The 70632-nt window shown below is 48.0% G+C and overlaps 2 protein-coding genes across 4 annotated transcripts; both read left to right on the top strand.

Moving 5' to 3' along the window:
- Window positions 1-6248: 6248 nt before the first annotated feature.
- On the top strand, window positions 6249-19433 carry Fam180a (family with sequence similarity 180 member A). 3 transcript variants are annotated; one of them, XM_050148115.1, is made up of 4 exons: window positions 6249-6611; window positions 12213-12296; window positions 17445-17545; window positions 18941-19433. In XM_050148115.1, exons 2-4 carry the CDS (start codon window positions 12284-12286, stop codon window positions 19283-19285), a joined length of 459 nt encoding a protein of 152 aa, XP_050004072.1. In that variant the 5' UTR covers window positions 6249-6611; window positions 12213-12283; the 3' UTR covers window positions 19286-19433. The 3 variants fall into 3 exon arrangements, with proteins under 3 accessions (XP_050004072.1, XP_050004069.1, XP_050004073.1); XM_050148112.1 differs by lacking the exon at window positions 12213-12296 and having other exon boundaries at window positions 6253-6611; XM_050148116.1 differs by lacking the exons at window positions 6249-6611; window positions 12213-12296 and adding an exon at window positions 7794-8141.
- A 6305-nt stretch (window positions 19434-25738) lies between these two features.
- Window positions 25739-63366, top strand: Slc13a4 (solute carrier family 13 member 4). The gene is made up of 16 exons (XM_050148056.1): window positions 25739-26237; window positions 31082-31210; window positions 43639-43775; window positions 45627-45799; window positions 46206-46260; window positions 49171-49210; window positions 49951-50031; window positions 52349-52536; window positions 53173-53292; window positions 54327-54428; window positions 55958-56059; window positions 56763-56860; window positions 57073-57197; window positions 58833-58994; window positions 60247-60384; window positions 62239-63366. The coding sequence occupies exons 1-16, from the start codon at window positions 26139-26141 to the stop codon at window positions 62374-62376; spliced, it is 1887 nt and encodes a 628-aa protein (XP_050004013.1). The 5' UTR covers window positions 25739-26138; the 3' UTR covers window positions 62377-63366.
- The last annotated feature ends 7266 nt before the right edge of the window (window positions 63367-70632 follow it).

Below are 70632 nucleotides of genomic sequence, written 5' to 3'. Positions count from 1 at the left end.
GTCCTACACTGCATCCTACCTCATTTTTATCCTGATACGTATTTTTATAGTCTCTTCTCTGCCTGCTGAACCCGAGTGCAACATACAACCTTACTCCACCACAGAGGGAGGCATCCCGGGACATGAGAAGGAAACAGTGAACAATCATTTAAATAATACACACATTTTTAAAAAATCATTTTGCTGAAGATTTAGTCTATGAAGGTCTACTAAGCCATAAGTACTGAATTGCCAAATATCAGAATTACTACATTCATGGAACATGATATCTTATACAAGCACCCACCAAATGCTACAGAGGGGAACTCTGATTTGCTGTGGGATAATGCTTTGTACACTGTAAAGATTTGTCACTCATATTGGTTTAATAAACTCCAATTGGCCAGTAGCCAGGCAGGAAATATAGGCAGGGTACCAGACTAAGAGAATTCTAGGAAGAGAAACTACTGAGAGTCATTCACCAGCAAGACACAGAGGAAACAGGATGAGAATGCCTTACTGAGGAAAGGTACCAAGTCACATGGCTAAAATAGATAAGAATTACAGGTTAATCTAAGTTGAAAGAGATAGATAATAATAAGCCTGAGGTAATAGGCCAAAACATTTATAGTTAATAACAGGCCTCTGTCTGTTTCTTTGGGACCAGGAGGGACAGAAACTTCCTTCTACAGTGATTGTCAACTCAGCAGGATCTAGAATTACCAAGGAGACAAGCCCCTGGGCATGTCTGTGACAGATTATCTAAATTAGATTCACTGAGGTAGGAAGACTCTTCCTAACTGTGAATGAAACCTTTCCATGGACTAGAGTTCCCTATTGAATAAAAACAAAGAAGAGGGGTTGAAAAGGTGGCTCAGTGGTTGAGAATACCTGCTGTTCTTGCAGGTGGTCCAGGTTTTGTTCCCAGCACCCACATTCTGGTTCACAACTGTCTATAACTCCAGTTTCAAGGGATCTGATGGCCCTCCTGGATACCAGACACTAACAGAGTGCACATGAGTGTGTGTGTGTGTGTGTGTGTGTGCGCACACACACACACACACACACACACAAATTCACACAGGTTAACACTCAAACACGTTAAATAAATAAATCTACAAAGAAACACGACAGACAGGTAAAAACCATCATCCACTTCTCTGCCTCTTGACTGAAGATGCATGTGAACTGCCATCCCAGCCACCATGCCTTCCCAGCCACTATAACCCAAACCATGCCCCCTTCCTTCTTTAAGTTGCTTCTTGTCAATAATTTGGTCACAGCCATGAAAAAAGTAACCAACATGCCTACTGAGGTCCTCAGACTACAACCAAAGTACCATGCGCAAGATGTAGAGGCAGCAATTCCACCCCATACCCCCTGGCTCCCTTTTGGTGGCTCTCTCCTCCACCCTCCCGCTTTTCCCTGAAGCAGCTAGTCCCTGCTCCCTGCTCATAGCTGTCCTTTGTGGGCTCGGGAGAAGAGGAATGAGAACAATGAGACATGGCAGCTAAAGAGCTTCCGCTCAAACCAACCGTTCAGGTCCCTGTACCCCCTTTAGAAACCGCTGTTTCCTCAACATGACCCCACATGTGCCTGGAGAGTCTTCTGGGGACCTCAGCTGACCCAGTGCCTCAGTTTCCCCTAGTGTCATGTTGGGTCAAGGCAACATCCCACCCCTCCTGGCTTTGCTAAGGTCAGGGAGGAAATGGTTCCTGGGATATCAAGGGGCAGGTGGAAGGCCTGAGCTCAGGGTTCCCGGCGCAACAACAGGCAGACATTGTTCTGGTCTGTAACTCTCCTTTCTCTAGGCTGGACTCGCCCTCAACACACGAAAGCCATGGTTGTATCATCAGCCAGCCCGTGTCAGCCCTACCAGGGCTCTAAACACCAGGGTCTTTTTCTAATCCTCCCACCCTCCACCCACCTCTTGTTCTTTCAGGAACAAACCCTTACCAGACTTCCCAAATTCAGAGGAGAGAAAAGAAAGGGCTGCTTCCATTTTGATTGTGGATGAAAATAAACCAATTGTAACTTTCTTACTCAAAATTGGATTGGTAAATGAACTGGTCCTGGGCTGAATTTGACTGTTAAAAGACAAATGTGAAATTGCTTCTGAGGTGTTTTTGGAAATTCACGGACGGTGGCCAGGAGACACGCTGCTGAGCTGTGGTTATTGGCACGGTGATTCAAAGCGGGAAATTCCTTACATAACTGGGAGCAAAGACTCCAGCTCCTCCCTAGGCTCTCTGTTCCCAGACTGCTACCCACTGGGTATGACCGAGGCTGCCTGTCCACTTACTGTAAGTCACAGCAAATGTTCATGCTGATTCTTCCGGGCCAGAGTTTAGGGGGGAAGATAAGAGAGACACTAACCACTCTCTCCAAAGTTTGCATGTGTCTTCTTCTATCTAAGTAACGCTGCCAATGAGCAACCAAGATATTCTCTCCTGGGAACTTGCCATTCTAAAATAATCCTTCTGGTATCATACCCACCCTCACTTTCCACCTCTTTGACCTCTAACACACACACACACACACAGAGAGAGAGAGAGAGAGAGAGAGAGAAAGAGTCAGAGACAGAGACAGAGAGACAGAGTCAGGGTAGGCTAGCTGCTACAACAAACACCCCCAACACCTCAGAGAATTAGCACAATGAAAGTTTCACATTCGCTCACATTTAATATCTGCTGATCTTGCCAAACTTGGCCATTACTAGAAAGGTTTTTTTTGGGGGGGGGGGAAGGTTGGTTTGTTTGTTTTCTAAATCACATTTCTTGCTTTCTAAGTCACAATTCTTTGGGGACGAGGAGCTTGACATTTCTATGGAACCAAGAAGCTCTTCTTCACAGTTTGGAACATAAAGAACTGATCCCAGAGTACTTCGTGTGAGCCCCACAAAGTTGGCAAACCTGATCCAAAGTGCTCATCCAGCCCAGGCATTGGTGGGACTAACCCTTACTCTCTTGACATGCTGCTCTGGCAAGCAGAACTTCCAGCAACAGTGAGGTGTTGCAGTCTCTCACATAGACATGGGAGCTGAATTGTCCAAAGGCCTTGTGCACCTGGCAGAGAATACTCTACCCACATGGGCAGACAACATTCTGGCATGGCCTGGAATACACCTGTGTGTAACTGAGTCAGGGACCATGGCGGTCCTAGAGGCTGGATGACTCGTCTGCATTGGAGGTTGGTACTTGGTGACTTCAGCCGTGCCTCTGCGGTCAGACCAGGTTACCTCACTGATGGGTTTCAAATAGAATCCAGAGATGCTGGCTGCGTAGACAAAAAAGGAGGATTCAGTAGACTCAGACTCCGGGTTCCAAGCCAGTAGTTGGCAGCTAGTACAGGCATTCTCACTGTTCAAAGCGTGTGGCTGCTTCCTTACATTCATCTGCTCGTTCATTCAGCACTTCCCCTACAGACTGAATGGGTCCATTCATCCTGTCCATCAACCCTTCCCTTGGCTATGCCTCTCTGTGTCCAGGTGGCTGACTTCTGTAGACCACGCCACCAAGCTCTCTTGCCTTTGGGCGGCCAGATGGATCAGGATATTGGGAGGCAAGAGGTGGAAGTTGAAAAACAAGAGCCCAGAGAGGGACAGCAGGAGAATAGCAAGACCGAAGGTTGCCCAGCTTCAGAGCCAATCAGAAAACATCCAGGGAGCTCTGTTCCCATGGGGTCCTTTGGACAACATCTTGCATGTTTACAAAATAAACTCTATGAGAAAACAGGTACCAGAAACCGGCAAGTATCAGAATCGGGAGGACTAACTTCCTGAGATGCGATCATGTGCTGGGCCAGCTCTTAAAGGACACCAAGAGCCCACTGCTAGCATTTCAGAACCTTGCTTGCTGCTTTGTAAACCATTTGGTAACTTCAGATTAGCTTTGGTGGGAGTATTTTCACCAAAGAAATTGGCAAGCCACTTAGGGCTTCTACCCACTCCCTGAGAACTGGTTGACCAACCCTCCACTTAAGGGTTCTCAAAACAGAAGGCTGTGAGGCAGGCTAGGGGATTCATTTTGCAAGCAGAATCTTATAGACCCGGGCTGAAACCCCAGCTCCCCTAACAGGTGACCTTAGGCAGATTCCTTGACCCCTCTGAGCCTGTTTCTTCAAGGGTACATAGTACCTAGGCATGGAACACTTAGTCTCTATAGCAGGTATTGGCCTCAGGGCTTACACACATTCATTCATAGACTCCTAGAAGCAATACCTGGAAAGGAAACTTTCCGTCCCCCTCTTCCACAGAGTGGGATATGGAGGCAAAGGCAGACAGGACTACCCTAAGATCTCATAGTGACGGGCAGAGTCACAAGAGCAAACAGCCTGACTGGAGAGCCCAGTCTGGCTTCCAGCTCTGCACTGCCTCATCTGGTGGTCACCGGCCACCTCACACTACAGAGGACTTCAGTTTGGTTAACTGAAATTGAAGAATGTGATATGGGACACATAGAAGACATTTCAGAGATTTTTGTACTCTGTGTGTGTGCGTGCGTGTGTGCACATTTAATGCCTTGTTAAAACTGTATTGATTATATGTAGAAATGATACTTGGATATGGTAAATTAAATAAGTAGAACTAGATTTATTACATCTTTTTTTGTCTTTAAGGAGGCTGATAGAATTCGTAATTGCATCTGGGTCTGGTGTGTCTGCGAGGAGTGCTGCCCCCATCGCCTGTTGTAAGCATTGACCTGTTAGCACAGGCCTAGCATGGAACCCCAAACACACTAAACACTGAGAGGCATTATTCATATTAGTGACATCAGTGTCTTTCACCATAAAGCAGGGAGCTCTGGAGGAAGTAAGGGAGACCTCATGGTGTCCTCTCTGGTAGCCTGATCACTATCTCCACAGGCTAGAGAACCCCAAAGGTAGAAGATCCTTTGAAGTTTGTCAAGCTTTAGTGTTCTCCTCTGGGGGTCAGAGGAGGTGGGGAAGGACATGGTTAAGGCATGTCTACAGCAGTACTTTCATGTGCCTGTACATGTTTGGGGGGCAAGTGAGCATGCACACGTGCACACGTGTGAGATCCATGTCAGGTATCTTGAGCACATCTGAGACACCAAACCTGGAGCTCACCAATCCGGGTAGTCTGGCTGGTGAGTGAGCCCCGGGGATCTCTTCTCTCTGTCTCCCCAGCTCTGAGGCTGCAGACATGTTCAGCTGCACCTATTTACTTCATGGGGACGGGGGATCAAACTCAGGTCCTCTTGCTGACACAGCAAGTGCTTTATCCGCTGAGCCAAATCCCCGATATTTTTTAAGTGATCATGGGAAAACACTCCCATTTTGAGAGAAATTAAATGGCTTGGTCCCTGAACTGGGCACAGCACAAAGAGGTTCAGTGGCCTCAGGATCATATTGTATACGCTTGGTCCCCAGTGTTAAAGAGTAGTAGAACCTTCAAGATGCGGGGGAGGGGGGCGCTTGGTGCAAAGTAACTACATCATTGGAAATGATTAATGTAACTCTCTGGGGACCCTAATTAGTTACCTTAAAAGGTTTCTGCAAATAGACAAAGCCTGACCTTTGAAACTCTCTGGATTCCTGGATCACCAGGAAATCTCTTCCATACTAACATTCCCCGTTGGGTTGTCTTCTGCCATCAGATCCTAACCAGAGCTATGCAGAAGCTGGTGTCAGGCTCTTGGCTCTCCAAAAGAATAAGCTAAATCGACAACTTTTCTTTACAAATCATCGAGCCTCAGGCATTTTACTATAGCAATGGAAAGCACCCACTGCAAGCATCATGGCTGGGAATGGGAGCTCTCCCTCAGCCTCCCGTGTAATCATCTGCGTCGCTTCACAAGGCAATACTTGTTTTCCATGCCAGCTGTCCAGTTATGCCCCTCACTCACATCCTGCCCACTCCCCACCTACCCAGGACCTAGGAAAGGTTCCGGACCCCAAGATCCACAGGTCTGTCTCCAGGGAAGCGTAGCAGAGACACTCCACCCCAGTACTACAGGGACTGTGTTGTCGCACAGTCAACTCTGAGCTTCACCAGCCCCACTGTCTGGCAGGCAATCTGCCAGCTCCTCTTCCAGCCCTCAGTCCTGGCTCTGAAGTAGTATGTGTGGACAGGGGTGGCGGGGCAGTGGGGGGGGTGGCAGGGTGGAGGGGTGAACAGCCAACTTTTTGCCGGGCTCTCTAACAAGTTCCGCGGGTCTGTTTGTTAAAGAAAAATTCCAGTGGGCGCATCCAACACATGGAACTCAAGTACAGAAATTATATTTATCCAGTCCACTGCCAAAGAGATCACATGCCCTGTGAGTCACTCCAGATGTGCTCAAAAACAGAGCCTCTGTGTGGAAGCCCGGTCCCCCAATCCCAGAGAGACTTAGGTTAGGAGAGGTACCAACTTCTGTCCCACCCAAGAGGCAGCATCTGCCTCCACCCTGTGGACCCAGGGAGAGGCCCTTGCTGTCCTTCTAGACAAGAAAGGCCAGTGAGAACTCTGTCGTTCCACAAAGAAGAACTCAGGGGCCCCCTGTAGCTCCTGGGGTCCCACGGGGATTAGAGGGTCAATTTTTCTGCCTTCCGGAAGATGCCCTGGAAGGCCTTGATGCTGTTTCTGCTGTTCTCCAGCACCCAGGATACTGAGTCCCGCAGGTGGAGCAGGGGTGAGTGGTGTTTATTCTTGCTTTCTCTGGTGCTCATTCATCTCTCTTGAATAGGATTGTGGCTATGGAGTGGAGGTAGAAGGAGGGAGGAATCAGAAGCCCTGTTACCACTTTGTAAACTATCTTTGCCAGTGCTCTATGCATCCTGGCATGCCTCTTCGTGGTAAAAGTGATGGGGGAAAAAAGACAGTGGAAAAACATCAAAGCAGCCGATTCGGGACCCTGGTGGAGGTTGTGAACCATGGGGTCGCCCCTGCTGCTGAGCCAGAAAGAATGCTTGATTGCTTCAGAGAATGGAGACAGGTCCTCCCCAGATCCCTGTGAGGACTTCTTGGACCCCTGGGAGCAGAACACAGAGGCAAGTTCAGCTGCCTGTGTGACGGAACAGTGGCCTTGAGATGAAGGAGGCTGCTACCTGAGGGACTTAAAGCAGAGTTCCTGGTCACGCTGGCCAGGAATGAGGTCTCCAGGCTGCCATGAATGCATTTTTGCAGCCAGGTCAAGCTGCTGGGTGGCAGGTAAGAACAAAAGAGGCTTTGTGAGCACCCTCGCAGGGTGTTTGGCTCCTGCCACCTTGATCCCGTCACCCCGGAAACAACAGGATCGGTGCAGAAGTTTTCTTCTCATGCTGACACCTTCTCTCTCGGGATGCCACTTCTCGGAAGCAGGATGGCATCTTTGCACCCTGGGACTGGCTGTGCTCGGCAGGCACTGGGAGCGTATCAAGCCAGCTCATTTATCGCTATGGGGAAACAACGAGCCGGGAGTGCTACACACCCCATGCCAGTTTGAAGGGAAATCTTTGGACCGCCTGAAGTCAGCTGAGTTCACGTACCCAGGAAGATCTGGGAAAACCGAGTTCCCTCAGATCAACCCAGAAGCTCTTTACAGAGACCCTAAGTGGGATGAGGATTGGCATGGTGACAGGGATGTGCCCTTCATTCCCCAATATAATGTCGGGGAAACAAAGAGAGGCCCGTGCTGCAGCATCTGCAATGGAAGAGAGGGAGCCAGGACACTTACCTTTTATTTTATCCTCCTCCTTATCATCATCATGATCATGATCATTATTATTATTATTATTATTATTATTATTATTATTATTATTATTATTATTGACTGGCCAGGCCTCTGAATAGAGCCAGGGAGTGAGTATTGCTGAGATGTAAATAACACAGACTTTTCTCACACACACACACACACACACACACACACACACACGCCCTGCCTGCTCATCGTGTGCGCAGTCACACTTGGGGATGGAAAGCAGAGAGATCTTAGAACTGGATTCTGTCACTGACTCTTGTCACACCAGGAGTACAAGTCAACTTGCCTATTCAAAGGAGACAAAAGCATCTACTCTTCTGAAAGCATAGACTGTCCAGAAGCCAGGACGTGTGACAAGGCTCATAAACATGCCTGCTGCCTTGGGAGCACTCCTGCAAGGACCCGGAGATTTCAGCTCTGCCTCCAAGAAGCTGGCTGAAGGATCTCCGGCAGGCCCCTAACTTCCCTGGATGCTGTTAGCAGGTAGCATCTTAACATCCGCAAAGCTTGCCTTCACGGGGTTGATTTGAGGGACGTATTCAAAGATATGCTTCGAAAAAGATGAAGCACTAAGTGTCAGTGGCTATAGCACTTAAAAAACATTATTCGTTAAGAAAAAAGTTGAGGCTCTCAACAGAGGTTTGCTAGTAATATCTGAGGCTCTTTGGCGAAGGCTTTCCCAGCAGGGCCTCAGGCTCTGTCTATAAAGGATCAAGGCCAACAAAAATGACCAAAAGGCCATTATGGGACAATGATTTGAAGGGCTAAATTTATGGCTCAAGACTGTGTTCAGAAGCAACAAATGGTGTGGAGTCCTTCCAAGTTTCATCAAAACTCTTCCACGTAGTTGGCTTTTATTTTTCCTGTCTTGAATATTTTTTTTCTAATTGCAAAAGGACATAGTCCTTGTGGCTTTTAAGTGAGCTCAGTTAAGAAGAGTGCTTCCCATGAGAACCTGGGTTACCCCAGACTCCATGTAGAAAAGATGGGGGTGGCCACCTGTGCTTGCAGTCCTAGCACTGCAGAGACCAAGGCAGAAGGAACCCACCTGCCCAAGCTAACTGGTGAGCTCCAGGCCAATGAGACACACTGAAGTGTTCCTGGGGGTGGCATTCTCAAGGCTGTCCTCTCTCTCTCTCTCTCTCTCTCTCTCTCTCTCTCTCACACACACACACACACACACACACACACTATAACAAATCATGGTGCCGACAGACACTGTCCCTTTTAAGCCATCTTACTCCATCTGAGAACTGCCACCCGGCTATCAATGCATTCCTTAAAAAGAGTTTGAGGGAAGCCCTCCTTATTAGACTGTCTACCTCCATCCTTGCCCCCACGCCACCACCACACCCCTCCATACACCCCACTCTCTCTATGCAAAGAAACCCACGAGGAGTTTGCCCACTACCAAGGTGCCTTCTTCCCCTTCTCCTTCTCTCTTCATAAGAAATGTTCTCTAGGATTCCCTCAGCATCGGAGATTCCACAGCGAGATCCAGGACAGCCCGTTCCCTCCCTACCAGCGTGGTGAAGCAGTGACTCACCTATGGTGACTGTGGTTAGCAGGGCCAACTTGAGGACACTGACCTACACACACACACTCCACATCCTAGCATCTTGTCAGAGGATTACTTGAAGGGAGAGGACTTCTCTTCAAATCTTTAAAAAGCTGTAAAATCAATACATAATAACCAGTTACCATTGCTATGTTATTTTTAAGTACATATAAATTATTTCTATTTTCTTGCATGTATTTGGATAGATAGATAGATAGATAGATAGATAGATAGATAGATAGATAGATAGATCCATGTACATGTGCACCACTGTGCACTTGTGGAGGTCAGAGGACAACTTGTAGAAGTCAATTCTCTCCTTCCACGTTGTGAATCCTAGGGACTGGACTCAGGTTTTCACGCTTGATGTCAGTGCTTTAACTGCTGAGCCATCACGCCACCTCCTAAAGTATTTATTTATGAAGCAGTTTGGTAAGGAAGACAGCCCCGAGGGTTAGTGGAATCTCACTTTCAGGTGGGTGTGTCCTTGCTCTTGGATGCCTGGTTAGGTAAGGGCAATGAGTGGCAGGAGTTGATGCTGATCACTGCAGCATCGATCGCCTACCACTCCCTGCAGGTAAATGTTTGCAGGTAAGGGAAGTAGAAGGTCCGGGCAAGGAGGGACAAGCCCCGAATCACTCTGCTAGAGGCTGAGAGGATGGGACTTCGTGACTATCTGAGATCACTCCCACGACCCTGTTCACTTGCCATCATTCCATCCCCCTGTTGCGGAGCTTTCTAGTCAAGACAGCTCCCCTCCAACGCTGTCCCACAGGAACCTGGCACAGAGGCTATGACTGTGGCTTTCTCTGAACAGCACCAATTTTCCAAAAGGCTGGTCCAGGAGCCAAAAAGCGAACGACATCAGAATCTGGCAGGAGATCTTTCATGAGCAAGAACATTTCCCTTCCACACCCAGAGCTGCTTCAAGGATTCATTCACAGTGGGGCTGTGCTTAGACTCGGCGTGGATTGCAGCCTGCAGCCTTTCCAGCAAGTTCTTTGGTGCAAATGTATAACTGAGTGGACCCCAAGGGAGCACTGTACACACAGGAATGGAAGCAGGAAGGCAGAAAAGACTTTTGAACCAGGATTATGACAAGTCAGAGGTCAGACCCCACCATGAGCCAGCTTCCTCCTCAGGCGCCTTCTGGCTGCACTCTATGCCCCAAAGTCTGCACAGGACAAAGCATGGAAAGATAGCAACTGCCTTACCAGAGATAAATGCAGTCAGCTCCTTCTGAGCTGGAGCGGGGACTCAGAAGAGATAAGGGGAAGGAGTGTGCAGACCAAAGTCAACTCTTCTTCTTAGCTAAGACCAGACCCGAAACTGCAAACGATGAGAGAATCACTCTCTTGCAGAGAGGTTTTGTAGAGCACTCTGAAAAGAGCCGAGCTCAGTAGCAGAGTGGGCAGTGTGTCTCTATATGGTATCATTTATCCAGTCAACAAATAGTAATGGGCCAAGGCTAGGTACTAGGAATACAGTAATGAGCAACACAGACAGGTTCCATTCCCTCATGGAGCTGACATTCGTGGGGGGGGGGGGGGAACAAGCACGTGAATTAAAAAAAGATAACTGTGATTTGATGGACGTCAATAAAGTAAGGACAGAGGCTAGTGTGCAAAGGCTTATCATCCTAAATGTGAGCTTCACAGAAGGCCCCTTTGAAAGAAAACCACAAACAGCCTGAGGAGGAAAAGTGGGAGTCTTGCAACCTTGGTGGAGCTTGGGGGCCGGTATTTCAGGCAGGAGAAACAGATATACACAAGCTTTGAGATAAAACCTTGGCAGAAGTGCTTAGAAACAATGAGTTTGTTTGTGGCCAGAGTTTCATGGGGGGGGGGGGGGGGGGATGCAGGGTAACTGGGAGATATTAGCCCCAAGCCAAAGGTAAGGAAAAAGAGCGCTTAAATCCCCAAAGGAAGTTCCAGGAAAAGAAGAGTCTGCCTAGAAACCTAAAAGCTGAACATCAGTCCAGCAGTCACTCTGGCCGGGAGATGGGTGAAAACACAAGAAACCAGCACTTTGCTTTGCTAGTAGGCTGGGGAGAAGAGGCACCTGGGGCCAGGGGGAGGTAGAAACACATGGAAGACACAGCCATGTGTTTATGGAGCCCTATAAGATCCAGCAGAAAAAAAGAGAAACTGAATCGCTGGATCTGTCTTCACAGAGGCTGCGTGCACACATGAAGAATGTGACTCACTAGGCCGTAGAAGGTGGTGAGTGCATGCGTGTGCATGTGTGTGTGTATGTGTGTGTGTGTACAAGAATCGGTTGACTGGCATGCGGGAGGAGCTAAAGGTAGGAAGAAGTTGTCTAAGAAAGTGCGAGCATGGGAGGAGGCAGGAAACCCAGGGTCTGCTGGACAGCATCAGGGTCTAAGAGATGGGGCGACTGAGATTTTAAAATACAGCTACTTAAAAGAGCAATGTCCCCTCCAAAAACAGGCAGATGTGCAGACCTGGAAAGGTGGCAGGGGTTGAGTGATGGCTCCATGGGTGAAGGTGCTTGCCACCAAGACTCATGACCTGAGTTCCATCCCTGGGCCCCACATGATGGAAGGAGAGAATTCACTCCCATAAATTGCCTTCTGACTTCCTCACGTGTGCGATCCATTTAAGGACACGTCTTATGCCAGACACATCTCTCCCATGACTAGTGAGAACTGAAGAACAATGGGGCTTGGGGCAAATGAGCATTGTGTGCCTGTGCCTGTGAGGTCGGGCTGTGGAGCCTGCAGGAGAGGTAACATACCCTCGGGTCTAAGTCAACCTGCAGGATAGTTATCCTACTTTCGAGTCTATCTCAAGCAAATTTGGTGGTCCCTGACTTCTGAGCATCGCCATCTCGAAAAATGAGACTTACTTCTCTGTAGACGCAGGAAAGACGCGTCCTGCTGACGGGCACCCAGCGGATACTCTAGGGTTCTTGCTTATACACAAGTGCCTTGGTTTAGTAGCTTCTGTTTGAGGTCCAACCACGTCTCTCAACAGAAGGCAAGAACGGGACTTGCTGCAACAGATGGATCACGTAGTTCTGGATCCCGCTTCTTGATCCACCCGGCATGATCAGAGCAGGTGAATCCTTTGTTCTGCACTGGTAGGTTCAATATGTCATAGACACTCATTTGCCTGTAAAGAAGGGGACAGTCTCTGCCCTCATCCCCAAGGCCAGCCTGTACTGCAGTCTTTTAAGCAAGCAGACCAGTGAGTCCCGGGGGTCCTTGAGACGGGCACAGGGAGAGACCCTCATGAGGATATGCACACTCTGGAATGATGCTCAGCGATTGGGCCCTGGGTGTGCAACACTAGGGAGAAAAGTAAGCAAGCAAATAGGCCAGGTTTACACCCCACAAAATGTGCACAAGGCGTGTGAGTCTGAGCAAAGCTTCCAGCAACCTTCTTGTCTGAGACCCAGTGGTCCAGGGAATGTGGGGCGCTCTCCCTAACACTCTCTGCTGTCTCCATTTTCTCTCCCTCTTCTCCCTTCCCTCTGGTGGGAGCAGCCAAGCCTGATAGTGGTCCAGGACTACCTCCCTGCCAAGCTTACTCTGCTACACAGTTCAGGGATGGTTCATAGTGAACAAGGGGCTAAAGGGACAGTAGCATCCATAAGTCGGGGCTGCTGCTTTATTTAGCATCCAGTTGCTCTTTTAAGTCAGTCCTATTGAGCCCAGCTTCTGAGCCTTACAGTACGCAGAGCTGAGGGAGGGAGGGAGGGAGCGGAAAACTCACTCCCTATCCCAGGAACTGGCAATCCAGAGAGTACATTCCAAGTGGGGAGATAGCAAGCCACTAAGTATGCAGAACGGACAAGAAAGCCTCAGAGGTGGATTCACATCATGGGGTGCACAGGAGAGGATTCCTGGAGAAACAGGGCTGTCACCCAGCGACGTGAGAACAAGACTCACTTCAAGTTTTGTATATGTTTCTCTCAACCCCAAGAGGTATTTTTGGCAGGATTCAGTCTTCACGATTATGGACAAGAGCAACTGGGGCCGGGCACTTGTTAAATTTCCACCTCCGTGTTCGACATTGCCTGGGGAGACAGAACTCTTTCTCACTGGCTACTCCAGCATCTCCAGGTCTTACTAAAGAGTCACATCGAAGCAGTTGGAGAGCTACTGAGATGTCAGCCTATAGGAGGCTTCACTCCAGCAGCCTAAGGACATACAGGTCTCCAATGCACAAAATCAAGTCAGCCATAGAAATATGCCAACGGATAGGCCAGTGTGGGAAATGGGAGAAGGAAAGGAAGGATCTTTAAAATACCTGTGTTCCAGCTGAATAGCTGTATTAGTGAGCGCTGGGTTTGACTGTGAGACCCTGCCTCAAAGAACAAGGTGGAGGAGCGACAGAGGAAGATTCCTGAACTCTGTTTCAGCCCTCCACTTGCATACACACATGTACAAGTGCACAGACACCCATACAAACACCACACACACGAAAAGGAAAAGCAAGATATTTGTGCACTCTTCCCACACAATCGCCATCCACGTCTGGAGGGCTGAGGCTACTTCTGATGCTCGCCACCAGTGTCATTATAGGTATGAGAATAGCAGCTGTTAGGAATGACAGTGGCCATCGTTACGCTCAGTTTTGAGTGGGAAAGTTTGTTCTCCTTGACTCTGAGAGTTAGGGGCTCCCTAAATAAAGCAAGCATGATAAAAGATGTGTCCTCAGCAAAGGGACTAAGTGAAGAATTCCAGGCCTAAAACTACAGTAACTTCCTTGGGGAGCTCTTGGGGAGCCGTTGGGGAGCCCATGATGACAGGGAAGAGAGAGCCTCAGGCTATGACATTGCTGCCTTCTCCCTCCATCTGCAAGGGGGTGGATATTTTAATGAGACTGACACACTGCCTACAGAACTCACAAGGCATTTAAAGGTAGATATTTTAAATTTTCCAGTAGAAAAGAGGTGCTGGGGCTAGAAAAACAGTGGTTCAGTAATGAAGAACGTTGATTATTCTATCCTAAAACCTGGGTTTGATCGCCAGCACTCACACTGTGCCTCCCACATCAGCCTGTGGTTCCAGCTCCAGGAAATCCAAAGCCCTCTGCTTGCTTCCTTGGATGCTGAATGCATGTGGTATACACAAAGACAAGCAGGCACGCACATACTCTAAATAAAATACATAAATACTTTTTTTAAAAAAAAAGATATGGCAGACGACATGGAAGAATTAAGAGAGAGATGACAAGGACACCTCCTTTGTGAGGACTAGCTCTCACTGCAGCAGAGGACCTATGCAAGCTGCCAAAGGAGAAAACCAATCAACAGTTGTACCCAACTATGGACAATAACAAGGGCTAGAATGGCAAGATATTCCTAGAGATAAAATAGCGGTACTTCTGTCTTGGCTGTAACCAACAGCCATCTAATTTGACTTACCGTCTGCTCAGAGGGAGGAATTCACGCCTGCTGCTTGTGACTGGTGAGGCCATGGACCCTAGAAGAAACCCTACTACTGACACCACACTAAATCAGTATAGTTTCTAACTGTACTCTAAATTCTTACCCTCATCCCCACAGATAAGTGTAGCTCTCAGCCCACATAAAGAAGCTTCTGTCTGTAGCAGATAGAAGCCATTACAGAACATCACAACTGACCAAAATGCAGAGAACAACTAACCATGGGGCTCCTGGCCCAAACTGAGAGATATATAACACAGCCCCTTCACCTAAGGCTCGAGAAACATCTCAGAAGAGGGCACAGAAAGATTCTGAGAACCAGAGGACCAGGATAGGACATCTGCTGTGAGACAGAGTCTTCTATATGTGACGGAAACTGTACCCAGGAAGTCTCAACAATGTGGTGGCCTAAATAAGACCTTAAAAATGACAACGCACAGGCCTAGAGAGGTGGCTCAGCAGTTAAGAGCACTTTCTGCTCTTCCAAAGGACCTGGGTTCAATTCCAAGCACCCACATGGCAGCTCACAACAGTCTGTAGTTCCAGTTCCAGGGGATCCTACATACTCACACAGACATACATGCAAGCAAAACACCAATGCGCATGAAATAAAAGTAAATAATTATTTTAAAAATCACAAGGCCTTTGTTTTAAAAACAAACAAACAAAAAAGACAACAAAATGGACATGTCAACATGGATGGGGAATTCTCACAAGGCTCCACCCATACAAGAAGAACTCAGGCAATTGGTGGTTGCTGGGAGAGGGAGAATCAGTCTTCTCCAGGGATGAGACCGCTCTGGGAGGTTAGTAAATCTCAGGAGATAAACCCTAAATATTATGAACAACACTAAAGGAACTCACCAGGTTGTGCTTATTAATTTATATGCATACATATATATGTATATATACATATATATCACTTATAATTAAAGATTAGAGACCATGAATTTGAGAAGGAGCTGGAAGGAACATGGGAGGAGTTGGAGGGAGAGAAGAAAAAGAAGTGTTGATGTAAATACAGTGCTCATATAAAATTCTCAAAAACTAAGTTTAAAAAAATAAAGATGTTCTGGGAGAATTGGGGAGTGAAGTTTCCCTCTGGTCCTAGCGTGAGTCCGTCTCCTCCATGTTTTCACACATGTGTAAAATAGAAGTTCATAAAGGGGCAGTGGGAGATGGTCAGACGGTGAGGTGCTTGCTGTGCAAGCATGGGAACTCAAGTTCGAATTCTTAGCACCCATGTAAAGGCCAGGCATGGCAGCAGGAACATGGAGCCCCAGAGCTGTGGGGTGGGGACAGCAGGATCCCTGGGGCTCCCTGACCAGCCAATCAAGCTAAAACCGAAGCCCCAGATTCAGTGAGAGGCCCTGTCTCAAAATACGAAGGTCAAGATGTGACTAAGGAAGACATCCAAATGCCAACCCCAAGCCCCTACAAACAAGTGCACCATCATATGTGTGTACACACACGCACACACACAAACACACAGAAATGGCTCGCTCCTTGACCTACGCCAAGTACCCATGTTTCCTTCCCTATGAAGAAGACAGAGACCGAGCCCGCATACTGCCAGGACCCTCACTTGTGACTTCCAGGCTCAAATAGGCATGTAGAAGCACAAATCCCATTCACCCCAGTCCTGAGGAACTGGTGACAATGGTCACGAATGAACTACTACAAAGGCCACTTCAGCGAAGCTTTGTATGGGAAGCCAGAGATTTCAACAGTAGACTTTTTAGGAAGGGCCTTTTTAGCTGAAATCCTCATGTATCATGTCTGATGGAAATCACTCTGGAATGCCTTACACTACTCTGCCCTCTTTAGCACATTTTATATAACTTAGTGCCCTGGACACAATCGAACATTTTACTGGTGGCTCGGGGACACAACATATAGCAGGGCAGCCACCAAGGGCTGTGTCGAGTATAATCGCACAGCTCCAGAGGGCCACCCTCACAGCCCTCTGGTTTCTACATTCCTCTCTCTGGGTTTCTAAAGGTCACAACTGTTGTCTACCCACAGGCTTGTCAATCATTCGTGGCCGGTGTCTGCTGCATCAAGGGGCTGAGCAGGTGGCAGGGGCTGTCGGATCCAGTCCTGAAGACCTGGGGTTTCCATAATCATCCTGTTCAACCATTTTCTGCTTTTTTCCTTCACGCCTCCCTCAGTTCCTAGTGCTTCCGATCCTGCAGCCCATCAGGAACCCACCCAGCTTCCTCCAGCTTCCAAATGTGTCCCTGGCCTTGACTATGCAGTAAATGCTCCATTAAATTGGCTGGCCCTTGTGGGAAACTCGGCCACATGGTCCCGTCGAGCCCAGTGTCAAGGTCTTGCTGCAGCCTGCTTCCTTTCCTTTGTCATCTGCATAAGGACCCGCGGCACTTCCCCTTCAGATGCCTGGGTTAGCCAGAGTCTCTGATGATAAGGTTGCAGGGCAGCACTTATAGACTGACTGCTTTGAGCGCTCAGGTATGCAGTGTGTGAGGCAATAATTTTGGGGTCTTCCTTGTGGGATTAGGGAATTCTCATTTTCTCACTTTTTTCTATTTTGCCTCATCTGTTTGGTTTTAACCTAATTTCCTAGTACAAACACAGCCCGAGCAGATAGATGTTTTCCAGTTTCTTGGCTGCTTCTGATGAGCTGCTAGTCTGGCGCATCTGGGAGCTCTCTGAGACACGGGAAGAAACCTGTCACCTCCCCGCACTCACGTCCACCCACTTTCAGGATATACTTGAGGGCTTCCCTCAAGGTGGAGTAGAGGTGGCCATGTGCCTGCCAGTCCCACAAGTCAGTCTCTTGTCTCTTGTAGCTGCGCTGTTCCCTGCTGCCCACCGGCCAAAGAGGTCCTTGTCATTGCCGTTGAACCCAGTCCTGCAGACCTCCCTGGAGGATGTGGAACTCCTCTACGAGGTAAGCAGAGGGAAAGTCATCGACCCAAGTCACCCAAAGACACGCATGTCCTCTCTTTCTCTGAGAAGAGGTCCGCCTGGGCCCGTGGAGTTGAGGCAGGGAATGGCCTAACCTCATTCCTGGAGGTGATAAGTGAGGGACTCCTGGGACCACTTTACCTTTTCCATGTGTCCTGACAGAAATGCCAGTGTTCAGAGTTCAGTCCAGGCATAAGGAAAGGTAGGGTTTGTCCCATACCCATAGGTAACACAGTCACACCCAGGCATTGACTGGAAGGTCCCAAGCAAAAACTTTAGGCATCACACATCAGGAGTGTCCTGGCAAAGCCACACTGGGACCCAGGCACTGTCACATCTCTGAGGCTTTGCCTGCTGTACAGAGATGCTGGATGGCTGCTCCACAAACTCACCTAAGTTTCCGGAAGCCTATACTCCCGGACAGGCTTCCTTCTTCCATTTATACCTGCTTCCCTGATAGCCCACTCCTCAAAACCACCAGGTGCGTTTCTTGAGGTCTCTTGGTTCAGATCAGTGCCAGGAGCTTTAACTTCAAAGTCTGAACTTGAGTCCATTGACAAAGAGTCTCTGACCCTGATTCTCAACTATTACAAGAAGTTTAAGTGTGAGACCCCAAATTCCCTTCCAGCTTTGACACTTATGACACGGTGAAGTCAGGGAGGAGATTTCAAACACTGTGCTGGGCAGCAAACTGCCATGTATGGCCTCTACTAAGCCTTAAAAGTGGGATTCACAAATCAATGGTTCAGGAGACAATAGTTTCATGGGCAGCAGAGGAGGGCAGAGGGACAACAGGGAGTGTCATGGGCAGCAGAGGAGGGCGGAGGGAAAGAAGGACATTTAGAATTTGGAGGCTTTCCATTCCTGGAGTATTTACTAGGTTCCTTGTGGAACAGGGCAGGGATGAAGATGATAGATACAGCCCCTATTCTTGCAAGCCAGTGAGATAGGACATCTCTGTATTCCAATACCCCCAGCACAACCCTCTGCATTCTTGAAATTCCCAGCTTCTGGTTACAATTTTATCTGTGGTGGTCAGTTTATACTTCAGAAGACCTGGGTAAAAGGGGAAGAGAAGATGGGATCAGCCAACTAAATGAGGGCATTGTAGTTGAGACCAGGCACGATGTCACATTTGCCCAAATCTGTTCTGCATATTTCTCATGCTGCCCCAATGGAGCACACACTGTAACTGGTCATTTTACAGAAAAGAAAGTTGAGGCCCAGAGGAGTTAAGAAGGAAGATCAGAGCTGGGCCCAGGTTCCTTGGATTCTACGCTTCTCTTATGGCTGCCTCTCTACATGTGACTAGTGACCCTCACTCTGTCCTTGACAATACCTGGCTTCATGGTTTTCCGTATCCCATTTTTCTCCACAGCTCTTGCTGGCTGAAATGGAGATCAGCCCAGGCCTGAAGATCTCCATCAAGGATGAGGAACTAGCCTCCCTGAGGAAGGCCTTGAACTTCCACTCCATCTGCAATAATATAATCCCCAAGCACATCCCAGATATCCGCAGGCTGAGCGTCAACCTGGCCAACCACCCTGGAATCCTCAAGAAAGAAGATTTTGAAAGGACAGCACTGACCCTGGCTTACACAGCCTATAGAACAGCTTTGTCTGAAGGGCATCAGAAGGACGTCTGGGCTCAGGCCCTCATTAGCCTTTTCCAGGCCCTGAGGCATGACTTGATGAGGTCCTTGGGCCCTGGAGTGTCTTCCTGAGAGCCTGGTGGCCCATACCAGGACCTTGAAGCATGGGCAGGCACACACAGTCTTCCAGGATATTCATCCTTTACTCTACTTACAGAGTCCATGAAGAAAGTTTGTACTGCCCACACAGAATAGCAAAGATAAATGAGTCGTCCCAATACTCTTTTGTTTCTTGTTGCTTCCTGACATATATCTCTGACCTATAATATAATGTTATCTGAGCTAAAAGAAAGAACTAGATTGAGCTTTCAGGATACCTCCAGAGGCCAACTGGTCTACCTGGTAATAAGCAGAAATCTAAGATATACTTACCCCCACACACAAGAGCAAGAACTGAGGATGGGGTCTGGACATGACAGGAAAATAGTGGACAGAATTTGTTGGTTCTATGGGACCTGTGCTTAATGAACATTTCTGGCAGGTTCTATGGTAAATATTTAAAAAGTAGAGATACATTCAAATAAACACACTGTTGTCTAAGAAGGATATACTTGGTTTTCCTCAAAGTCATGGAGAAGAATCAGTCAGAAAATCAGTAATGTGGTGACCTACATGGCTTGAAGATAGTTATTCTGAGACAGGAGAAATAGGAAGGCCATGGACGTACTAATAGTCCATTCATGCCCTGTCATTTGAAAATGGAAGCCAAGCTAAAGCACATAATGTCCTCTTAATGAAAGAGGTGGCACCACATGCTTGTCTGTCCTAAAATACTATAGTATTGTCAGAGATTTTGGTGCTCCTGATAAAAATCACTTTCAGATGACAGATTGTCTATTTTCAAATGCTGAACTTTTAGTTTTCAAAATGTTGGGTCAATATCTATTATTTATATTAAATAATTACTGGTTGATACTTAAACTATACGTATGCAATGTCTTTGGCCCTTGTTTGATATTTAAATTATTTAGGACATTCTAACAAAGGAGGCGGACAGCTCTCAGGTCCCTTCTATTCATGAAATGACTGCAGTCATCTAACAGCTGTGAGGTTCTACAGGGAGCTTCCTGTGTCTGTGGAGTCCCCGCTCCAGCTCACACACGAGATTCAGGGAAGCGCTGTCCATCCTGTGTGGGATTCTGGGTTCTCCACTGTCCCCTCACATCCAGGTCATTAAAGTCCACTTTTCATTGTTACCCATACACTTGCCCCTTCAGCTATCCTTCTTGAGTGGCCTGGCCCTAAACAAGCCAGACTTGTTAACATTCTGGGCTGAGGTCATAGGCGATGACCCGTGTCGGGGAGTGAAGCACCCGTGTTCTGGAAGGCTTTGCCCCAGCACAGAAATCTAGTTTCTTTCTCCTTCTGGGCTCCAGCTGGATTCTGGGGTCTATACTGCAGAAAGTCGGATATTTGAGTGCGGGCATCTGCTGGGTGTCATTGTGGAAAAGGTATTTTACAGTTGCCACTTAAGCACAATGAGTTTGGACTTCCCAAATCTTCTAGGTGAGTTTTGCCTGCATGTTCTAGCTACACGATCTCTCTGCAGAAGGCCTAAAGAGCCAGAAGAAGGTGCCACACTAGAACAAGCATGGCATTTCATCTTCAAATTCACCTGCTCAGGCAGTAACCATTGGTCCTGCTCTTTCTCACACGAGTATTCTCTTCCTAACTCCCAAACCATTTCTAACAGTGACTCTCTCTCCCTTCTTCTTCTTGCCTTTGCTCTCTCTGTGTGTGCATATGTGTGTGTGCATATGCATGTGTGCAGTGCATGTATGTGCATGTGGGGAGGCACATAGAGGCTAGAGGAGAGAGTCAGCTGTCCCACCCTAGCAGTCTCTGCTTTATTCCCTTGAGACAGGGTCTCTTACTGAACTTGGGCTAGGCTGGCTACCAGAAGCCCCAGTAATTGTCCTAATTGCTGGGGTTACTGGGGTTCATGGTCACATCTGGATTTTTACATGATTTGAACTCAAGTCTTCATCTCGCCCAGCAAATATTCTTACCCATTGAGCCATCCCCCAGCCCTGATACTGTTTTTGCTCATGCACATTACACGGTCTTTGATGTTCTGCTTGCCTCTTTCTCTAATATAGTTGGCGTCTCTGATGTTTCAACAGTTGGGTCCCGTTGTGAATATTTGGAGGGGGATAATGTCTCCAGCCTCTTCTAGTGACCCCCTTCTCCTCCCTCTCAGTATTTCACCCCACCCATACGGCTTCCTTTGTTTCATTCGGCTATAACAAAGGACAGCATGCAGACATACGTGGATTTTGCAGAGATGAACCCATAATCCGTGACCTGTGTAGTTTCCTGGATGTGAAGTGAGCAGGGGACCAGCAATATCTCAGTTCCTAGATACTGTGCAAAACCCTCAGAGTGCTTTGCTCCCGACCGGAGACTACACTAAATTCGTACCCAGGAGCTAACGGAAGATTAGGTTGGCTGCCTACCATGTTGTAAGAGCAGCAATTTGTGGGGAGGAGAACTGGAGACAGGTGAGGAGGGAAATTATTTCAAGAAATGATAAGATCAATAGTAATTCATTCACCCAACACACACACACACACACAAATTAAAAGCATTTTATATTCATACATTGGAGCCTAAATTTACATGGCAATCAACGACTGAAAAAAATTGTGAAAAGGACATGACCTTTTCAAGATAAATGAAAACTTCATTTTCAAATTAACTGATTACTTAAATCATTTTATTAAATTAATTTATATTTTCAGCCCAATCATAGTTTCTCCCTCCTCTCCTCCCAGTCCCTCCCCCTAGTCCCCACTATTTTCCCCCACTCCTTCTTTCTCTTCAGAAAAGAGCAGGCTTCCCCTGTAAATCTGCTAGCCATGGCATAGCAAGTTACAGTAAGCTTAGAAACCTCCTCTCCTATCAAGGCTGAGCTAGGAGATCTGGTAAGAGGAAGGGGTTCTAAAAGCAGGTTGCAGAGTCAGAGACAGCCCCTGCTCCCACCGTTTCCTAACTCCTATCCCACAAGAGGACCAAGCTATACACCTGTAACATTTGCTGAATGCCTAGGTCAGTCCCACGGGAGTTCTCTGGTTGATGTTCAGTCTCTGGGAGCACCTATGAACTCTGTTTAGCTGATTCTGTAGGTTTTCTTGTAGGACTCCTCTGGCTCCCCACAATTCTTCCTCCCCCTCTTCCACAGGACTCCCCGAGGTTCATCTGTTTGGCTGTGGAGCACTGCATCTGTTTCCATCCATTGCTAGGAGAAGCCTCTCTGATAATTGGCTTAGGCACCATTCTATGAGTATAGCAGAATCGTTTGGAATCATTTCGTTGGCTTTTTTTCCCCAGTCGTTTTTAGTTCTATCCCAGGTCTCTGGGCTGTCCAGCCTCTGGGTCCTGGCCCTCCAGGCAGTGCCAGGGTGGGTAACCTCTCATGGCATGGGTCTCAAGCTGAACCAATTATATGTTGATCACTCCCATAATTCTGCACCACCTTTACCCTAGTACATCTTGTAAGCAGGGCAAACTGAAGGTCAGTAGTTACATGGCTGGGTTGGGGTCCAAATTCCTCCAGTGGAAGTCTTTCCTGGAGTAACTAGATGATGATGATGATGATGATGATGATTGAGCTATATATTTTTCTCTGCTCCTCTCCCTTCCTCTCCCCTCCCCTTCTGCCCTATCCCATGGTCCTCATGCTCCCAATTTACTCAGGAGATCTTGTCTTTTTCTACTTCCCATGTACATTCGATCCATGTATGCCTCTCTTAGGGTCCTCTTTGTTGCCTAGGGAGTAACTAGATTCTTAAGCATCACTCTCGTCTGAATGAAGACAGATTAATTTTACACGCAAAAAGTTTTATAACATTGACTTCACTGATACATAGAATCAAATATTATGTTACTGTCCAACAAAATAACCCCTCCCCCAAATAATAGCCCCACACTTGGCTCAGTGAAGGACAGAGGCAACGGGGTAGAAACAGACCCTCCTGCTTTGCCTCCTTCATGCCCATTCTACGCGCGCGCCACAATCAGATTGCTCACAGAGCGCTTGCTGAGGAGAGGAGCCTGACATGGCCACACTGTCTAGAAGCTTCCTGTGCAGCTGAGATGCACACAGCCATCTGAATTTCTGGGGTCACAAGGACAAACCTGTCACCGCTGATGCTGTGTTGCTCAGTCACCTCACCTGAATCTAATGAAGGTGTCACATCTGGGATCACTCCGTCAAAGGCATGTCATCAGGTGAACTAGCATGAAACGAAATCCCAGCTAAATGACTTGGTAATGTCACCTGTTCTTCCAGCCTGTCTTAATACATTACATATCCTCCTTTCTTTGGGGTTTGCCACTGCAGCCGTGTTGATGTTTCCAAACACCCATGTGTCTGCGTGGTGCTTTCTTAGTCTTTTGGGGAGGAGTGTTATAATATGTAAGGCTCAGAAACAGGACCTCCTGCCCACTGGGCAAGTGCTCTGCTACCGAGCCACGTCAGCAACCCTCACACCGATGTGAACGTTTTCCATCTTGATGAACTGGGACTCGATGACCTTTGAACAACTCCCTTCCCATTTCTCCCCACACCTTGGCCACTGCTCCACTTCCCATGAGAGTTTGACTACTTTGTGGGGGGGGGGACCTCACACCTGTATTCTCAACATTTGGGAGACTGCTGCAGGAGGATCCCCATGAGTTGGAGGTCAACCTGGGCCACATAGTAAATTCCAAGCTATCCTGGCCTAGAGAGTAAGACTGTCTCCAAAAGCCAAAATACATAGTTTGAGAGTTTGACTATTTTAGGTGCCTTCTTCACATGGAATCTATCCAATTCTCCTTAGCACTATATTGGAAAGCACTGTCTTCATATGGGCAACTGATAGGCCAGGGGAACTCCTGGCCCTAACGTGCAACTTGCCTTGCTTCATTTTAGTCAACAGATTTCACCTATGGTGTATTACAGTTGGCCCAATGGCGTTACTAAACTCGCTGGAATCTTTGTCACCTCAGATTATGTCATGGAGGAATTTGAAGCGGCTCCTGGGTTTGACAGATGCTGATTTCTACAGCTGTTTATTATTATCCAGTCCCTCTCATCTCTGTAACCAAAACATCACAAGCATGTGGTCGTGTTTATTCTGCATTCCCAAACTGTCCCAGCTATGAGGCAAGGATGCAGAAGATGATCTAGCCCGTCTTGGACATGCAGGTAGAGATGACTCATCATAGCTCGTGCTACGATAGCTGGATGAGTTCAAAGATCTGTCAGTAGTTTCTCTGACCCTGAAAATCAAGGAGAACAGGCTTGGTTGGGCCACTTCTCTGGGTGCTCTACTTTTAGTCCAGGGATCACTTCAGGAGCTTAGGCTGCAGAGTTTAGAGGTGAATGCTCGCAAGCCACAGCTCTGCAGCCTAGGTCAAGGTGATCTGACCAAAACCATCTTGTAGGAGATATTAGGGTCTTCCCTTTTTCTTTCTCATCTTATTTCAAATCTACATGTCCTTTCTGAAAAGGGGGCTAACCGTTTCTCCAGATCTGTAAGCTGGAGAAATTCTGGATCTAACTATTGATGAGCCTTGTCCCCATCGCCAGCATGGGCCTGCGTTCTGTCTCTGCCCTGTGTTTCCATCAAGGAAGACTGCCTGCTTCCTTTCTCTGGTAAAGAGCCTCAGAGAGTTTCATAAATACCCACTCCAACTGTCATCTAGTCTTTTTCCAGAGCAGAGAGGAGCAGCCCCCTCCCTTCCCACTCATCCCAGGGTCTTTCCTCCAGGCCAGTTCTTCCTGCTGGCTCTGACCTTTCTATCCCCTAAGTGTCCAAGAAGCAAACTTTGCCTGAGGGGAAATCTTAATCCTGTTCAGTCCAGAATTAATGCCCATATTCTCCTGCCACCAAAAGTGTTGTCTTCCCGGGGTGGCGAGCGAGTGCTTCTCCCAGGAAAACCGGGCCCCAAGCTCAGAAACAGTGCAGCGGTGCTTGGGGAGGTGGGATTATGCGCGGGGTGCTGACCAACATCCAACCCCTGGGATGTTTGAGAAATGGAAAAACAAGCTTCGGAAGCCGCCTGGGTTCTGCCAAATCAGCAGGCCCCTGCTGTGACCAATCGAGGGCTGCCTTCAGATGCAACGTTGGCTATTCTTTTCAACTTGCCCGTAGGCTTTGAGGAATGGGCGGAACGACGGCCCCTGAGCCTGCTTCCCATTGGTGCAGGAAAGTTAAAGGTGGGCCTCCAGCAGGTCTTAGGACTCTAACAAAAAGGAATGTCTTGGAGATTCTTCATGCCTGCTTTGGAAAGCCAGACTCCAGGAAAGCTCTAAGTAGGAGCCAATTTGAAGGAAAGACATCCGAGTAGAGTTAAGGTGTCAGGTCCTGGGAGACAGCGCTCCCCTCTCCCTTCCCCAATCTAGGTCTACACGTGCCTCAGACTCAAACCGGTGCTTGCTTTAAGGGAAGGGGCTACCAGATTTTTTTACCAACAGTCAGCCAGGTCGGAGGGAAAACAGCAACTGCCCCCAAAGAGGTCACCAGCAAGAAGAAAAGCAACTGTTTTTATTTTTTGAAGCCTTCAATGGTTCTTCACAGCTGATCAGCAGCCGCAAGCACATTGCTTGTGAGGGCTTTTGCTGACACCTAGAATGGAGCCACCCTCTCGTTAACCACAGAGGGAGAACCCACCGCCCCCGGCACAGAATCCTTTTCCAGCTCCTTTTCGATGGCCATAACACTATGCTGCTCAATCCTACCTAAGGGAGCCCAGCTTTATGTGGAAACAGGGTACAGCCACCCTGATTTTCTGCTCCCACGACCAAAGAGGACTGACCCTTGGAAGCCAGGGAAGGTGTGAGACGTCTTCTCGGATTGGGAGCGGTGCGTAGAGTGGAGCAGAGGAGAAACCCAGCCGTCGAGGTCTCCGTCGAGGACTCAGTCCAGACAGGTCCACCATGGGCTTGCTGCAGGGCCTTCTCCAAGCAAGAAAGCTGCTATTGGTCATCTGTGTGCCGCTGCTGCTGCTGCCTCTGCCCACCATCTACCCCACCAGTGTAAGTAGCAGCCTGCCTACCCCTGCCAGGGCATCAGAGGGAGTCGGGGAGCAGAGGAGGGAGGTCTGGAGTGTTTGTGGGGCACCCCCAAAATGACTTCATTATGATTGAAATCGTCTTCATTTGGATGAACTTGTAGTACTTCTCCACCAAAGTACTTTCTTCCTTAAAACTACCGTTTCCATCCCCCTGTCTCAAGAAAGGCCCCCCAATTCTGGCCTCCACAGAGTGGGAGACCATAGCTGAAATGACTGTCGTGTTGCAAAAAAAGTGCAGGAGCTGTGGTTGAACCCCCAGAAAGGAAGGCCAGGGAGCCCCTATTTCTCGACCTGTGGCGACACCAATTAGAGACACAGAAAGTCCTTCACTATCTATCCAGAAGGGGTGGGGCTGGGAGGGAGCCTGTCTAGAGATCATGGTGGTCTCCGACCACCAGATATGAAAATGGCCATCCTGAACCTGCTATGCAAACTTTTGGGAAGGGGGTATTGACATTGGGAGCACAGGGTTAGTCTGTTAACCCTGGTCCTCGGACTATCTGGAAGCTTCTGTGTTTTCCTTTTTGTCAAAAAAAAAAAAAAACTAAAACAACAAGAAAACAGAAATGCAAGCCCCAAAACTCCAGCCCATGGCCTAATTTTAAAGCCTGAATTTGGAAGCAAAGGCGCTGAAACTGTTCAATCAGTCTCTTGGACCTTCGCGGTCTCCTTTCCCTTGTTCCCCTCTCTCTCCTCACATGTCTGGTGTGCAGCGGTGGGGGGGGGGGGTAGCCCACCTCCAAGCTGGCACTGTCCTTGAGACTTTAGAAAAGAATAAGCCAAGGCAGGTTAACTAAAGGAATCTCTCCCACACTGTTCTCTGGGGAACTGGGTAACCAAGCTGAAATTTAAAAAGTTGAACAGAAGGGATTATCATGGTCTTGTTAAACACAAGCTGACTTAAATCTTCAGCAAAATAATACTTCAGCCTGCCAAGGAGGCACCAACTAACTCCGGTCTGGGATTAGCAGACAGTGATTGCCAATGACATTCTTTTTTTTCTGGGCTGTGTAACCGTTAATTTTCTGCTTTGTCTAATTGATTGTTTTGAGTTTTCTTTTCATGGTATTTTTCTCCCAATGTGAGGTTAGTTTAAGGAAATGCCCTCTTCTACTGAGCAGTATTAGGAAGCCCTGCCTGCCCACCTCCTCACTCCCCTACCCTCCTGTCAGCCTTCATCCTTGGGGACCTTAACCATTGCCCACAGGAGGCACGAACTAGGGGCACCATACCAGTTATATCTCCCAGCTACCCTCCACCCCTTGCATGCAACTCTGAGACTCCAATATTAAAATCCTTAGACTTCCTAGACGGAATCTCTTGTTCTAGACTGCCCTTGAGAGAGGCGGCCGAGCATCTGGGCAGGAGCCCTTAGCTTGCAGTCTGCTGGTTCTCCCAAGTGATGAGCCACAGCCACATTTTAGGGGGTGTCAAAATGATTTTTCCTCTCTCCTTACCCAATTCTTTAAAGTCTGGACTCTATGATGTTACCGAAGAGGGTAGGGCTGGGGATGTGGCTGTGTGGTACAGCAGTTGCTTAGCATGCAAAAGGGCCTAGACTTGCTCTCCAGCAGAGAACCACCAAAAGGGACATTCGTCTGAACACTTCGGTGTCTCTAGTGGAAGCTGCATCCCAGTCTCTCAAAAGAGATTTCTCAAAGTGCCCCTCAGTCACTGGCGACAGCAGAGGAACAGATTTCCAGTCCCTTCTAGTAGGGCTTGTGTGAGATATAACTAAGGGGTGCTGAAGGATGAACTTCCTGGAGAGGGAACCCAAGTTAAGGTAGGAACCTGTCTTCATAGGGAAAAGACGCTTTGAAGACTTCCCCATTTATTGTCTGTTTGGTTGTTCTGTTTCTTTGTTTGGGTTCTGGTTCTGTTCTGTTCCAGACATTGTCTTGCCATGTAACCCAGGCTAGCCTCAGCTTCCATTCTGATTTTAGGCGGGGAACAAAAAGAAACAAGCACTACCCATTAAAGGCATTCCTGATCTGAATGTTCATGTGGGGCCTGGGGGTTCCAGAGCAACACACACACACACACACACACATAAACCCAATAAGATAAGAGAGACCTATGTCCCACCCAGAGTCTGGTCAGATGTGGGGAACTCTGCGGAGTCCCAAGGGTATCTAACTCCACAGTCACCTAAAGGTGGAGAGGGCAGGGAAATGGCAGAAGGAAGCTGGTGTGGATTCCGGGGGCAAACTAAGGAGAAACAGACACAATGTCCTCTAGAGGTGTCTTCCATCTTTCTACTCTAAAGGAAGCTAGACGAAAATGACCGTGGGTTACTCTGTTCTCAACTCCGCAGAGGACAAGATATCTATCAACGTCTCATTGTGCTCTTTACAGCAGAAAAGTTATCTTAACCTACCTAACTCTTCCCTGTTCCAATCCAATGGTGCATAGCAGAAAGAAAATCAGTCGGTTCCTCTCTCTCTCTCTCTCTCTCTCTCTCTCTCTCTCTCTCTCTCTCTCTCTCTCCTTTTCTCACTTAAATCGGGGCCCTGTAAAGGTTGCCCCAGTGAGGGACAGACAACATTCTGCCCCATTATCCTAACCTGGACTTAAAACCCTTCCTCTTGTCTCTCTGCCACAAAGAGGAAACGTGGGCTGGAGCATCATGTCTACAACGAGGAGGCCGTTTCTCTAAACTGCATCCTTTCCAAAAGGTAGCACTTCTAGCATGTTATCAGCAATTCTGAAAGCTGTACCTCTTATCTCATCCTTCGTCCTTAGAGGAAAATTCTGTGGGTGCTACAGTCAACAGTGGGCTCACTTCCCCTTCCTAACCCCAGCCTGCCATAATCCATGGCTATCCGGAGGGAGCAAGGTCCCTTCCACCAAAGCCAGCTACCGCTGATCCCGGAACGGAGCAAGATTTGTCAGGTTCCTTCGGAACGGAGCAAGATTTGTCAGGTTCCTTTGGAACGGAGCAAGATTTGTCAGGTTCCTTGTTGGGCAAGCAGACTGGGCTGGGTCATACCTGCATCCTATGCAAACATTAAGGGAGTCATAGCTGGCTTGGGTCTCTGTATAATTGTCCTCTGTGGGCACTTTGGAATGTTGCAGTTATTAAGATCTTGGAAAGTGACATCACAAGAGTGAGCCTCCTAACCTTCCTCAGGACCACTCCTTGGCACCAATCATACAATCAGCCCTGCTGGTAGCCAAGGCTAGGAACAGTGGTGTTTTTATCAAGTTGTGTTATCTACCCTCTGTATGCTTTGGTTGCACAGTGTGGTTTTTGGTGAGTTGAGGAAAATACTGGTAAATTTCCAGATTTCCCACCCTGCCATCTCCTACAGATGGTTAGTCTTCTATCCCCTCTATAGAAGGATATTTCTTTGGCACCAGGCCATGGGCATGGCCTCCAGGGACAATGGGAACCTTTTGGGATTGTCATAACAAAGGAGGTTCTACTGATGGCTGAGCGGGAAGAGGCAAATGATGGTACCTTGGCTCAGTGCACCCATGGGAAAGCCCAAGAGCAAAGAATGAGCCCACCTCAAGTGTCATTAGAGCCAAGGCTGGGAAACGATGTGTCCGTTCTCCTTCCTCCAAAATGAGCCTCGGTCTAGGGATTGCTGCCTATCTGTACCCACCCACAGTCAACACCAGACCCCTCCCAGAGAAAAGATCCCCCACTCACTGCTAGTACATGGTACAAACTCAGGCTGAGAACTGAAGGAAAAAATAGCCAATAGTTCTTGCCTAGCAATTCGTTGAATTAATTACATCTAAGTCAGATGTCGTGGCAGGCCTCTAGTCATGGAAGCTGACTCAGGAGGACCACTTGAACCCATGAGTCTGAAACCAGCCTGCTAGCATAGCTAGACCCTTTCCCTCAAAAAAACAAAAACAAAAAAAAAACAAACAAACAAATAAAACCTACCTAATCAAATTGCTTGAAAAAATATTTTTAAAACAAGGGGATTTAACTTTACTTACTTTTAAGATAGTAAAGAGAATTTATATTTCAAGAGAATTTTTTGAAGGGAGGGGGAGTGGGGAGGTTCAAGACAGGGTTTCTCTGTAGCTTTAGAGACTGTCCTGGAACTAGCTCTTGTAGACCAGGCTGGCCTCGAACTCACAGAGATCTGCTTGCCTCTGCCTCCCCAGTACTGGGATTAAAAGTGTGCGCCACAACCACCCAGCTTCAAGGGAAATGTTTAATAATGTAATATCAGTATGTAAATACAATGAAGCTGGAGTCAGGGGTGGACTCAAGGCCTTGCTGGTCTCTCTAGGAGAGTCCTGAGGTAGAAGTTCTACCCAGAGGCGATGAGAACACAGTACGGAAGCCACCTTGTGGGTTATTTTTAAATTTCATTTCTTACCAAACCACTTCCTTTCAGTGGGTACATATCAGATGCCCCCAAAAATCTTCATACAAGGTAGACCTGGATTGACGTTTAGGTTGGCTGACCCTAGACCCCAGATGTGAACCAATCAGACACACACTGATCTATCTTCCACTACCCCCAAGAGCCTCCAGCAGCTAAACAACTTGATCCAATATGCACAAATTAAAGCTTTGAACTCCACCTCTATGGTTTGTGAAGTTGGCCCCAAATGCTGCACTCAGAATCAATCATCACTCTCTGTGGCTTTAAGAATCATCAGAGCTGGGACTATATCAAAGTCCAGGCCGCACATGGCTATAAGAGCCAACCACACGCACAGCACGGTCCTTCCGGTAGGATCTAAGTTGTGTATTGTCTTGGCCCTGGGTCTCATCGGGAGTCTCCATGGCAACAGTGACTGTCCCAGTGACTAAGTACCTCTTTCCTCCCCTTCCAGGAGGCCGCGTGTGCTTACGTGTTGCTTGTGACTGCCGTGTACTGGGTGTCCGAGGCGGTGCCTCTTGGAGCAGCAGCCCTCGTGCCTGCCTTCCTCTACCCGTTCTTCGGAGTTCTCCGATCCAGTGAGGTTAGACCACTTATGACCCAACCCTGTGCTCAGGTCTGCGGGACCAGTGAAGGAGGCCTTCAGATGACAGGAGATAGGCGCTGATGGGAGAGGCCGTCCTTACGCACAGGAAGAGCTCCCGGGCGCCGGGCTTTGCATCTCCTGATCCAGACACTGAATTCTTCCCCTTCTTCCTTCCATCTTCATTCACCCCCTTCAAAGCGCTCAAAACTTGTTGCTTTGAAGCCTTCCCTGACCAAACACAGCCCATTGTTCCTTACATGTGAAGTTTTTGGTTTTGGTGTTTTTATTTGTTTTTAAGACAGGGTCTCATTCTCTAGCCCCGATTGGCTTGGAGCTAATTACATAGACCCGTCTGACCTGGAATTCATAGAGCTCCACCTGCTCCTGGCTCCCAAGAGCTGGAGTTAAAGGCATGTGCCATCATGGCTTTTAGGGACTCTACGGTTTGTGCCTATAGGAGACAGGGACTGATCTTTATCGGTGTCTTGTGTGCCCTTCAGACTGCAGCCACACAGACAGGAAGCAGGGCCCCCGTCTGCTGGGCTCACAGAAAAGAGGGACTCAGTTGACAGGGACACAGATTTACTATGTGTCCCTGTGGCCTGACTTCCTTCTCCCTTTCTAAGACAAAAGCACCCATTTCTGGTCCACCCTCCCCAACTCCAGATCACTGCACGATCTCTTTGCCTGCAGTGGCCCCTCTGTTCATTTTACAGTGTTCAGCAAAGCTCCCACCGCAAAACCTCTGCTGGTAACAACCTGGTATGTGACCAAATTTCAGGGCAAAGCATACCTTTTTTTTTTAAAAGATTTATTTATTTATTATGTATACAGTGTTCTGCCTGCATGTATGCCAGCAGGCCAAAAGAGGCACCAGATCTCATTACAGATGGTTGTGAGCCATCATGTGGTTGCTGGGAATTGAACTCAGGACCTCTGGAAGAGCAGCCAGTGCTCTTAAACTCTGAGCTATCCCTCAGCCCCCTGCTTTTAAAAAAAAAATGAAAACAGCCTGCAGGATGGGAGCCAGGTAAATAGTGTGCCTCCTTCGTTATCTGGCTCCATGAGGGCAGTGGTTCTCAAGCTATGGGTCGTGACCCCCTTGGGGTTGAATGGCCCTTTCACAAGAATTACATGTCAGATATCCTGCATGTCAGATATTTCCATTATGATTCATAACAGTAGCAAAATTACAGTTCTGAAGTAGCAATGAAAATAATTTTATGGTGGGGGGTCACCACAACATGAGGAACTGTATTAAAGGGTCGCAGCATTAGGAAGGTTGAGAAGCGCCGGTCAAGGTCACCTAATGAGAAAACTGAAAAGCAGAGTGGGGCAAGTCAGGTGCACTGGAGGACAGCAGGGAACAGGTGATTGTGTCTGCCTAGGAATCAGGCACTATGTTAGAAGTCGCCTTCATTCTTCAACAGAGAGCTCTCAAGAGTTCTAGAAAAGGGTGTGGATGGCTCCAATCTACACAGCAGGAAAGAGGCTTCGAGAGTAAAACTGACCCCGCTCATACAGGAGAAAGCAGTAGACTGTACCTATTAGATTTCAGAGCCTGGAATCGTGTTCTCTCTACCATGCAAAGACAATTCCTAAAATAGATGGGCCTCCATAGTGTTGCCAATTGCTGGGAACTACAGGTATCCCTGTCTCTGTGCTAGGAGGAAGAAGGAAGCTGGCCTGTGGGCTGCCTTAGCCTTGAACAACTGAACATTCTTGAAGTTCCCTTGATGGTTGTATTTGGTCATCAATGGACAGTGTCTCTTTCTATGGGATGAATTTGACCTTGATGATTGTATATGGTCACCAGTGAACAGCTTCTCTTTCTATGGGATGTTCTTGACTAACCAATTTTTGTTAGTTTGTTTTCGATTTCTTTTTCTTTTTCTGTGAGTAATCATAGCCTGAGGATAGAATTCCCAAACTGTGAGAAAGTTTTGTCCCATGTGTATAACATGGATACAAGAAAAAGTCACAATCAAAAACCAGTCAGTGAGGCAGTTGCTCCACCTCCTCCCTCTCCCTCCCCCTGTTGCCCTTCTTTTGAGGGTGAAAAGAGAGGTGTGATGGGTTTCTTGTGTGTGCCTAAAAGAACAATCAACCTCAAAGACAACTTTTCTTAGGAAAAGAGTACAAACTTGTTCTGCATATTTCTCCTTAATATTGAGGACCCAGAACTTCACTGGGAAGTTGGAGGGTGCTGGAGGGGAACCAGGTATCCTCCAGGTGAACACAACAACCCAGTATACTATGGAGGTGTTGCTAGGTGACAGCTATCCAAGTCCTGCTCCTCTTCTATGTAGCCAGGAAGGCCAACTTAATAGGGAGACTCTTTGGAAGCAACAGTTTGGGGAGGGATCTTTTAACTTGAAAGGAATGGCCTTCATATGTGATCAGGTATTGATATTTCTAGGAAGGTGGGATTAAGAAGATGTATTTTATCATTTGAGTCAAAAATCTTACTCCATCTGTCTTCAGTTGTTTTTGACAGGTGGCCATATTTAACAATTGTGCATCAATGAGCAGCTTGTCCAAGTACAGTCTGTCCAGTTGACCTTAGTTCAGATTAAAGGAAAATGCCACCAAGATAAAAGACATGGGTTCTAGCTCCCTGTGTGCCAGGAGAAGCAGTCATTGCACCCCCTCTAGCTGTACCCTTATACCAGCATCATGGCTCACTCACCATCAGGGGAAAGCTAGGCTGCTCTCCTCCAGAGCCTCCAAGTCATCCACATGTACCGTTCCTAACCCAACTCCTGCTTGAGCATCCGCTTGCTGAGACTTGGGCAGTCGCCCCCTTTCAGAAGATTCTTTGAAATTTCTTCACTTTTAAAATCCTATTACTCAGGGCCGGGCGGTGATGGTGCACACCTTTAATCCCAGCACTTGAGAGGCAGAGGCAGGTGGTTCTCTATGAGTTCTAGGTCAGCCTGGTCTACATAGTGAGTTCCAGGACAGACTCCAAAGCTACACAGAGAAACCCTGTATATATATATACATGTATGTATGTATGTATACATATATATGTATATATATATACATAAGTATATATAATCCTATTACTCAATTACACTCTGACAAATGTTTCTGAAGACCTCACCTAAGAGTACTTCCCTTCCCTCTGAACTAACCTGTTTTCACCTTTCAAGTGGTGTATACCAAAGATAACTTTCTGTAGACATGTGTTGTCTAGGACTTGTAGTGTCTTGTGGCCTGCCTGTGTCCCAGTGCCCTCAGTTGTGGTTCTCACTTCCTGTGCTTCTTGGGGCTAAAGAGTATGACCTCCACATGAAGGAGAGCATGTGAATGGGTTGGTGTGGCCCCGAGACTGTGGCTTTTGTCCCTCATATCATTCACTCAGCGTTCTGAGTTCTAGATCTTCCATTCAGGATGGTACAGTACCCAGAGGGTGACAGAAGTAATTACGTCATTTCTGCCCACTCGAGTCTTATTTCTGGCTCCTGAGTTCCCACTACCAGAGGCTATTTATAGTCATCAGTGCTCTGGAGAAAACAGAAGCCACCCAATAGAAGGACGGGACAACTTTAGCTGTAGATACAGACATGGAAAGAGATGCCTGTGTCATAAGGAGCTGACTCAGCCGGGCTGCTGAGACATTTCTTGAGTTGCTGCGGCAGCAGGAACCCCAGGAGAGCCCTGGGTGTGAGCTCTGTGAGTCCAATAGCCAGAAAACCAGGGGGTCTGATGCCGTAAGTCCCAGCGGAAAATAAGATGAGAGGCCCCAGTTCAAGCAGCAGAGCCGGGGAAAGGAGTTTCTTTCCCTTCTCTGTACCTTCTGCCAGGGTTCATGGAACATCATCTCCGGGCACTGCAGTATTTAATCTTCTATAAGGAGCCATAGTTCCCTACCTTTGTTTTATGGGAGCGAACCGAAGTTCAGAAATGTTAAGTAACTTACCCAAGGTTGCACAGCTAGTAAGCAATGGAACCAGGACTTGAATCCCAGGGTGTGTGATTCTAAAACTTAAACTTTTGACCTCTGGGCCATTTGTACCAAAGGCTTCTACTGAGTTAATAAATGACAGGCACAGCACAGTATTCTGCACTAGGAGCTCTTGCAGAGGTGAGTTGGCCAGAGCATCAAAGATCTGGAACCTGAGAAGCCTAGGGAATGAAGAAATGGTTTAGGGAGACATAGCTTCTGGCTTCTGTGTCTAGCATGGCGGCTTCAATCCAAATTAAACAGTCAAAGGGCTAGAAGGAGCTCCCATAATGGATACCATGCATAAGGGGAAACTCTGGAACAGGTGGCTGTGTGTGGTCCTCAGATTCATGTTCCAAAAGGTTTGAGCCAAATGATCATCACATCAGGGACACTAGGCTAGAGATGGACTCTCCTGACTTGGCAGATGATTGAACACTTTGGTCTCCTTGACTTTAGGATTCTGCCATTCGTTTTTTGGATAGGTCTTCACACATAGTCTAAGTTGACCTCAACATCCAGGCATTCCCCCATACCTGCCTACAATCTTCCCAAGAGCATCCCGTGATACTTCCCTCAGCTGGTGCGCAGAACTGGTCCTGGTGCGCAGAACTGGTCCTGGATTTTAGGTTCGTTTTGTTTGTTTGGGCTCGACTCGACTGTAATTGTTACTGACATCTTATCTGTCTTAAAAGTCTTCTCATCAGCCGGGCGGTGGTGGCGCACGCCTTTAATCCCAGCACTCGGGAGGCAGAGGCAGGCGGATCTCTGTGAGTTCGAGACCAGCCTGGTCTACAAGAGCTAGTTCCAGGACAGGCTCCAAAGCCACAGAGAAACCCTGTCTCGAAAAACCAAAAAAAAAAAAAGAAAAAAAAAAGTCTTCTCATCCCTTACTACTGTGTTGCTTGCGATGCTGACAGCCTGGGCACAGGAGCAGTGTCACTCGGGTCAGCTGACATCCTCTGTGTTTAGGGGGAACGGCATTCAGAGAGCACCAAAGGAACAGACAGGGAGGTAGGGGTGGCGTGAGATGCATCGTGGCACCATGGGAGGAGCTTGAATCAGTTTCCTGGGAAGCCCAGGCACAGAAATTATTTCTGATAGTACTTACATGTTCCCTCTGTACACTCCCCCTCTCCCTCCCCATCTTCTGCCCCAGCCCTGCAAGCCACTAGGCCAGCCTCACTGAGATTCGAGCTCCTGCCAGGACAAGAGAGATTGGAGGCAGCCCCCACTGGGATAGCAGCCGTGTCCTGCTGGAGCCTGATGTCATGAATCTGCCTCCCTGCTGGCGCCCAGCCTTTCTGACCCTCTGGGTGCCGCCTGCTGTACAAACCCTGGCTTTCTCTGTTTATTCAACACTGAAGCCAGTCCCCCTCCCTGCTCTCAAGGTCAGAAAGGGCTGACCCTCCTCCTGCAAGCAGGCCCTTTGTTTCTGCTGCACGTGGAGGCTGACCCTCCTCTTGCACACAGGCTGCACATGGAGGCTGAACCTCCTCCTGCACACAGGCTGCACACGGAGGCTGACCCTCCTCCTGCACACAGGCTGCACACGGAGGCTGACCCTCCTACTGCACACAGGCTGCACACGGAGGCTGACCCTCCTCCTGCATGCAGGTCCTTCAGGGATGTGGGCTGCACCTCAGGTGGGCCATCTGCCATAATCTCAGCCTGCCCATCGACCTCAGCTGAATTTCATATCAGACCAGATATGGAAGCTGTAGACCCTGTAGCCTTTGAGGCTAAGTTCTTATTTCTGTGGGAGGAACAACTTCCTCTGAGCCATCACCAGACCAAACTTCATGCCTGGCCTCAAGCCCAGCCCCTGCCTCAGCCGTCCCACTCTGTGTACTTTGCAGAATCCTACGTCAGAAACTGGAGTTGTGGAGAATAAGGTCAATACCTCCAGCCACATGGGAGTTAGGCCAGATTTGGGGTCTCCCTGGGTGTCCATCTAGGACCCCTTGCTAAGGTAGAGTGTTAAAATAATTTTTAAAATATTTATTATTTAGTTATTTTTATTTATGTGTATGCATGCAAACCTGGATGAGTTTATGTGCACTGCATTCATGCAGGTGTCCTCGAGGCCAGAGAGAGTCAGATCCCCTGGAGCCAGAGTTATAGGCAGTTATGTGAGTGCTAGGAACCGAACCCGGGTCCTCTGGAAAAGCAGCAAATGCTCTTTATCACTGAGCCATCTCTCCAGCCCCCAGAAGAATATTTTTTATAAGCGACAGTACCTTTTTTCTCCTTCTCTTTTTTTTTCTTTTCTGGGATCCTTCATTTATTTCTTAAGGAGTGGGAGTCTTACTGTGTAGCCCAGGCTGGCCTCAAACTTTCCATCCTCCTGCCTCAGCTGGCATTACAAATGTGTGCCACCAGGCCTGACTCAATACCTTTTCTTTAAACCCAGTCTTAAGGACTCGATATGCAAAACAGGAGAAAGAGCAAGGCCTACTCAAACAGGGACAGGAGCCCGAGGTGCCAGTTACTTGGACTTCCCTGGTCTCTTTCTTCCCACAACTATCCCTGGAACTAACAGAAGCAGGTGCATTTGAAAACCAGGGTTCCCAGGAATAAAATCCACTGATGAGAAAGAGCCCCTACAGGATATTCTCAGCATAGCCGCATCGCTGCCCTGAGGGAATGGCAAGCAGAGAGGTAGACATGGCTGGCCTTTGTGTCCTCCTTAGACACTAGCCAGAGTAGTGTAATGTCCTGGTTTTGACAGGACCCAGTGCTAAGTCAGGCATCCAGTTCTGGGACTAAAGTTGTTGTAAATGTGTCCACACTGTGGCCCCCAGACTGCATGCCCCCTAAAATAACTATGAGTTCAGTCCAACACAAAATGTAAACTGGGGTTGGGGAGATGGCCTAGTGAGTGACAGAACGTTCTGTGAAATTAAGAGGACCCGAGTTCAAATCTCCAGCACCCATGAGAACAGCAGGTGTAGCTCAGGTGTCAAGTGCTGCGCCTAGTCCCATGGGCCAAAGAAAGGTGGATTCTGGGAACGCGACAGCTGGCCAACCAGGCTGAAAGAGCACGCTTTAGGCTCAATGAGAGTTTTGCCCACATTGTAAAACTTGCCAGGGTGGAAGTACCTACCCCATGGACATTGTGAGACCCTTGTGCTGTTCTGAGTGTGAAAGGGCCTATCGCGGCATCAGCTTACACACAAGAACAAGGAGTCAGTCCTCTGTCTGCCTGTCTCCCATGAGGATGGCCCCCAAAGAGGTTCAAGCCCACATTCAAGCAAGATGAAGTTGATACCTGGATTCCCATTCTCAAACTTCTTGAAACAGAGCCACAATCTACTTCCTCCCATTAAAAAAAAAGTTAAAAAATAGTTAAAGTAATACTTCATAGTCCACTACACACACACACACACACACTTATACATTATAAGTAAGGGCTATGTCCCAAGTCTCCCTGTGGTTGCCTAGAAACACGGTGCATTAAACACTAGATGTATTATGTTCCCTGGTGCCCTGCAGTTTTGCCACTGAGGACCAGAGTTCAAATGTCCGTCTGGAGTTTAAGCCCTTTCCATCACTCCAGTCCTTGCTCTAGGGTCATCACTAAATACACTGAGTTCCTTGAGCACAGGTACTCCAGGATGACAGTGATTCTTAGGACTAAGATAGCCAATGGATGACTAGCGGGAGACCCACCTATACAGAGTGGATACACTGGGCCTGGGGAGAGCGCCGTGTCCTGAATAGGAGGCAGGAGATTTCATACTGCTGCTGGGAAGAGTACAAGTCAAAATTCAGGGATTGTTTATTTCTGGAATTTTCCAACCACAGTGGGTCACTAAAACCACAGAAAACTAAAACTGCAGATCAAGGGAGGTGGCTGTGCCCAGGGTACATTCGTGTCCAGGGAAAGGAATATTTAAAGCTCACCACCTTCAGCTAAAGTCCCCTGCAGTTCCCTAATAAAGGACTACTTAACAGGCATCCTTTGGCTTTTGCCCCCCAATCCAAGGCCAAGCCAACTCTTTCAAAGTCGTCCCCCTCGTCCCTCTCTGAGGAAACCTGGATGGATCTCTCTTCTGAGTCCGCCTGTCCCTCCTGTTCCTTCTCATTCTCTCCTCCTGCTTGTGCTGGCAGACCGGAGCTCCGCCCCTCACTCCCCAGCCCCGGGCACTGATTTCTTTTCCTTTCTTGATAAGTACTTCCCTGCTGAGCACTCCTAGGGGCCCAGCTGCTCTGTCTCGCTCAAGGCCACCAAGGCCCTGACTGTTAGTGAGTTAAGTCGTTCTGCTATTGCCACTTCCCAGGCGGGAGTGACCAACATGGGGTCTGTTAGCTTGTCCTAGAGCCTCTAGCTCATGGGCGAGATGGTTGGGTATGGGGTAGGGGTAACAGCCAGCGGCTGCTCTCCAGAGCCCAGGCTCCTCCCATACCCCTCTCTCTCTGATGACACCTTTTCTAGGGAACCCATCTCTTCTAAAATGCAGTCTCCAAATACTTATTCGCTTCCGGGAAAGCCAGAGAGCTGAAAGGCAGAGGAGGCAATGGCTGCCCCCACACTCATCACAAATCCATGAGCTATCTTCCTGGGAGAAGTGCCCTGTTAGACCCTAGTGCTGCTTATAGAGAACTCCAACAGGTTCTGCTGTCAGCTCTTCCAAGCTGGCAAGTATTAAAACTTGGGGAAGGGACAGCTGAGGAAATTTGTCCCGATAGGCCTGAGAAGAGAGAAAGAGTATAAGATGTGGGCAGGGAAGGGAGACTCAGTGCTGGCAGCTGCTAGTGAGGTGTGCGTGCCCCTGTGTGGGCACTGCTGGGCTGGGAGTCGGACGCTGAACCTGTTGGAAGGGGACTGGGACAAGGTGGCAGATCCAACAGAGTCAGGAAGCAGGGAGCACACTTTAGAAAACGGTTAAGATAATCCTTAGGAATCTGGAGGCTTGGAGGTGCCCTGGAGGGGCTCTAACTAAGTGAGGTCTTATTGTGGAAGAGAAGCCAGTGGGCTGGGAAAATCACAGACACCGCCACGGAGCAGGACTTTCATTCACCAGTGTGAAGGAGCAGCCAGCCCTGTTGCTTAGCTCTGTGCAGGAGCCTGCTCCATATGCTGGTCGCCCCAGACCAGGTCAGGCTTTGAGTAAAGTTTCTAGGAACAGGAAGAGAGTTGCCAGAAGTCCAGGTTGTTATGTGGCAGGCCATGCTAGCTAGGTTTGCAGCTGGCATTTACTGGTAGCAACAACTTTCCAAGGTAGGGATTTACATAACCCTGCTTTTCATTGAGATGAAAAGAAAAAAAGCCAAGAGGGGTTGTGTAATCTCCCTAGGGTGGCTGACTCTGGAATTCTCGCTCCTCCCACTTTCCTGTGCAACCTCTGTGTTCTCAGCCTATATCAAGAGAGCCCCTGGCTCACATACAAGAGGTCAGGGAGGACACCTGAATTGATCGAAGCTCACCAGACACTCAGTGAGAAAACATCACAGAGCCAGTAACACACTGAAGCGGAGTCTTTGATTGGCACCCGGCCTCAGCAATTACAGCCAGTGTCAAGACTGTGGCTGTGGGTGAAGGCTAGAAATGTATGCCGGCCTGGGCTTTCTGGATACTGAATGGCCCACTCGCAGCTGGTTTCCGGCTGGTCCACCTCATACAGCATGGTATCTAGTAGGTTTTAGCTTTGGCAATGCTTGGATACCCCACCTTTGCCCTTGCACTGTGACTTCATACGGGTTCCTCAATCTCTCTGAGTTCGCTCATCTTAAAACTAAACACAACCAGTGGTCGTCCGCTAGGACTTCTGCAGGGCTCAGTGGAAAAAGCAATTGTGAACTGCAAAGCACCTGGAGTGTAGAAGGTGCTCCAACCTACCTGATGGTCCTCCTCTTATCCTTGGGTGGGACCGCGAGAGAGTAGTCCCACCTCTGAGGAGCACTGAGCCTTCTAGAAGACATCACAGATGAACTGGTGTTATGAGATGGCACATGTCAAAGTAGCAGAGAACACGTTGCTGTTGCCAGCCTCCTAGGAGAACAATTACAGTCTCATCAGCTCTTCCATGGCAGGAAGCAGGGGTCACAGGGTAGTACACGGATCATTCCCCGTGATTTCCATGTCGTATGTCTGTTGTGGGGTTCTCTCTCGGTAGACAGAAAAATGCAAGCCTGTCCCAAGCCAACTCACAGAAGCCTAGGGAGGAAACCGGAAAGGTACTGGCCCCATAGCATCCCAGTCACACTCACTCCTTCTGAGGGACAGTGTCTTCCCCAGGAACGTCCGAACTACCTGTAGTAAAAGACCATGGTCAACTGATGAGGAAGCTTGGGGACAAGAATTAGGTCAACCAACCAGGCGGTGGTGGCGCACACCTTTAATCCCAGCACTCGGGAGGCAGAGGCAGGCGGATCTCTGTGGGTTCAAGGCCAGCCTGGTCTACAAGAGCTAGTTCCAGGACAGGAACCAAAAAGCTACGGAGAAACCCTGTCTCGAAAAATCAAAAAAAAAAAAAAAAAAAAAAAAAAAAAGAATTAGGTCAACCAGAAGCACAGGGCTCTGCCTCCCAGGAAATGGTCACAGGCATGAACCACACCGTGAAAACAAAAAACTCATGAAATTTCCAAGCCGGGTCAGGGGTATAAGCAATGAGAAATGGAGTAGGTTCCATTGTTGTGGCTACGAAGGTTTGCTTGAACAAAGTTTAAACTAAACAAGTCTATCATGAAAGCAGGAGTCTCCTTCCCCCGCTCTTCCTCACTTTTTCCAAGTCCCAGCCAGCCAGCCTCAGAAGCCATGCCTTTCACCCATGCTACCCTCACCCCAGGCACTAACCACCATATTCCCATTGAGTCACTGGGTTTAGACATTATTAAATAACACCTCCCATGTGGCAGGTAAGAACTGTGTTCTCTTACATCCCCCCACCCCATGGGTGGTTCCCTTCATTCTCCAATAACTAACTATACGGGAGGGGTGGTGGCTGCAGGTATGTATGTACCACAGGGTATATGTTTGAGGCAGGCTCTCTCCTGTCTCTGCCGCTCTATGACAGTCTAGCTGACCGGAGAGCTTCCAGGTGACTCTCCTGCCTCCGCCTCCCATCTCCACACAGGAGCACCGGATTACAGATGCATGCAGATTTACGTGGATTCAGGGGATCCCAGTTCATAGCAGCAGGCTGGCTGACACTTATTTTACCAACCACACCATCTCCCCAGCCCCCCAACTTCTTTTAGTTCAGTAACCAAAAGGAAACTCTTAGTGTGGTTATGTAAATGTCATTGACTTCCAATCCCACATATTTTACTATATTTAAATGTCCTTTACTGTGCAATTATTTTTCCTGAAGTTAAAAATGTTCTTGTTCAGTCACTCTGAGAGACATTTTTAAATTGAAAAGTTCAACTCCTCACTCTCTGCCATGGTTTTTCCATCTATGTGATTATTATTTATTGATTGATGTATTATTAATTTATTATTTTATTTATTTATCTACTTTTGCATGTTATTCCACTATTGGCAATCCATAATTTTTACTGAAAGACTGAAGAGATGAATGTAAAAACTAACCCAACCTCAGCACACACCTCAAGCCACCAGCCCAGCCTCGCCCTGAGCTCTCTGCAATGTTTAGCTAAGTAAAGCCACAACCCCAGTCTTGCCCCAAGCGCTCTACAGTGTCCGGAATTTTTGCACCGGGTCTGAACTTGGCTTTGAAGTCTGTTCCGAATGTAGAGCCAGGGATGAAGACAGAATGTTCTGAGTGAGGACATGCCAGATCGTGTGATGAGAAAGGGGTACACCAGGAGTGCGGAGGTTCCACAAGGGAGGGAGTGGGTGTGCGGGGGAGACCATGCGGATGAGAAGGGAATGCTAACGAAAGTGAAGGATGAAATATTAATTTAGTCTATAATTTTATTCTTTTTTTTCCCCCTTTGAGTGAAATAGGAAAACAGGAAGGCAAACTGTAAAATTCCCTTCAAGAATTCTATCCCGTGGAGTGTGGTGGCACTTGGCTAATAATCCCAGCACAGGTCTATGCTATTGCATCCTGTTTTAATAATTTTTTAAAGATCAAAATAAAAATACATATGTGTGTCAATTTTTTAAACACACATTCATAAAATAAATAAATTTATTTAAAAAATTCGTATTAAATTCAAATTTAGTACCTACCTTCTACAAGTGGAGACTATTGGCCACATGGGGTTATTATTGGAGGGGGTGAAATGGGATGGCCTTTGTGAAGAGCTTGATATGGTGATGCCCAAGGTCAGCCGGTGCTTAGGAGTTAACCACCCATTTTAACTAGTGGTGGAGTTTAATGGCAGAGTCCGACCTGGGGAAAGCCCTCGGTTTGATCCCAGAACGCTAAGGGGAGGAGATAACCAGGTATTGACTAAGCCTCACCTCCCTGCTTCTCCTTCACCAGCCTCTGGCTCTCAGAACACTCCGCACTAGCCATGGTTTTTTCCCAGCTGGTGGCTGACCTCGCCGCTCTCCCTACAGGTGGCGGCTGAGTACTTCAAGAACACCACACTGCTGCTGGTGGGTGTCATCTGCGTGGCGGCCGCCGTGGAGAAGTGGAATTTGCACAAGCGCATCGCCCTGCGCATGGTCTTGATGGCCGGAGCCAAGCCAGGCATGTGAGTCACGTGTGGGGTCCAGGGGGCGGGGCCTGAGCCGCAGCAGGATGTGTACTTGCGCTCCTTTGCTAATGAGGAGATGACATCAGAGTGATGGACACTGACCTCCCGCACCCGTGGAAGAGATCCGATAGCCGGAATATAGATTTGAACAGTAGCCCTGATGGCAACTCTCACCTGATCTAAGGCATTCACGTCACACCTGGACTGTAAGGACAGCAGGTTTGCAACACCTGAGGGCCTCGATAGAAAGCACAAAATGGACCAACAGAAACAGTTTGCCAATTTTTTCCCCTATAGGTTAGGGTACACACTGGACCAAGAGGTGGGTGTCTTTCCCATTGTCATTTAAGAAAATATGGGTGTCTCTTTCCATACACCCGAGTTGCTGGTGGTGCTTCAGACCCCAGACCCATCAGGCAGGCAGTGAGTGTCTCTCCATGTCCTCACATCCTCTCTCTTTCTCCTTCCACTCCACCTTCAAGAGGCCGGCAGGGAGAGATCCTCACCCTCACTGAATATGCGGGGGCGCCAAGGGGGACGGTTTTGTGGGATCGGATGCCTCTTGTTTGTCTTCCCTTTCTCCGCGCCTAGTTCAAAACTTCCCACTACATCTTATGTGAGCTGCCTCGCCAGTCCCAGGGGCAAACTGTAAATCAGATAGCATTCATTTCCAGCATCGGTCTTTTTGATGTTGGAACTCTAAAGCGTGTTCCTGTCTCCCAGGTTGCTGAGGGGAGTTGCTAACTACAGCTTAATCCACGCAGGCCCCAGCAACCATCTGCCCACTCAGCTTCGGGGGTGGGAGGTGGGGGCATTTCTTTCATCCTGTAGGGACCTTGTGGCTCCTTTGTTTTAGTTTAGCGTTGTTTCTTTTGTGGTCCTGGGTGAGGGGGTTGGTGGGATGAGTGAAGCAAGCCGGGACCTTGTCCTGGGCAAGCACTGTAGCCCGGAGCCACATCTCTAGCCCCTGCAGAGCTCTTGAAAACTATACTATCGACAAGACTTTTCACCCATTTGTGTTTCCCTTCTTCCCTATTTACCACACTACCCAAGCAAGTTTGCACCCGCGTGGCGTGCTACCATTAGTGTGCAAAACATTTGAACCATGTTGCTGTCAGTTCAAACAAAAACACTGGCAGGACTCTGCCCTACTTGGGCACAGTCCACATATGTGCTGCCCCCAGATTGTGCAAGGTCATCCGAAATATAAACAAAGCCACTTCTGTGTCCTTATCTAATGACAATTAGCACCAGGTCTGTAGAGGCACAGCTTGCCCTGTGCTTCCAAGTCAAGGGGAGATAATCTGAAGGTTATTTTCGCTCTGTGTTCCTCCAAGCTTGACTCTTCTAGAGGCCAGCTGGAGACACACACACAAGCCGGGACAAAGAGCACTTCTGTGGCTTTGCGGCCATTCCTGCAGCTCGTTGATGCTGAGACAAGTATCCGGGTAACTGAGTGCCCGGACTTTCATCTCTGTTTGCTCCCAAATCACTTATGCTGACTTACACCGAGCAAGGGGTACAGTTGTGCCCTAGACTCCCTGGTTGCAGGGAGAGGCGAAAGAACCCCCTTGTCCATAAGAGACACATCACAGGGCTCCACCTAATGTCCACAGAGCAAGAATAACAGTGAGTCCGTATGCTGGGACCTTTCTACCAAAGCTATCCTTTCCCACTTTAAAGGCTTTTTCCTGGCCATTAAATGTGAATCATTCGCTGGACCAATGCTGAAATAAAAATTTCTCTGCACCGAGCATTGGGAGCTCGAAGTTGGCCAGCACCCTGTGGGTCATATGGGCCCAATTCTACAGCTGCATGCTCCACCCCAATCGCCCCTGCCCTCCACAGGCTGCTGCTGTGTTTCATGTGCTGCACCACCATGCTGTCCATGTGGCTCTCCAACACCTCCACCACCGCCATGGTGATGCCCATCGTGGAGGCCGTGCTGCAGGAGCTGATCAACGCCGAGGAGGAGCAGCTGGTAGCGGGCACCTCCAGCCCTGAGGAGGCGGAGCTCATGGGTACAGTTCGCTGGAGCTCAGCTCCCCTCAGCTCCCCCCGGCCTCCTCTCTGGATTCCCTGCCAGTCAAGGCAACACTGCCCAACCTGGTGTCCATGCCCTCGTCTTCATTTCCCTACTTTGCCCATGCCAGGTGCCATAACCTAAGTACCCTTAACCCATGGACACTCTCCCTTCCTACTTGGCTCACAGGCACCCCCCCCCCTTCTCTTTGTCCCAGGTGCTCGAGCATTATTGCAAAACTCTGGGGTCTCTCTGCATCTACACCCCCACTGTACCCTCAGACCAGAGAGAAGGGGAGGGGATCATCTACTGCACCTCTGTCCCTGTCCTGAGTCCCTGGACTTCCACACACAGGGTCCACTCCTGCCCCAGTTTTCACTTCCTGTGTTTCTCTACCACAATAGGTCTTGATGTAAACAACAGACAAACTTCTGTGGAACTCATCTTTGTCAACGAAGAGTGAGTATGACCTCCCTCCTCCCAGACAGAGCTTCTTGGGCCCATCGGAGAGGCATCTCCTTTAGATATGGTGTACCAAGCTCACCAGCTTGTCTCCGTCCATAGACTCTACTTCTCAAGATCTTGAGGAGGACGAATAAAAAGATGTTACATCTGAGTAAACGTGGGAGCTTGCCCTGTGGCTGCTAAGGACAGTTTCACCCGCACTGATGTGCTTAGAATACCAGGGGACAGTTGGTAGTGGACTGTATGATGCTCTAGCCAGCCAGAAAGCCAGGAAAAGAGAAACATGTTCTTCAGCGTTCATATGTGTGGAGTCTACCCACAGCTGACTTCCTTTCAGACCTATATACAAATACGGTTGTTATGGGTATTCCAGAGTGAACACTACACATTTAAAAGTTGTATTTTGGCCGGGCGATGGTGGCTCACGCCTTTAATCCCAGCACTTGGGAGGCAGAGGCAGGCGGATCTCTGTGAGTTCGAGACCAGCCTGGTCTTCAGAGCTAGTGCCAGGATAGGCTCCAAAGCCACAGAGAAACCCTGTCTCGAAAAACAAAAACAAAAACAAAAACAAAAAAAAAAAGAAAAAGTTGTATTTTGTGATGGGTCTTTGTAATTTTTCCTTTTAAATTAAAAACAAACAAACAAAAAAACAGAGAGTTCACACTGAGTGAAGTCAGCCTGTATAGCTGGACAGACACAGAGAGGACCTGGCAGAACTATCATCTTTGTCTTACCCCTGTCCTCCATTATGACATATATATATATGTCATATATATATATATATATGTCATATATAGCCTTGCTTGCCTTTCACCTTTGCTGGTATCTTAGGCAGATGCCACAGTTTTCCTGTTTTTTTTCAGAGAGGCAGAAGGATCCTGTTTTCAGATCCTCAGCAGTCTAACCCAGGCTCATGTCAAATCTCTCATCTCTCTCCAAAACTTCTCTCCTCTCCTTGAGCCCACACCTGTTCCCCTGGGCCTAAGCCTGCAGAAGAAAGAGATGAAAGAGAGGAAAGGAACCGACCTTCCATTGTCCCCCATCCCATCCCCTACTGTCCCCTCACTCTCTTGCTTCTGCCGTCTCCAGAGTTGGGGCAAATGTAGGATACAGAAAAGACCAAAGGGCAAAAACGTTCCAGGCTAGAATCCTGTCTGAGATCCAGTCCCTAGCTGTCACTTGTAGGTGCCCACCTCCAGGGTTCACAGGTGACCTTGAAGTGACCTTTTAATCACCCAGGCCTGATGGCTCTTGGCTCTTGGATGGCCACATATCTCCCTGTAGTGGGGAGCGGCGGGCTGTGTTCTGCCCGGCTCCCAGCCGCCTGGCTAGCTTATGCCCCGAAATAATTACATGGAAACTGTATTCTTTTAAACACTGCCTGGCCCATTAGTTCTAGCCTCTTATTGGCTAATTTTCACATCTTGCTTTAACCCCTATTTAATAATCTGTGTAGCCCCATGAGGTGTGGCTTACCAGGAAAGATCTTAACCTTTGTCTATGTTGGATGGGAGAATCATGGTGACTGACTGACTCGGCTTCTTTCTACCAGCATTCTGTTTGCTCTACTCCGCCTACCTAATTTTCTGTCCTATTAAAGGCCAAGGCAGTTTCTTTATTAACCAATAGACATATGACCCTCCTCCATCATCTCCCTCCTTGTCAGTGTTCTGATGGTTCAGCCTCTTCGTTTCCTGTGGTCACTGTTTTCTAGGCAATGCTTTTCAAGATGGCTCCCGTCCTGCTTCTTCCTGTGTGTCCCCTCCCTGAGAAGATGGGCATCATGCCCACTTGCACACAGGCTGCTCCTATGACCACAGTAACTATTCTCTCTGGCCCTTCTGACTCCACTGTGTCAGTACCAAAAGTCTGAAACAAAAGCTCAGCTGTCCCTTGTCCTCCAGGATCCTCTGTGTTCATGATAGCACAGGTATTTGGTGTTCTTCCGTGTGACCAGTGCCTCCCCTGCCTTCTGAAGCGATCCTCGCTTCCCTCTTCGGCCAGTCTAGGAAGCAAACATGAGTCCTTCATCTAATCTCCAAAGCACCCTTTACTGTAATCCTCTTCAGCTCCCGCTGACGCAGCCTTGACGCACTGATGGTTACCAGACTCTATGTCCCATGTGTCAGTGCCCAGCACTGTCTTCTGCCTTCATAGTGGGTGAGCCGGTAGGGCCACAGTCCACACAACTGACATAGACTATAAACAGCTACTGAGAACTCCGTGTGTCCGGATTTCTGATTGTTCCCATCTTCCTCTGTCTTCAGGGAAAAGACTGGGGAAGCCAGAGGTATGGGAGGCACTCGGCGCATACAGCTAACTGTCCCCTCCCTGAGGTGCAGCTACTGACCCAGATTCTTCCTCATCTTTTTTTCTTCCCTGCATGCCCTTCCTGCTGTTGTCTCCTCAGATAGCATGTCACACATTTCTGTTTCTAGATTGTGACCTTCTTGAGGTAGCTAGTAAGGATACCATCCGGGCACAGGTTTTCCAATGAGACAGTGAGAGCCCCACGGGCACCCACTTCTGACATCCTAGCGCTAAGTGGTGGTGTGACTGGATGCTGGTGGCCTGGATCTGTTACGAAGGTTGATGGTGTCGTAAAGACTGACGCTCGAATTTAAGTGCCTGCACCCAATCAGAACTCCATATCTGCTATTATTGGGGGTGTTGGTGCCATTTCAAAGGAAGCTGCTGGCCCGTCCCTGGGAGGAAGCAAGCCCCTGGACTCTTAGAGCATCTTAGGAGTCAAGGGAGACTAGGGAAACATTGGTCCTCTTTGGAGGCTAGAAAACTTGAGTCTAACATTAAGACCCTTATACCAAACACCGAGCACGAGAAAGAGCACCCTTCTCGCCACGCTTGCTCCACTCGGCTCTCCCTGATTCTTTTGCTTCTTTTCAGCACACCAACTGCAGACTTCACCTCTCTGATGCAGAACAAGGTATGGCCTCAGTTTCCTACCCTGGGCTTTGACATCACATGGAATTCCCTCAAGATAACCGAGGCACCGAGATGCCTGGTAGCTTTTTCTGTAGGCCAGCAGCCTCGGTGGATTAAGGCTCTTGAGATACTCCTGCCTCCCTGAGTGCTAGGATTAGAGGCATGCACCACCACTGCCTGGTTCTGTGCAATTTTTTAAAAAAAATTTTATTTAAAAGATTTTATGTGTATGTCTGTATGTGTCTGTGCATGTGTGTGTATACATGTAAGTACAGAGTTGTGCAAAGTCCCAAAGATAGTTTCGGATCTCCTAGAACTGAAATTCTAGGTGGTTGTGACCTGGGTGCTGGGAACTGAACTCAAGTCCTCTGCAAGAGCAGTCATACTCTTAATGGCTGAACTTCCGCTCCAGCCTCCAAACTGAGGATTTCACTGTGGCAGATCATTTCTAATGTTTCGTGGGTTTGGAAAGAATAGAGTTCTTCACCTGCTAATAAACTCCCGGAAGCTCGTCTTGCTTATAAGAACAGAATGGTGATCCCAGGTTTCAAATCTTCTTCCCCTGGCTGGATGGAACCTGTAAGATGGATCCTGACCCTGAGTGGGGGTGCCCTTAGGAATGCCCTCTCAGCCTTCTGCTCTCTGAGTCCCTATGGCAGCCCTGGGACAGTCAAGCGGTACCTCTCCAGGCACTTGGACCACATGCTCTTCCTAACAGCACGATGGCTTTTGTTCCAGCAGAACCTAAACGGTGTGCCCATGGTCACCAAACCTGTCCAAACAACAAACCAGCAGCAACCAAAGAGGCAGCATTCCTCACAGGTAACTGAACCCTATATGAAATAGCTTATTACCTCCAAAAGGTGCTGGTCCTGATGTTGTCATTAGTGAACTGTCCTTAGCGTCTGTCATGTGTGCCATGGAAAGAAAGTGCCTGAGCTCAATGGACAGAACCAAGAGCCAAAATGTGCCACTTTCTGGGTCACAGATCTTCAACTGTCAGTGTTTAATGTTGGTAGAGATGAGGTTCAAATGATTCTTTGAGGGCACTATAAATATTTATTTCTAAAATTACATTTAGTGTGTATGTGTGTGTGTGTGTGCAGTGTGTGTGCAGTGCAGTGCATACACGTACACACACAGGAGTATGCAGGTACAAATGTGGAAGTCAGAGGTCAATTTGGGGGAGTCAGTTCTCCGCATCTACGGTGTAGGTCTCAGGGATCTAACTCAGGTCATCAGGTTTAGAGACAAGTGCCTTGGCCCATGAAGCCATCTCACCGGTTCCCACAGTAAATATTCTCTCTTAGTGTCCTGAGGATATAAGCACGGGTTGCTCTTCTGCACAAATGAGCCTTCTCCTGTTGCTGTAACTCTAAAACAAAACGCAGATATGCAGCAATGCTGAGGCTGGTCTGAAGAGGCATCGGGCACCTAGAGCCCTTGATTTCAGACATTTTTATCTATCACCGATCTCGTCGTTTTACATCTTCGCTGCCACCATTTATGAAATGTTTATTCCGAGAACATGTACCAAGCCCAGTGCTAGGCATTTTCTCCACAGTCCTGGCTCAACAAAGTAGTGCTTTTGAACTTCATTCTTGCAAATGAGGCACAGCAATGAAATCAGGAGTCAACAGTGGGGGGCTGGGAAGCACAGCATCTTGATTCCAAGGCAGTGTGCACACATAGTTAAACCCTTGGTAGACTTGCGGCTATGAATTGAAAACCTGTTAAAAGCTACAGTTAGTTCATGTATTCAGCTTCAGTATAAATTTCATTAGAAGAAAAGATCATGGGAAATCCTTGAGCCAGAGAATCTAAGTGGTCCTTTGTGGCTCAGGCAAGCAGTGAATCTTTCAGTGGTTAGAAGTGCCCATGCCTTACTTTGGTCTTCAGAAGAAGACAGACAATAGTTAAGTGTAGATGGTTTGTTTTTTTTTTTTGTTTGTTTGTTTGTTTTTCTCTTTACTGTTTGGGAAGTCTGTCACCCAGTTCCCCAAATAATCACATGGAGACATTCTTTCTTATAAATGCCTAGCCTTAGCTTGACTTGTTTCTAGCCAGATTTTCTTAAATTATCCCATCTACCTTTTGCCTCTGGGCTTTTACCTTTTTCTATTCTATATACCTTTCTTTCCTTCGTACTCCATGGATGGTTCTATGGCTGTGTGGCTGGGTGGCTGTGTGGTTGGGTGGCTGTGTGGCTGTGTGGCTGGGTGGCTGGGTGACTATGTGGCTGTGTGGCTGGGTGGCTGGGTGGCTGGGTGGCTCTGTGGCTATGTGGTTGTGTGGCTAGGTGGCTGGACCCTGAAATTCTCTTCTCCTTTCCTGGCTCCTTGATCTCTTTCCAGATTTCTCCTCCTACTTATTCACTCTGCCTGCCAGCCCCGCCTATCCCTCTCCAGTCTAGCTATTGGCTATTCAGCTCTTTATTAGACCAATCAGGTGTTTTAGACAGGCAAAATAACACAGTTTCACAGAGTGTGACACATCTTTGCATCACTAAACAAATATTCCACAGCATAAATGAATATAACACATCTCAAATTAATATTTCACAAGAGCTAAGGGCCATGAGAAGCATGGCAAGATGGCCACTTCCACAAAACAGTTTTCCTATGACTTGGAGAGCTGATATTTGTACCAGGCTTCTCCAAGTCTCATGCAGCATGGTAGTGCCTGCCTGTAGTCCCAGCACTTGGAAGGTGGAGGCAGCCAGATGAGGAATTTAAGACCAAGTTTAGTTACATGGTGATTTTGAGGCTACACTGGACTAATTGACCATGGGTCAAAAAACACTTTAAAAATGAAAAGAGTTAGTGAGAGAGTAAGAGGACCCAGCCTGGAAGGAATGGGGGCACCTGCTTCTTTAGTCCATACTCGAGGCCATGAACTGGACCAAGCAAGACTGAGAAGACTATACCAAGGCCGAGACTTATGTGCAGAGGGAGGGGAAAGGCAAGAGAGAGGAGAGAGTGAGGCAGGGAGGGAGAGCTCAAGTATATCATCTCACGAAAGCTAGGTTCTTCTGTAACTCAGCGCCTGTCCACTGAACCATTGCGCCTCCAGCCTCTCTGGCTTCATGTCCTAGATAGCCCATGCTAACCGTGAAGATTCACTGATTTTCCTTTGGTAGGAGAAGCCAGGAGTTCTGACCCCCAGCTCCAAGAACCAAGAACCAAACAGGAAGAAGTACAGATCCCACCACGACCAAATGATCTGCAAGTGCCTTTCTCTGAGCATATCCTACGCCGCCACCATTGGCGGCCTGACCACCATTATTGGCACATCCACCAGCCTCATCTTCCTAGAGTATTTCAACAAGTAAGTCCTTCGCTCACTCAGCAAGGGCTAAGTAAGAACCCTCTATTGGTGGCTGGGCCAGAATGCAGCTAGGTGCCAGGGGCAGAGCCAGAGCCAGAGCGGAGCGGCTGGCATGCCAGTGGAGGAGGGCAAGACCAGTCCAGGATTCTGCCCAGGGAGCTCCTCCATCTGCACCTGGATGATGACGCAAGGGAAACTAGATGGAAGCTTTCCAAAGAACGCACAGCGGTGTGAGGGCTCTGAGGCAGGAGGATGGAAGGAAGAGGAACAGATTGGCAAAGGGCTGGCTGGCAAGACCTACAAGCTTGGCCAGCACCAGAGAAGCCTTCAAGGAGTTTGAAGTAAGGGTGGATGTCATAGTTTTAGTTCTGGAAACTCATTCTGGATGGAAACTGGAGAACAATGCAGAATAGGGGGTTTAGGGAGCTCCCTGTGGTCTCGGGAGGGACTGCCAGTGACAAGGAGGAGCTGGGTTGAGTCTGCACAGTTCTAGGTAATGCCTGGTCAAGCGTCACTGTAGTTTCCTCTGCCCTGGGCCTGCTGTATGTCTCCTGAAGGAGCTCTTGGCTGTCACTCCCAGATACCATGTGGAAATAGCATGTGTTCCTTACCCCTGCCCTGGTCTTCCCCCTCCAGCCAGTACCCGGCGGCAGAGGTGGTGAACTTCGGGACCTGGTTCCTCTTCAGTTTCCCCATTTCCCTCCTCATGCTGGTGGTCAGCTGGTTCTGGATGCACTGGCTCTTCCTGGGCTGCAAGTGAGTGTTCGGGCCCTGCTGGCCAAACACCAAGGTTCTTCCAGAGGCTCTGGTGCAAGTGGGCAGGCTCAGCCCCAACGGCCTGTGCTCTGGGGATGCAGGGGACAGGACTGAGCTGAACATTGCCTCTTCTGGAGACTCAGAGATTTCATGAACTCTGCACTTCCCTCTCAGTGCACAATGAGATGGTCTTAATTCTGACCACTTGGCTTGCAGACCTGTCTGGTTTATCAAAAGCCTGGAGAGTGTCTGATGAAGTTTCATTGACCTCAAGTCATAGCGTAACCTCAGCTGCTCTTAGGAAGAAGAGTCTAAGCTGCCCTGGCTTTCACTCTATAGACAGGAGTGATTTCTGTTTAGAAGTTTATTTGGAATGTGCTTGTCATATCTCTCAAAATGACAAGTTGGACATGACTCTTGTGATATTATTTCTAATATTAAACTGCTTAGTAAGCCTTCTCTGAATAACCATCCATCTACTCTAAAATTTAATCAACCTCAAATGCAAATGGGGAAAACACATATGATGTTTCCTTAGTAAATCACCTACGGAACCCATCACTCTTTACTCAACTTACTGTCAAACCAGCGATGGCTGTATAATCAGGCCAATATTGTAACATAAAACTAGTACCTACCTTTACCCCAGACAAACCTTGTCTCTAGACAAATAAGTATGTATGTATGCACATACACATACACACACACACACACACACACTCGCATGCATACACACACATACACACAATCAACACTCCAACTCTACTCACGTACTTAGGTATATGAAAACAACTAGACATAAATACCCAGCTACCTCTGTAAGACATAAGCCCACACCCCAACTATGTCCGCATGGATATAACCATGGCCAGGGGAAAGGCCCAAGAGGGGCTGGGTAACTAGGCAGACAGAAGCTGTGTGAACAGGAGGGCGGGCAGCGTTGTGTGAAGAGGACAAGGTGACCACACAGGAGACAAGCGGTATATCTGACCTCAGAAGCGTATTTTACCTTTGTGCTCACTCTCCCTTCCTAGCTTTAAAGAGACCTGTTCTCTGAGCAAGAAGAAGAAGACCAAACGGGAAGAGCTGTCGGAGAAGAGGATCCGGGAGGAATACGAAAAGCTGGGAGACATTAGGTAAGAGTTACTGATCCCCTTCCCCCATCCCAGTGCCAACAGTGAAGAGAACCAGCAGCCTTGGTCCTGACAGTCCCCCACACTGGCAGAATTTTCCAGAACTCCACATCTAAGCATTCAGATGGTGCTATTTAATGTCAGAGCCATGCTGGCCCGGTTTTCAGTGACTACCCTCTTCTGTCTTCTGTGTTCAGTCCAAGGTATGGGGTGAAGGATCTAATGGGGCAGTTTGAGAAAATTCAACAGAAAGAAAACACAGCCACTGATGGAACCTTGTAAAGTCAGGGATTTTTACATGTCTCAATAGTGATCCAGCTGTGGGGACCTCGGTGCTATATTTAGAGCATAAAACACAGACTTGAAGATAGGCAATCAATACTAGGACATCACTACCAACTAGACTAACACTCTGTCAATATTCCTACAGTTCCCCATACAGCCTTCTGGGCAATGCTATATGTCCACTCTCAGAGTGCTCCCTATACTGAACTTTGAGTGAAAAAATCAGATAGAAATGATATTTTTAAAGCTTTAATTTATAAAAGGAATAAATGTTCATGGTATGCCATTTATAAAATATAGGAATGTATAAGGAAAAAGTAAAATGGACTTGTATCCTTGTTTTAATTGCTAGCATAATATATTCCTTTCGTGTGCATGTGTAAATTATATGATTAAGCTGGATTTACAATTTCAATTAACTCCAAAGGCTGAGGCAAGAAAGTAAGTTCATGACCAGACTAGGCAACTTAGACTGTTTCGAATTAAAGCCAACGTGAGCTGCGAAAGTTAACTCAAGAGTAAAGCACTTGCTAAGCATACATGAAGTCCTGGGTTCAAACTTCAGTACTATAGGCTATGCATATTATAATTATATGTATATATGCATACCTAATATATATATATATATTATAACATTCATATTTAACGTAGTTGTATATGCCATTTTCACTTAACCTTCTGCTCGGATTATGTCCCCATATCATTTATTCTGCCATGGCAACAAGACTATTACTGGTTGGATCTCATTTTAATGGTAATACCAAAATGTACTCACGGTCACAGAACCTCATCGGATAAACAACACTGTTGACCCCTTCTCAATAGGTAATAATTCACTGTGCATTGCCAGTTGTTGTCTCGGGTGAAGGGAATAACCAAAATTAAAGCTCCCAAGGTGTATGGTAAATTTCCCTAAAACACTGGTTGGTAGCAGTGTGTGCTCCCACTGGCCGAATCTGAGGATGCTCGCTGTATGGCGCTCTCCTGAGAGTGAAGATTAAGCTGTCTTATTCACAACACCGCTGTGCCCTCTCCCTCCCACCTACCTTTCTCCAGGAAACGTGGCTTCTGTCGCCTGTAGCATCCCTGTCAGTGTGTTTCCTGATTCACTGCCAGCCAGTCTAGTACTTAAGTAGCCTCTGTGTTTCATGTCGTCAGTGTTGGCGGTCTGGATAGGAGCTTCCAGAGCCACGTGAGAAAGCTAAGTTCCCAGTTCTTGAAGCGGCTCTTCCTGCTTTCTTTGACAGCTACCCTGAAATGGTGACTGCTTTTTTCTTCATCCTGATGACAGTGCTGTGGTTTACCAGGGAGCCTGGCTTTGTCCCTGGCTGGGATTCTTTCTTTGAAAAGTAAGCAATACTGTTTCCTCCGGAACCCCCATCCTCACTCATCCCTCAAGCTATAACCACAGGTTACATAAACCCCAGGAAGCATTTTGCCCCTTGGGAAATCCATGCTTTCTAGGGAAGAGGCAGTATGGAGCCAGGAAGCTAGCACAGTGTTGGGAGTCCCTGTCTAGGGTTGGAACCAGGGGCTGCCACTTACCACGTAACCTTAGTCAGCTTACGGAACCACGCTTGGGGCCTCACCCATTTCCCAAACACTGAGCATGTTAAGGGGGAAACTTCTATAAAGGACTAGCTATAATGAGACTGTGGCCTCAGAGCCCTATGGAGAAAGAAGCCACCAGGCAAGGTACACATAGGGTCCCAGGCCACCACTAAAGATTTACAAGCTCTCCCAGCACCAGCCTGGAGGTGTGGTCCCCCCCAGGAGAGAGGCCCATGCTTCATTATTATCTAAAGAACTCTGACCACTCAGCTCAAGCACTACCGGGATGTCACGTCACACTAAGACACCTCCCTTAGGGAGGCTGTCTCCAGACCTTAACCTTCTCTGTAAATCCACCATAGCACAGCCCAGCAACCGGCAAACGGGTTGCTGCCACTGCTGGGTTGTGTCCTGTGAAGCGGTGCTCTGTCCCCACAACCTGTCCTGAGACTTGCGTGGATTCCTGACTCTCCTCCTCCTGCCCCGTGTTCTCTTTGCTAGGAAAGGCTACCGCACTGATGCCACGGTCTCTGTGTTTCTCGGCTTCCTGCTCTTTCTCATTCCAGCGAAGAAGCCGTGCTTTGGGAAGAAGAGAGACGGTGAGAAAAGACTCAAGGGACAGAGTCGGGGGTGGCTTTAATAGGAGAATACCAAGTCAGAATGGCCAAGAGACCTTCCGAGGCCCTTCAGACTCCAACCCAGATAGCTAGCTCCCAACCCCTGCAATTTCCACGTTAGCTAGGCTCTTCTTCACAAACTGTCATACCTCCAGGGTTTTACCTGCCTCTGTTTCTTCCTATCTGTGATCCAGGGGCAAGCCAGGAGCCCACCCAGGGGATCGAGCCCATCATCACCTGGAAAGACTTCCAGAAAACGATGCCCTGGGAGATTGTCATCCTGGTGGGAGGAGGCTATGCCCTGGCATCTGGCAGCAAGGTAACAATTCAGCTCTCTTCTTGGTCAAATATCGGTTCAGAAGCTTCCTGGGAGTCCATTACAACCCTGAAGGAGAGACTAGAAGTGACCAAGGGAGAGCATAGTAACCACCAAGTCACTAGGAAGGACGGCAACATGGTAGAGGACGCTGGTTCCTCCCTGGCCATCTTCGCTGGCGCCACAAGCCAGCACAGACATTGATACCTCCCTTGCAACCCCTACACTGTCACAAGCAAAAGGAAGTGGGGATTTTATAGGCATCTCCTTTCTGGGGTCTCACTGACAGGAGGTTGGTCACAAATGTTCATAGAGACCCCAAATGACAACTCAGTAGGTTGTCCCTCGGACCGTCTACATGCCTGGACTGAGCCTCTCAGGGAATCCTAGCAGAAGCGGATATACGTCTGCTTGGCTTCCTGGCTCAGCATGGGATGGTTTTAGTGGGACTGGTGGGAATAATCAAAGCTCTTCTACCATTAGCCCTCTGTGAAGGAAAGAATCCTGTGAATTAATCAGACTGAGGTTCAAACTGCTTCTCCCTCCACCTTGGCTACATGCACTAACCCGCCCCAAACTTGTATATTTTCCACCTTAGAATTTATGTATATGAGTGTTTTGCCTGCATGTATGTATGTGCACCATATGTGTGCCTGGTGTCTGCCATAATCTTAATGGCATTAGATCCCCCAGGAACTGGAGTTAGGGTTGGTTGTGAGTCACCATGTGGGTGCTGGGAACTGAAACCAGGTCCCCTTCAAGAATAAGTGGTCTTCTCTGCAGAGTCCTCTCCAGCCCCAAACTGGTACCATCCTTTTGGGCCTCAATACTATCTCACCACTGGCAGCCAGCCAGACTCCTATACAGGAAGGAACCTCAGGGGACACTGAGGCCAGTTTCCTACCCCCTGAGTATTCGCCCCAGGACAGCATCCTTGCACGCCTCCACTGACTGGGCACTCCCTATACAAAGAACAGTTACTCATTTTCCAGTCAAGTTGTTCTTTCTTCTTTGTGTGTCGTCAGCGTTGGTTCTGGCTGTCGTCTAGAATTCCAGGTAATAGTTATCAATGTAACCAATAGGTTCTATTAGACATTTTTCCCCCAGAGAAAAGTCCCTAGCTCTTTTAGCCGTTCTCAGAGGTTACATACAATTTCCGGTCTCACTCAGGACTCACTGAAGTTTTCCTCCGCTGTATTTAAATATGATTCTGGGGTGGCCGATCTATCGGTTAATTATATTAGCTAGCCCTCCTCTTTCCCTGACGGCAGCATCTGCCTGCAGTTGCTATTTAGAAAAGCATAGGAGCTTTTCTGAGGCTGCCTGGGCACATGTGTCCACATCTACAATGAAACTGCAATCACTTGCAGCTCTAATTCTTTGCATTAGGGGCCGCTATAAACCTCAGTCCTTTTCAGCCACCCCGTGTCAACATTTCTGACTCTGTGCTCAGAGATAGAATGCTGTCCATTTTAAAGACATTTCTGAACTATAAAATCGATCCACTCATGAACTCAGTGTGGCTCTGGAGAGGCCGGAGAAGTCGGATGAGGCCTGGTAGCCCTCCCAGGCAGTGTTCCCGACCCCTCTGGAACTGGCTTGTGCTCCTTCCTTCTCACCGCCCCACCTCCTCCGCAGAGCTCCGGCCTCTCAACATGGATTGGGCACCAGATGCTGTCTCTGAGCAGCCTCCCACCGTGGGCTATCACTCTCCTGGCATGTGTCCTGGTGTCCATCGTCACAGAGTTTGTCAGCAATCCAGCCACCATCACCATCTTCCTGCCCATCCTGTGCACCCTGGTGAGTAGCTGAGACTCCTTGGTGGCCAGACGTGTGCCCCAGGGCCCCAGTGCCAAGCCTGGCCTGGGGAACTGTTCCTATATATATTCCTCTCTCACTGCCCGCCACGTTCACTGGTTGGTATTCAATCCGTAGTTTAAGTAGCGAAGTTTTTAAAATGACAATTAGTAAAACAAAATTATACATTAATATAGCAATAGTTTAGAAACACTTTTCAAAAAAAAAAAAGCAGAATTAATTTCTTTGAAGGCAGCCTGGGCTGCATACTGAAGTCATCTCAGGAAAACAATACACAAGACCATAGCTTGAACAAGCACCGCCTCCAATATCAGCCTGACTCCATGACCTCAGGCCAGGTTTTAATGGGGGGAGCAACTGTCGAAGTCCCCAAGGAAATACACTTGATCGAATGCTGCCCCTGGAAGTGTAGGGCATGGAGCCCTACCAGCCTACAAAGATCCTTCCTGCTTCATGAAACGCCAGCTCTCATGGCTGCTCTCTGCCCTCTGCTCACATGTCTCCATCTGCCTCTGCCTGCCAGTACTGGGAGGGGCGCTGAAATTAAATCCATGTGCCACGGTGCCCTTCAAGACCATTTTCTTAAAACACGCCAATACTGAAAGCCAGGCCATGGATTCAAATCCCAAAGAGAGCAACTAAACTATGTTCCAGGGTGGGAGAGCCCCTCAGACCTATAACCCCAACGGTGAGGGACTCTTGCTTCCATTAGAGCCACTTTGATTGAGATTTATCCATGAGATTTTCCTAAAGAAGGGATTTCTTAGCTAAAGAATGAACTTCAAGAACCAGTTCATTAAGATGTCTCCTCCCAATAAAAATAAATAAATAATAAATTACAAAAATGGGGCGGCTGGAGAGATGGCTCAGTGGTTAAGACTCTGACTGCTCTTCTAGAGGACCAGGGTTCAATTCCTGGCATTCACATGGTAGCTAACAACTGTCTGTAACTCCAAGATCTGACATCCTCACACAGACATACATGCAGACAAAACACCAATGTACATAAAATAAAAAGAAATAAAGTATAAGATGCCCCCCTCCAAAGCTCAAACATCCATCCTTGGAACTGCCTCAGAGTTTCTGCCCTTATAGGCAAAAGCATGCCCCAGAGGGAAGGGAACTAACAAGAACATGCCCCAGAACATGGTGCTCAACACCACGCCACCTTGAGAGCACAGGCCATGCCAACCTCTTCTCAGAGTTGTCGTCACTGTGACTTTTTCTCTTCTAGTCGGAAACGCTGCACATCAATCCACTGTACACCCTGGTCCCCGTCACCATGTCCATCTCCTTTGCTGTGATGTTGCCTGTGGGCAACCCCCCCAATGCCATCGTCTTCAGCTATGGGCACTGCCAGATCAAAGACATGGTGAGCTGTGGGTGCCCTCTGCCAGGCCCCAGTCCACGAGGGCAGGGATGGTTCGCTGTGTGGACTTCTCCTGGAATCTCTGATTTCATAGCAGGCTCCCAGCACTCTCTGGGGTGCGGAAAGGCCGATCCCTATCAAAGGGTTCTAGGTTGACCTGTAAGTTCCAGAATAGTGATGGGCTTTCCCTAACTCTCATCTGGAAAAAAAGCAGGCCCGGGGATAGAGAAAGCTACCAGGGCACAGGCTTTGGCCTCGTTCCAGAAGGCATGAGCTTGCACAAACCTTCCCTGGACAAGTGCTGATTTATTCGGAGACCATGGAGTATGAGAAACTGCATGAGCCCCCGTGAAAGGTGTCCTGTGAGAACAGGATCCTTCTGTTCAGTTCTCGCCCAAGCGAGGGAGCCCTGAAGGCAGCAAAACAAATTAAAATGTCTCCTCCCCAGACTCTGGTTTCCAGCTGGGTCCCAGGCAGTGGCTGTGCAGAGACAGTCTGTGGCTGCCATTAGTGCTGGGCAGACCTACATTCCTGTCTCAGCCTATAATTACGGCTGATCTTAGTCCCCAAAGCTGACCACAGTGTGAGGAGATATTAAACCAACTCACACAAAGCCCTGAGGCCCAACAGTCTGAAGCAGGATCACCCTTGATGAGGTGAAACTCTTCCTCAGTGGCCACACAAGTTTTGAAGATCTCTTTCACCATTAAAATGGCTCTTCAAGGAGATGACTTCAGGGTGGGAGATCATGGCCACTCCCCTCCCTCTCACTGCAGCACTATAGGCTGCTCATGCTGAGTTCTGCCTCAACTCTCTTGCCTCCGCTTCCCGTGTGGCTGACCCCTTACCCCTGGCCTTTACGTTATCAGAGAGAGTACTTAATGCAGGGACTAGAAGACAGGAACCTGAGCCAGTGTCAGGTTCCATTCCTAGCTTGATGCTAACTTAAAACTCCAGTTTCTTCACCTGTTCAACAAGATGGTTCCAAGTAGGTACTTCCTGTGGTCCCTTTCCATTCCACGGAACCTGAATTTAGCATGCAAGACCCCATCCACCATCCCTGGAAAGCATGGGCCATGCCTCACACAACAGGGCGCAGGATGACTGAGAAGTTCCGGTCTTAGGCAGAAGGCTAGTGGTGGGTTTTGAACAATTTTCCAGCATCCATTTTCCCCGGCTTCCTACTAGCTAGAGGACCTGCTTGGGTCCCAGTTCAACCAGTCACCGACATTCACATCATCGGCCCGTGGGTCGATGGCAGAGAAATGAGACTTGTCAGAAGTACACTTGCCTTTGAAGGAAGAAGCAAAGGTCTCCTGGGGCTAGCAGGTCTATGTTACTCTAGATGCGGGGGAGACGCCAGAGGAAGCTACTTCCCTAAGTAACCCAAGGTACTCTACATCCCTCAGCTGTTGGGGGGCGAGAGATGGTAACAGTGGCAAACACAGCCACTTAATTCTTAATGTCCGCGAGCACTTAGGAGGTTCTGCATTCCTGCTCAGGAGATCTGCTTATGCTAAATATATTTCCTCATCACTCTATTACACAAATAACAACACTCCTCAGACCTGGTTTCTCGGATAGCTTCACAGACCTCCCAGGCTTCTACTTAATGACGGGAGAGTGCTATAGACAAGAAGGTGATTCTTATCCCTCTCCCCGCCCCCCACAACCCCTCCCCCACTGCCTTTCCGGTCCTGCCACAGAAGGGTACAGAACAGAGCTAGAGCAGTCTAAACAGCTGCTGGGAGAAATCAGACAGCACAGGGGCGAGGCTAAGGCTGGGCCTGGGAAGGGCTCACTATGGGGCAATCTGGCTACTGTTGGCTCAGCGTTTTTCTGGCTTTTGTCCCGCAGGTGAAAGCTGGCCTGGGAGTCAATGTCATTGGCCTGGTGATAGTGATGGTGGCCATCAATACCTGGGGAGTTAGCCTCTTCCACTTGGACACTTTCCCGGCCTGGGCTAAGGTCAGCAACATCACCGATCAGACCTAACGCAGTTGGTGGACAGTTAACCAGCACATCCGGAGCTGAGCCACAGGCAACCGAAGCCAGCAGGCACGCACAGCCCAGACCTGTGTGGAGGACATCCCTGTCACCAGATTCCTCCACCTGCCACCAGATGTGTGGGCGTGTCTCCTTCCCAGACTGCCTGCTTCCCCTAGAACCAGCTCTCAAGAAAGCCTACAGCTGCGCTCGCTTGCGCTCCCTCCCTCTCTCTCTCTCTCTCTCTCTCTCTCTCTCTCTCTCTCTCTCTCTCTCTCTCTCCAACCCTAACTCTTCCTGAGACCAAAAAACACTACAAGCCTTAGTTTCCCAAGGGAGCCTCACAAACTGACTGGCCACACCAGGTTTTATGCTCCCTGCCCCTTCCTAGGGATCCGAGATAGCAGAGCACTCTGCCTACACAGACCACGAGACCTGTGACCTCTCTTCTGGGGGGAAAGCCTTTCCTAGTGTTCTCAAGCATTTTTACCTGTGTCTAGAAACAGGCAACCCTGGAGAGGTCCTCTTTGCAGCGACCTGTACTTCCATCAGTTTTGTTTGCCTAAGTCTTTCTCTTTAGTGTTTCCCTTTCCCTTGGCACCAGATTTCTGTAAAGAAATTATATGCCCCTTTAGGAAGAGGTTGGCCTTATCCCATCAAAGGTAAGAGGGGGGTAAAACAAAACAAAACATTGTAGAATCAGCCTCTCAATGCACTGTCATTAACCAGAAATGTTACTGCCTTGAGAGTGTGGTGAGGGAGGGAAAAGCTTTGCATCTGTCTCATGAGGGAGACCAAACCTCCTGTTAAGACCACAGTATTATTGATGTTATACTTGCTTCTCCATTTAATGACTAGTTTGTTTCTGAGAAGACCACGTTCCAAGTAGTGCCCAAAGGCCCTGCCAGGCCTTCCTATGCATCCCTGAGACCTTTGAGGGAAAAGAGGTGTTTTGGGTTCTTTATAATGTATTATAAACTCTAACTGTTCAATAAATGTTTCTGATGGGGGAAAAAAAGCCACTGCAAAGCAAGGTTCCTTCTGCTGGGGAACCGCGCGTCAGATGCCCTTGCTGGACACCAAATGGAGACCTCCATCCCTTCTGTTTGTGCTTCTGGTTTCACTCTCGGTTGCTTGTTAAACCTGTCTTAGAAAAGCCCCCTGCGGTACTACACTGCTTTAACTGATTTAAGTTTACCACTGACAGTGGTTTTCTTGGGACACTTTTTCTGTTAAAGCACACATGTAGCTTACCACGCGTCTGAGTTGTGAAGTCCCCTGTGTGCCAGTTGATGCTTCCAGGCGCCACAGAATGTGACCGACCAGGTTTAACCGGGAATACGACCAGTTCTACCTTACTAATTAGCACAGCCAGTATTTGGCCAATCACAACAGTGAAGATTTCACAAGCCTATACACGGTGCCAATAGTATAGCTGGCTCGACAGCAGTGGCATCCCAAAGCAATTTGCTTCAAAGTGTTTTTGAGTCAGGGTGTTTCTCCTACTGGTGGGACGGCTCATCACAGTTCTGAACCATTACAGAACTCCTAGACCCTGGGTTAGACAAGAAAAGTACTGGTGACGTCATTCAGGGAGTAGAGGAGGTAAAAAGACAAGAGAAAAGTTGGCTCAAGCAAGCGTACTTGGAATTGCTGGCCACCTTCCTTGGGGAAAGCAATGGGTGCTCCCGCAGCAGCTGCTGCCAGGGTCTCCATTAGCAGATGCCTTCAACCATCACAGTCCGACGTAACAGTGCTCAGAACAGCACCTTCTTCCCTAACTCAGACTCGGGCCAAACATGACTGCCCACCTCGACAATGGAGCGGCAGATGTGGTTAACTTCCAGGCGTCTAAAAGCACTTCACTTCCAGTCCGTCTCTTGGTAGAATTTGATTTTTATTTTCTAATATCACACAGTAGCTGTGAAAATACAATCATCTTCCAGATGGTGAAACAGAGACAAGGATATTAAGTATGGCTGAATCTTATTCTTCTAAGTTGCATATCAAGTCTGCTCAAAACTGCCTTTGAAATCCCTTGAAGTCACCCATGTCACAGTTATCTTCGGTTATTAACACTTCTGGAAAGAGGCACCCTCAAGTGAAGCACTGTCCCCATCCACTGGCTAGTGGGCATGTCTGTGCAGTGTGGCACCCTCAAGTGAAGCATTGTCCCCATCCATTGGCTAGTGGGCATGTCTATACAGTGTTTCCCTAATCGCTATTTGGCATGGGGGGGGGGCCTAGCCCTCTGTAGGCTGTGCCTTCCCTGGGCAGATGAACCAGGGCTGTGGAAGGCGGCTGAGCAAGCCATGGGAAGCGAGCCAGTGAGCAGCACTCCTCCTTGGCCTCTGCTTCAGTTTCTGCCTCTAGGTTCCTACCTTGAGCTCCGGGGTCCCCTTGATGACGTACCGTAACCTGTGAGCAAAATAACCGCTTGGCTCCACCAGTTGCTTTTGCTCAGCCACGGAAGGGAAACTAGGACCCAGCAGCAGTGAGCAGGAGGATGACCTCCCACACTCGGCGTTTACACGTCACGAAGACTTAAATCCATCACCGTGGTTTGCAAAAACCTCCACTCATCCTTCCACGGAGGATATGTGTCAGCTATATACAGATGCATCCATGGGACGAGGGACTGGAGCATCTCAGAGTCTGCTATCTACAGGGGGTGCTGGAGCTGATCCCCCATGAACACCAAAGACAGCACAGTTAATTTCGCATGCAGAGACGCTACTGTTGGTATCTTAAATGCTAGAATCACTGTCGGTACCGCAAGATGCTTGACCCCAGCGATGCGAAGGGGCTGAAGCTCAGTGAGCACTGAGTGAACACTCTATCTTACACTGTACTTTCTGTCCCCGCCCTGTGCGTCTGTACACAGCTCACCAGACCTTTCCCACTGTCCAGCCGCTGTGGCAGTGACTCAGCCAGTGCTCCACCCTGGGCTCTTTTCCATAAGATCCCTCCCAGGTCTTTTTTTGCTCCCACTGCGCCTTATAAAACTGTCATCCATTAAGCACATCCCCTTACTTGGCTGAGTATGTTGCGACCAGACTCAGGAGAAGTATATACTGAACCCCTAGAATTCTAAGTACCACAAACTCCCATAAAGAACAAGCAAGATCTTAAAATATTTTCCCTTCACTACCTTGTTCCTTTCCAGAAGGCAAGGCCCTAAGAGCAGGGGAAAAAAGAACTCATTGATAGGCGTCAGGAGCAAACCCAAGGCTGGGAGCTTAAGAAAGGCTTCACTTGCTACAGTACAGTGTAGTGTTCTTTCACAGGGAGGACCTTTAAAGTAAGTTTTAAAATGTAAGAGACCTCAAGAAAACAAACACCAGCACAGTATCCAGGGCGTGATTTCTCCGGTGGAAATGAAAACATTACACATGCGGACGTGTGCACCATGACCAGCACACATCTCGCTTTTCTCTGCAGCTGTGGGAATGAAAACCGAGTTAGAGAAAAAGAAATGAGATTTCTCCTCCTTTCCATCAGAAGTCGGTATCTGTTTAACTCCATAAAGCACCAATTCGGAAGTCTAAAGATACCACTCCAATGACTCGGAAAACGGCACCCTTTGCGAATATTAAACGTTGGGTGGCTTTTTTCTTTAGGTTTACAGTCTGAGGATGAGTCTTTCGAGTTTAGTGTACCGATTACATTTCTAACAATCACGCCAGGTGGTGGTGGTGGCACACACCTTCAATCCCAGCACTCTGGAGGCAGAGGCAGAGGCAGGCAGATCTCCAAGTTTGAGGCCAGCCTGGTCCAGGACAGTCAGGGCTACAGAGAGAAACCCTGTCTCGAGAAAATAAATCAATACATACATACACAATACATACATACATAAAATAATTGCAACAATCCCGAAGTCTTCCATCTTGTGTCGGAGGAAGCTGCGGTAGTATTTTCAGTGGCTCTCCTGCACTCACCCAAGGCAAAGTTTTCTTAAAATATATCCCCAGGATTTTCAAGTGTTTTTTTAGATGGAGACAGGAAGGGCCATCTCTTGGCGATGGGTCTTCACAATCACAACCCCACTCACATGACCAGTCTCTAATCCCTGCCCCTTACAACTCAGAAGAGTTCCAGACTCTCAGCATTTATGACATTGGCAAATGTCATACCCAAGAGCTGAGCTGCCTTTCACTGCTACAGAAGGGAAAGCCAGGGCTGGGGCTGTGTGACTCTGCAGCAGAGCACTGCCCAGCATGTGCACGATACAACAAACCCCGGGAGACTGCACCTGAAGGGCAAACTTGCAACTAGCCAGTATTTACTGCGTGCCGATTTCTATGGTGGAGCAGAAGTTAAGTACAGCTAAGTGTCACTCCTGAGGGAAGCTCTTGAACCCCAAGAGTTTGACTATGTAATATAATGTAAGAAGACCTTGGGACTGAAGAGATGGCCCAGTGGTTAAGAGCACTTGCTGCTTGTCCAGAGGTCCAGGGTTTGGCTCCCAGGAGCTGGAGAGATGGCTCAGCAGTTAAGAGCACTGTCTGCTCTTCCAGAGGTCCTGAGTTCAGTTCCCAACAACTACATGGTGACTCATAACCATCTATAGTGGGATCTGATGCCCTCTTCTGGCATAAAGTCATACATGCGGCCAGAGTATTTATACATATAAAATAAATAAATCTTTAAAAGAATAATATGGGAGCTGGAGAGATGGTTTAGAGGTTAAGAATACCAGCTACTCTTCCAGAGGACCTGGGTTCAATTCCCAGCACCCACATAGCTCACAACTGTCTGTAACTTCACTTGGGGGATCTGGCTCCCTCACACGGACATACCTGTAGGCAAAATACCAATGCGCATAAAATAATAAATGAATTATAAAAAATATTTAAAAAATAATATGGATAAGTCTTTCTTTATATAAAGATCTTAGTTCCTAATATCTCAAGGCATCTCCAAAGCAGCTACCAAATAACAACGCTGTCATGACGATTCTTCTTTGCCACAGCTTGCTAGGTGAGCCTCTGCCCAGCATTCTGAATATCCTCAAAGCTGACAAACCTCTGCTAAGGACCTAGTTAGTCATTTCCCGTTAAATTGTGTGAGCTGGGCAGTACAAGGGCAGGAGATATTAGACACTGTATATTTTCATTACTACCCAAGAGACTAGTCACAGAATACCACCACACTCTCCGTGACTCATAAACCTGTTCAAAAGTGAGTGCAGAAACACAAAAGCAGCGTGTTTCAACTAATATCTGCTATTTATTGCATAGTCTGCAAAGCACAGCACAACAGAGCACATACATCATCTCCACCGTTTCCCATGAAGCCCTCATGAGGTAGGTGTTACAAAGTTTCAGAAGAAAACACCACTTGCCCACTCCCCATTGCTAGGGAGAAGTCAGTGACTTGCTCTTCCTCTGTCTCCCATCAAAGGATGGCTTTTACAGGGATAAAATGCATCTCCAAGTAGGAGCGCCGTGTTCTGACTCCCATATGGAGTCAGTGTCACCCCTTATGCAAACAGGTATCTCTTAAGTAATCCTTGTACCTGCTGTCCACTAAAATATCTTCAGAAAAGCACTGTCAGAGAGGCTGCCAACGAGCCCTCTGAAGCAAGATACTGTCTTTATGCAAACTTGACTTTTAGGGCTTTATCTTATAGCTATACTTGGGTGGATATGGCCAGCAGGTTCATTGCTATCACCACGACAGCAAAAGAACAATCTAAACATTCATCTGTAGCACATTCAATTGTGAAATATCCATTCAATCGAATCTTACATAGCGAACAGAGGAGTTAGGTTCCCTGTTCTTTTAATTTATTTATTCATTTATTTATTTATTATGCATACACTATTCTGTCTATATGTCTGCAGGCCAGAAGAGGGCACCAGACCTCATTACAGATGGTTGTGAGCCACCATGTGGTTGCCGGGAATTGAACTCAGGACCTTTGGAAGAGCAGGCAATGCTCTTAACCACTGAGCCATCTCTGCAGCCCCAGGTTCCCTGCTCTTAACATACTGACATGGAATGCATTCCACTAAGCATAAAAAAGCAAGTCAGGCAGTGGTGCACACCTTTAATCCCAGCAATCGGGAGGCAGAGGCTGGAGGATCAGAAGTTCAAAGTCATCCCTGACATATAAAGCACGGGCTTGACACTGTGTGTCAAACAAACAAAAACAAAAACAAAAACAAAAAAAAAAGGAAGAGCCAAAAGGCAAAGAGTAGCATGTACAAGAAAAGAAAAAACAAAGTCACAATGTGCTTAGACACGCTCTCGAGGGTACCCAGGAACCTGACAATGGGGATCGCCTGAGGAACTGTATCTGGGAACAAGACGGACTCTGGAAAGGGCCTCCGCGGGAAATCACTTTCATATCATCTCCTGGGGAAAAGTTAGGTACCTGTTAGAATATTCTTTACTTAAAAAGTTATGGACTAGACAGACACCGTGGTGCACACCTGCAGTCCCAGCACCCGGAGGTTAAGGCAGGAGGACTGCCTGAGCCCAGGAGTTCAAGACCACCCTGGGTAACTCAGGGAGACTGTTTAAAAAAAAAAAAAAAAAAAGATGACGATGCTTGATGATCCATTCTGATGGGGGCAGGGGAGCTCCAACTGTGCCACGGTCCCATCTTATTGCATACTCGGACCATGCAGAATGTCCCCACGGTTTCATTTTTATCACACATCCGGACCTCATTTCTCTGTGAGGGAATCACTATAAAGTCAATACATAATTTAAAAAATTAACAGTCCTTTACCAACAGCTTCTCTTACCTGCCATATAGTCAAATGGGTCTTTTGATGGCAGAGTCAGAGCAAACACATCATTAAGGAAAAACACTCAGACTAAATAGACTTTACTCAGACAACAGTAAGGTTGCATGTTTTAAAATTTCCAAGTTCTTACAGAATTCAGTTTCTTGGCTAATGATAAGCAAATGATTTATTGGTTAAATTATGAACCATGGAGCTCCCTGATAACAAAATAAATGGATAATTCACCAGAAATTGGCTTGAACGTATTGATTTTAATAACTTTGACAACAAAATTTAGTAACAAACATGTAACACACTCCTACTGTAACTGCTAGACGGTGAAACCAGCTGTCCGAATCCATTCATCCTTCTCTTGACGGCAGGTGGTAGCTCCCAGAGGACAGGTGGGCGAGCACTAATAAAGATTGTGATTGCTAACCTAGCACCATATTCCAGTCTTAGGACTCAGAAGCAGCTGGACGGAAGTTACAGGAGGAAGGGAAGCTGCTGGTAATCTTGACTTCTGGCCCCGTGTTGGTTCTAAGGCAACAGGCAAGGTCTGAGGCTGAGGAGGAACACAGCTTTGGGATGCGGCTATGAAGGAGGCAGGCCCCTCGGGAGGGAACTTGGGTCCAGAGTGCAGTGCTGGGCAGACATCAGGAACTAGGGGGTTTCTTCTTGGCTTCCAGGTCCTTTTTAATCTCTTCAAGTTTTTTGGCCAAGTTTGGCATCTTAAAAAAACAGGAGCATTTAATTTAGCATCTACCTATCCAATATTCCTTCACATCTCTTCCTTTAACAATAGCTTTGCAAGGTTTAGGCTTCCCCTGGAGGAGACCGGCTCAATGGTGGTTATTTCTTTGCTTTATACCTGCATACAAAAGCTATCAGTGTTAAGTTTATGTTCCCTCCCTGAAAGCCAGGTCCACCTTCTCCCTTTAGATACACACTCAGCCCTTCAACCCAGTATCAACTAAAAGATATACATCTGTATGCAACAAATGATAAAGTAATAAAGTCCCTTGGTGTGGGAAGTCCTTCTGCATTTGTGTGGCTTTTATTGGTTAATGAATAAAGCTGTTTCCGGCAGTGGCCTAGCAGACTAGAGCAAGGCAGGAATTCCAAGCAGATAAGGGAGGAAAGAAGGCAGAGTCAGAGAGACACCATGTAGCTGCCCGAGAGAAAGATGCCCACATACTGCTACCGGTAAACCATGAGCCTTGTGGTAAAATATAAAATAACAGAAATGGGTTAATTTAAGATGTAAGAACTAGCTAGAAATACACTTAAGCTAATAGGCCAAGCGGTGTTTTAATTAATACAGTTTCTGTGTGATTATTTCAGGTCTGGGGGACCAGGAATAAACAAGCAGCCTCGTCTACAGTCCCTGACTAGAGAACTAGATTCTAAAAGTAGGAATCCTCCTGTCACACTAAGATCTCTAGTACAGAAGAAGATATAATCCCATGTCTTCTAAAACACCTTTCAGGATTCCCACCCAGTTGTGACACCCAGTTTTCCACCCCTC

The sequence above is a fragment of the Alexandromys fortis genome, unplaced genomic scaffold, assembly GCF_014885135.2.
Source record: "Alexandromys fortis isolate MF-2015 unplaced genomic scaffold, M_Fortis_MF-2015_v1.1 scaffold_57, whole genome shotgun sequence".
Classification (NCBI taxonomy): domain Eukaryota; kingdom Metazoa; phylum Chordata; class Mammalia; order Rodentia; family Cricetidae; genus Alexandromys; species Alexandromys fortis.
The sequence above is the reverse complement of the archived record's forward strand: the minus strand, read 5'-3'. Positions and strand labels throughout refer to the sequence as shown.

Coding starts and splice junctions, on each gene's coding strand:
- Fam180a (XM_050148112.1), top strand. CDS start 6,536: ATGCCCTGGAAGGCCTTGATGCTGTTTCTGCTGTTCTCCAGCACCCAG. Junction 6,612..17,444: donor GTCCCGCAGGTGGAGCAGGG/GTGAGTGGTGTT, acceptor TGTCTCTTGTAG/CTGCGCTGTTCCCTGCTGCC. Junction 17,546..18,940: donor ATGTGGAACTCCTCTACGAG/GTAAGCAGAGGG, acceptor TTTTCTCCACAG/CTCTTGCTGGCTGAAATGGA.
- Slc13a4 (XM_050148056.1), top strand. CDS start 26,139: ATGGGCTTGCTGCAGGGCCTTCTCCAAGCAAGAAAGCTGCTATTGGTC. Junction 53,293..54,326: donor TGGCTCTTCCTGGGCTGCAA/GTGAGTGTTCGG, acceptor CTCCCTTCCTAG/CTTTAAAGAGACCTGTTCTC. Junction 57,198..58,832: donor CCCTGGCATCTGGCAGCAAG/GTAACAATTCAG, acceptor CCTCCTCCGCAG/AGCTCCGGCCTCTCAACATG.